Here is a 66,192-nt window from a genome sequence, read left to right on the forward strand (position 1 = left end):
TCACTTCCTCAACCTTTGATGTATAAAACAAAGCTGTATTTCATTTTTTTTTTTTTAAATGTGTGGATATCATAACAATAGAATGTAAGTTTGCTTTTGCATAGGATATTACGGAAGCCCAAAGCAGACATACATTCATACTCACTTTCCCCTGATAACGAGTACATTTCATGTCGTTTTCTCGAGATCTCGACTTATTTGTCTCGTTATTATTATCTCGTATTTGTCTGGTTTTTCCATTATAATGGATTAATTCATCTTGTTATCTCAAGATAACACAACTTCTTTTCTCGTGATAACGGGATCATTTGGGGGGGATCTAGAAAACTAAACAACAGGCTGGTCACTGTGATATTACAGTCCAGGACATGCCGCACCGTTCATTTCTACTTCACTACATAGAGCAGTGTAATAAAACTCTAAAAATGGTGTGTGTGCTTTGAGATGCTCATCATACTCCTGATAATTGTGAATCACTTTATCAGGATCATAGTGATTAATTTCATAATATTGTATTTTCTTTTATTTGTTGTCTCTTCTACAAACCGCTGACCCCAACAGCTGTTGTGATACCGTGCACTGCATGCGTAGGTATACAGGGCCGTTGTGCGGAGTAAAACATAGTGCCGAGGAAAAGGGACGTCTGACGCCAAGGTGAAGAAGTGACAAAAATAAAACATACAACATACACTTAAACTGAAGTATTTGTTTATATGTAGGGCAACGAACTACCCCTTCACTCAACCCTGATCAAAGTTGTTTACTTTTTTAAATAAAACCCATAAACATTTCAAAAACACAGAGTTTCTTGATCTGAGGAATATATATATAATGTAATGGAAATCTGACCAGTGTATCCAGGTGATTAATCAGGTGTCATGACCCCATTTAAACCGCAGATGAAACTACACCTGATCTGGTCATATCCGTACACAGCCTGCTCATCTTTAGGGTTCATGGCAACAGACTGAGCTGAAATGAAGTGAAAAATTCCCATCATCCTCCAGCATCAGTACAGTAATATCAGTGGACAGGTGACCTACAGGCCTGAAGAACCTTCCGGATCCTCATCCATGCCTGCCCGGGATGAGGCCTGTCCAGAAAAAGGCCCCGAGGGCCCGTACTGTACCTCACAGTCAGGTCTAATTTTGGTTACCGCGGCAACGGCAGGGATTAGGAGTGTGTTGAGGGAGGGGCTCCTGTAACAAGACTGGTCATATGCATAATTCATGTAAACGAGCCCGGAGAGGAGGGGCGGCTGGAGTAGTTGATGGTTGATGATCACTTCCCAAAGACGCACACACACACACACACACACACAATAAGAAATTCCTAAATAACACAACAGGCTAACTGATATAATATGAGTGTTTATATTTACTTCTATGCAAATGAGCAACACACACATGAATATGCACCATGGCCTTTTGAGCTACAGGTTCAATGTAGCTTTTAGTCTTTAAAGGTGTGCAATGATTTAGGGAAAGCATGAACACACACAAACACATTAATTGACACTTTATTGAGTCACTGAAGCGCAGAATGATGTGAAGCAGATGAGAGGTGGTGTCAGCAGTGCTTTAACGCCACTGCAGCTGAATCTTAGAGAACAGTCACATGACACGGGATGACAGAGGGTCGTCTCAACAGAACTAGTCATTTTCACTCATGAACAGACGTCTGAAGGGGCGACACTGTGGCTGTGATTTCTCAGTGACTCAACAAGCATATCACCAAAGTCTGAATGTTCTTGTGTGTGTGTGTGTGTGTGTGTGTGTGTGTGTGTGTGTGTGTGTGTGTTGGGCTCTGGGTGTCTGCATTAGTGAATTTGAATGCACTTGTTTGTGTATATGTTGCTTCTCAGTGGACATGACAAATGTGTCGCCCCTTCAGTGTGTGCAACACCAAGATGTCGCCTTCCACCGCCCCTTGAAAACACACACACACACTGAACACACACGCACCCTGCCACCTCTTCGCCCTCGCTCTACTCTCCCTGCCCCCCCACCTGCATAATAACCCCCCCCCCCCCCCCGTCTTCCCCCTGCCAGAGCGCCCATGTCCAAACCAAACACAACAGATCAACAACTCGGCATGCAGATCGTGTCACAGGATAAATTATGCGCAGCGTGTCAGCTTCATACGTGGGCTCTCGGCTGGCTGTCCGTGACATGTGTCAGGGTGCCCCTGCATCTCCGCCGCGCAACGCTAATGACGTGATGCAGGGTTAGCCTCCAATGCACCCCACCCCACCCCACCTCTGCGCCTGCCCTCAACCACCCAACCCCTCTACCCCTTCACCCACTGCTGTACCACCCCCCACCCATCACGCGACGATGAGACAGTGTGTCACCTCCAGAAGGGCGGAAGGAAAAAAACTGTGGTTTTAAGGGGATAGAGATGGACAACAGTGTCTGGTCCAGTGTGAGGCTGTGCTGGTTGATGACTGAGGGCCTTTATATAGAAGAGTGTGACCAATTTGGAAATGTAAAGGTCAGTATTATCATTAATACTCACTTTAATTTTTCTAATATTTGTCCATTTTTGTGCGAGAAAATCATCGAAAAATGTTTTTCCCTCAAAAATGTATCTGGATGAAATAAAATAACATGAAAATAACTTGTTTTTGTTGAAATCTTTTGTTAAAATCCTATTTATAATTTTTAAATAGTCATTTTAAAAAGTAAAAATGCTAATTATAACATTCATAATATTAAAGTCCATCAATCTGCCTCTTTTCCATTCAGATATACAACATCAAACCAAACACCAAAGGCCAGTATCGGCTCTGTATATCGGTCGAAGCCTCTTACTTACACAACATGACATGTAAGACCTTTTTAAAACAATTTACCGGTCTCTTCCTCCCCCCTCCCCCCCCCCTCGAATCTCTACCTTCTCCTCCCGCTCAAGATGGTGCATTTTTTATTTATGCTCCCCCTCTTCTTTTTTTTTTGTTTTTAGTCTTTGTATGCAAATCCTGTCTGACTTGTCTGAATTATGTGTGTCTGTCCGGGAGCCTCTGTGATTCGGAGTGACTGAGGATTGCACACACGGTGATTGCATCCACTGGGCCTACTCTGAGCCTTGCATAAGTAATTGAGATGTCAGTATGTGTTCTCATATTCCCACAACAAAACTGTAGGAAAACATGCACTGTTGAAGGTCATTTGAATAATTCCTTAATGGAAGGGAGGCCTTGTTTTTCGGGATGCATGAAAAAGCAAATGTCAATGATCAAAATCAAGCAGCATCATATCTCATGGAGGCAGCACTGATTCCTGGAGCACTTCACCCTCTATCTCCGTCTCTTTCTCCCCGAAAAGATAGATAAGGGATAAGTGTCTTTGTGCATATCAAGCACAACACGAGCCACTATTTCTCAAGGGTCTTTTTGAAACACAAATTGGTTTTGAGACATTTTCAGTGTTGACCTCTTTGATTTGAAATAGGAAATGACAGGGACATGGTAGTGCTCATATTCAAAAAGAACCCCTGAGAGGTCAATGACTAAATCATACATATACATACAGGATAATGGGAAATGTGTCATTAATCTTTCATATATGGATTATTATTGTAGCTATAGACATGTCCCAAGGTGGTCGGGGAAATAGAGATAGAGCAGCTGTTATACAGAGAGGGTGTGAATAAAAATCATGTAAAATCTATGTTTTTAGAGGTCATCTTGTTGGAGTTAAAAATGTAACATTTCACGTAAAGGTGTTGCTTTTATTATTATATGTAAAAAAAAAAAAGGGCCCCCTTCCCCCTCCAAAACAACACTCAGTGCAGCGTTAGACCAGGATGGATAGGTATCGCATCTTGTTTTCTAAAAGCACATCCCTCATCCACCAAGATGGAGCAAACATTTCATCCCCTGCTCGCTTTGTGTTTTGTCCGGGCTTGTGATGGATGAAGGGCCTGGCGACACACACCTGCAGTTCTCATCCACCGCCACATCATAACTAAAGGCCTGGCAGACTGAGATGATCTCCTACATCCGTTAGCCGGCTGCTGTCAAACACCATCATTCTCCAAAGACAACTCTGTCACATCAACCCTCCCACTGCAAAATAAAGCCACCTTGATGAAAGACTGCCGTGTGTCCATCAAAAAAGTACAAATACACTGCCGCTGACACCAGACGGAGAGCTGCACTCTCAGTTACATAGGCTGTTGTGCCTGTGCTGATGTCGTATGAGTATCTCAAATTTCAACCTTGTATAACCTGTAAGCTTCTAAATGAATGAATAAGATACAAATATAAGACCTCATCAAGGCCCCTGTGTAGCTAATGCTACGCAGAACTGTAGAAGGGCTAGTTAAAGCTTCATAAAACGATACCTCTGATTGGTTAATATATTTTAAAAAATGGTTTAGATGTTATTATTGTGAGCCAAACATTTAATTCATTCTTAAATATTTAACTGCAGCATGCAACTGCAGAAGTGTTACGCAAATTCTTCCTAATGGTGTTTTTACAACACTATAGAGAGTTTGGCTGTCAGGCCATTTTCTGGTAGAACCAACATATGCAGATCTCTTTGAATCCTATGAAACATTTGATTAAAAAAAGGAAATAAATAAAGCATACAGGATTCAGACTTTGGGCTGCACGGTGGTGCAGGGGTTAGCGCTGTTGCCTCACAGCTAGAAGGTTCCTAGTTTGGAAGTAAGGGGCCTATTGGTGTGGAGTTTGCATGTTCTCCCCGTACATGCATTGGTTCTCTCCATAGACTGTATAAAAAGATGGACGACATGACAGCTCCCTAAAAGTGAAGCCAAACCCTCTCTATCGCCCCCTGCTGACTGGCTGCAGTATAGGTCATAAAGCCCGCCTCCTCCATGTTAACAGATGGGACATGAGTCAAACTATAAAATCAAAACACACATCAAAAATGTTTTTATCAAAGATGGTTTCTGTCATTATAGTTAGTTCTTATCATGCTTATTTATGTCCAAGTGTTAATTTTTCTAACAAGTTTATTTTTAATTAGTTTTTTGATGCTGTAAAAATGATGATTGACAGCTCTGTTGACAAAGTAGAGGGACAGAGTAGAGGATGAACGGCAAGAGGAGACATAACTAAAACAATCACTACAGTCATTGAAGTTTCCATATCTGTGAACGTCTGCTTCAGACCAACACAACAAGCTGTTCTGCTGTTAAATGCGCTGACGTGCGGGATCCTTGCTGTTTTTTTCTGTAATTTAAGTGTGTGTTTTGGTTAGCTGCAGTGGCTCCACCCATCAATCTCTACGCGGGACTCTGGCTCCAAATGACGTCACCATCACGTGATGGCAGCACCTATCACGGAGGCTGTTTTGGCATCAATTTCGTACAATGAGAGCAGATGGAGACACATCGTCCATCCATATATACAGTCGTTGGTTCCCTCCGGGTACTCCGGCTTCCTCCCGCAGTCCAAAGACATGCTCGTTAGTTTCATTGGTGATTCTAACCTTGTCCATAGGTGTGAATGTGAGTGTGAAAGGTTGTCTGTCTCTTTGTGTCAGCCATGTGATTGACTGGCGATCAGTCCAGGGTGTAACCCCGCCTTTCGCCCAATGACAGCTGGAATAGGCTCCAGCCCCCCGTGACCCTGATAAGCAGTATAGATAATGGATGAATGGATCCAGATTTTGCTGTGACATTACCCTGAAATGATTCTGATTTCATTCTCCTGTTAGAAGAAAAAAGAACATTTCAAAGCATAATTACTTTTCCCTTTTCAGTGTGTTTGATAACACAGTCCCAAAATAACAAAGTAAGTCAGACAGAAACAGAACCCTTTTGTGTGTATGGACTGTAGAAGTGTCAAAGATCCCGCGTTTAACAGTTTAAAGCTACTTGAGTCAAGCCTACAAACTGACTTAAATCAACATAAAAACAGACGGCAGCAGGTATCAAACCCTGCGAGCGTGAATACTGATAACTTCTTCCTGAATGGAATTTCCACAATGAGCAGTTTTATCAGGATCCGAGCAGATTTCTCCGACTTTAGTTCCTGATCCAGCACAAAAGCTCTCAGTCGATGTTGCTTTGTTTGTTGATTCTCTGTCAGACATTGTTTGTTTGGTTTGAGGTATTTTGGAAGGGTATTAAACCATACGTCGGAGTTGGGTGCAAAGTTGGAGGCTTTTTGTTCGGCAGAGAGCGCGCGCCAGGATGCTCAGAAGGAGCTTTGTCTTTGTTTGGTGGTTTGACAATGATCTTCATGCCGCTATCACGTACGAACCAGGAACAACATTCATAAACATATGAAGCCTGACAAAAGACCGATAGGCTGCTTCAGTTACATACATAAAAGGTGATTACACAACTTGGAGCTTTAGAGGGGACAGGGATCAACATGCCCTAACTTACCTAACTTCACCTCTCTAGGACTCCATAGAGTGACACCTGTATATCATTTGTATCTATGACACGTGTGTGCTACATGCAATGCACAGGAATGGAGTGTAAAGTGGAGTACACATCCCCGTGCAAACACTTCCCTGTTCTATCAAGGCAGAGGCAGACGCGAGTTATGCAGGTTAATACTCCCTCCCCGTGTTCCCACCAGCCCAGGTAATTTTGTTATTCCGATTGTGCCCTCTGTCTACACCCACCCCTGTCTGCTGTACATAATGGTCCCAGCCCTGAGAGGAAGCAGGCATTTACTTATACAAAACCTAGAGGAAATCCCTACCAATCCTCAGGGCTCACGTTCAGCAGCGCCCAAAACACAAAGGCTATGCAAATCTGCCCAGCCTGCGTTTATCTACCCTCGGTTTCCGTTTGCACCACGGGAACCAGCATTGTGCCGTGCGTGGCGATTATCGCATGTAATTTACATAGAATACGCACAGGAAACAGTGCACTGATCTCTAACAAAGCAGGAAAGAGTCTCTATCGGCTCAGCAGCTATCTGACGGCACAGCAAAATTACAGGTTTAGCTGTGGGGTATTAAACCTACAAGGTGTTTTTTATTTCTGGTGTGCAGGGAACACTATCTCCTCCAAATGTTGCTTGTTTATCTGCCTTGTTTGTTTTATAACCCAACTCCAGCAGCCCCTTTCCTGAGGAAGCTGCATCTTCAGCCAGGCTAATCTGCCCTCTGCCTGTGTTTCCTTTGTCACTGAATCCGTGTATCAACACAGCGAGGTGCAGCCAGATCGAGGAGGTGTGTAATTGCACAAAGACACTCATGCTAATATAGCCGGGAGAGCGAGTGTGTGTGACTGACTCAGCCGACATGAGACATGTTGTGAGTGTGAGGAATGGAAGTCATAACACTGCAGCATGGCGTCATCCGTACAAAGGCTGGTACTGTAAGTACTCTATCAGAAACATGAGACATGAGGGCGAGATGAGAGATCAAATTCCTGATGAAGACGCTTCACCTGCAGTGCTGCCCGAGGAAGAAAACCCCACAACTCGCCGCTTACCTCTGGCTGAGAGTCATCTAGAGGTCACTCCCGGTACACAATGAATCACTCTGAGCTCTCACCAAAGCTAAACATTATGGCTGCGATATAAATGGAAGTTGGACCTGAAAGAAGAGAAAATAAAACGGCAAACAAAGTAGAGAAAAACTTCTGAAAAAGTGTGACCAAAGTGCAACAAGAGACTGAAGGACCTAGATGATGTGTAAGCTGCTGGATTAGACAAAAAGGTGTAGAGATCTTGTGTCACGCTCTGCAAGCAACTATGCAAACAATCATTTAGAGAAGATAGAAACAAAGTTACTGAAGATGACAGGGAAAGTGCATGTTTTTTGCATCTTTTTTTTACTGGTCTTTGACAGTCACGTGGAAATCAAAAAGCTGCAGCCGTGTTCACACTTACGCGTCTCTTTTTCCCGTAAAGACGTTCATTTATCTGAACAAACCTGATTGATACATTGAAGTTTGTTGAAACTGTGGCTTTACACAGAGAGACGTGCATTAAATACTGGATAACAGAATAGAAAAGATGCAGGCAACTAAAAGTAAAGTCACCAATTTATGAGTAAAATAGTTAAAAGTTTGATTATACTCCCCGCTTTGCAGACCAAAGGTAATTTGCACAAAGAATATTTCCTTGTTAGCAGCACCACAGCTGAAAAACAGAGCTTCCTGTCTTCTTCTTTTGTATCATCAAAATAGTTGCGTAAATTATTGCTTGGTTCAGTGTGGCCAGTCAGGAGGGAATCTGAAACAGAACAGACACCCGTCTGATTTTGTTCCAAGAAGACAAGCCAAAGTACACTGCCGTCATTAATATAACACTGATTCTTTCAGAGCAGGCCCTCCGAAGGCCAGTCACAAGCCTAGCATGGGTTTCTTACAGTACAATAGGCACCCTTACAGCCTTATCATCCCAGCCATCTTCATCATATTAATAATCATTGGCGGTATGATGCGGCTCAGTCATCAGTTTGAAGTATGACACCAGTGACTTTTCTCTTAAAATCTTGTAAACATAAAAGCAGGTCTGTTATAGAACACAAAATATGGATTGAAATCGAAAGAAAGATTTTTCCCCTCTCATCTCGGCATTGCACGAGTTTAAATGCAACAAAAAAAAAGAAAAATCCTCAAACTGGGTTAAGAAGTGATGCGTGTGTGGTCGCTTTAATTCGCCGCAAAGCAAACGCTACAGAGTGAAATTGTATACATGTTGAGTTTGGTGCACCAGCATGACAAATGAACACACAACCACAAATGTATGACTGTTAACAACTGCTTTGGGGTTTATTTTACAATTGAGAAAGAAATGAAACAAACTAATCGGTGCTAAAAACTTTTTTTTTTTTACAATATTGTCGATAAAACATTGAAATGTATAGTCATTGTGCATCGCTTATTTATTTTCCACACCATTTCATGCATCAAATTGGATGCAAGTATAATTAAAATCATTTCTGTAAACCAAGCCAAAGAAGCTAAATTTGTATTTTCTTTAAAAAAGGACATTTTGTAGCTCTACAGCATATATCTATATACACCATCTGTTTTTATTTTTTATCATTTTTCTATATAAAATGACAATATAAAAGTTAGAGAATGCACACACCTTAAGATACAAAGAATGTTGAGCCGTTTCAAATGGTAAGATATGTCTTATGGAGTACTGACATTTCACTGGTAATCATTTACATGTAACGGACTGTTCTCTTTACAGTTGAATAAAGCGACACAATTTAGAAAGAGAAAGTTGTAACAAACCATACAACTGGAAAATTGCTATAAGGTGATACTTCACAACAAGGAAAAGTTTTTGAGCAAACTTGCATACTGACGGCCATTCATTTTCACTGATTGACTCGTAACCAGAAGCAGCATTTCAGTTTTTCGAAATGTTCACGTGATCTTTTTTGTAATAAACTGACAGATTTATGAGCAGGCCATTCATCATCAAAAACATTGCAGTGACAAGAACCCAAAAGGAGAGGGGGGAAATGATAAACCTCGATCTCTTTAAAATCAATCTGATTTTGACAAATGCTATTGAAAGATACTTCAAAACATGTTCTCTTTACAATTCAAATTCAACTGTCTAAGGTGCTACTTCAGTCTTTCAGGGTAGTCTTTCATTCTTTTGGTGTATACATTTAATTTCCACCTTCTTCATATCAAGTATTATACAGTTTTCTCTTCCACAAATTCTTTTTTCACTCACCACTTTTACCTTTGAAGCAGTAGTTGTATTTTTGCCATGAAAAGATTAAAATCTTGTGTTTAACCTTGATTCACTAAAATACATGCACAGATCAGACAAATAGCATATAAATATATTACAAAATAAGTGTAAAAAAGCTTGGCAAAACAAAAAAACAAATCAACATGAAAAGACATGGTCCAGTCAGGCAGTTATCACAACAGAAGAAAAAAATAAGACCGTTTTTTTTCAGGCGGCTCAGTTCGGCCCAGTGCAGTAACTGTGAACAATGTCATTTTAGTGCAATGAAATTCTAATCAGTTCCACAGCTGTCAGTCTCTAACCTCAGCTTGAGACCCCACTTAAACTTTCTCCATTTTGTCTAGCTTCTCCAGTTTCTCCAAAGCAGTGACAAACACCAGGTGGTCCTCTGGAGACTTGCCGTGGGTCTTGCTGAGGTGCAGTTTGACTGCGTGTTTGCTGACGAATGTCCGATTGCAAAGTCTGCACTGGTACACAGAGCCTGTGTCGTCCTCTGGCGTGGTCAAGGCTGACAGGGGGCTGCCGAATGTCATTTTGTCTGTGATCACCTTTGAGGCAGCCTGCTGCTCCCGTAGGTGCTCAGCTGACAGTTTGGACAGGTCCTTCAAGCTGAAGCCCAGGTGAGACTCCAGGTGGCCGATGTAGGAGGAGGGAGTCCTGAACTGGGAGGCACAGTCACCACAGAGGAACACGGGCTGGCACGAGTCCATGTTCTTGAGAAACTTGGTGCCCCCAGTCCGTCTCAGCTGGTACTTGACATTAGCCAGCCAGTGGGATATGGTGGTCATGGAGAGGCCTGTGAACTTACATATGTGGACCCTTTCCTGTGGGCCCAGGTCAGTCATGGCGTAGCGGCCTTCCGGAGTCTCCCTTAGGCTTGAGGCAAACTGTGCCTGGAGAATGAGGAGGTGCTGGGGATTCCAGTTGGATTGCCTCCCTTTCCTTTTCTGAACTGGGGAGAGATCCTCTAGGGCGTCCTCAAATGCACTGCCATCGGCATCCGACTTCTCTGAGATGGAGGAGGGAGTTGAAGATTTGGGCGTCAGTCTTCCAGTGAGGTTTTTGACCATATCTGAAATGTCCATCAGAGCATTCTCTCTCAGAGGAGAGGACACTGAGTCAGGGAGGGAAATGAGGGGCTTGTTACCATTTACACTATTATTGGTCAAGAGCATACTGCTGCTGTTGCTATTGTTATTGTTGCTGTTGGTTGTGGACTTACTTTTGCTAAGGTCTATGGGCTGGTCATTGTTTTCATACAACTGATAGTGGTTGATGGGCTCAGCTGGCTTGCCCTGAGGAGTTGGGTTGAAAGCCGGCTTATCCATCATGCTGTTGCTGATCTTGTAAAGCATCGACAGTGGATCGGCAGCTGGGCTTACTGGTTTGGACGCCTTACCCAGGTGTGTGTTCATGATTGACTGGAGTGCACTGAGAGGGTTAATGAAAGGACTTTCCGGAGAGTGATCAGTGATGATGCCAAGACTGTTGCCATTAGTTACTGGGGACTGGCACGCCTCAGAGCCGTTCTTTGAATGGTTGTTGTGGCCATCTACTAAGCTCTCTTTGGGCTCCTTCTTGCAGATGAGCTCTGAATCTATACTGCCTGGGCTGCTACTTCTCATACCAGATGGTTTACCAACAGAAAGTTCGTTTGGAGATGCTAAATGTTCTCTCTGCTCTCTCAGAGCAGGGGAGGGCGATTTTACTAATGATGGGGGTCGGCACCGTTCCAGACTCACCATCTTCTCCTCTTTTTCTTTCTTCACAGTGGCAGCTTTCCCTGTCACTTTCTCCACAAGCTCCTCCATGGCAGTGACATTGCTCCTGAGGGGGGTAGGGGAGGAAGGGCTTCGTGGGGAGTGGATAACCGTGTTAGGGTCACCCACCAGGCCTCGTAGCCCACTGTTAAACATCGGCTGCATCTGGACACTCTGGACCATTGGGGGAAGAACACTAGCGGAGCTTTTCATGGCACCCTGCAGCTGGTAGGCTGCATGAATGCTAGGATAGCCACCCCATGTGGGTGTGCCTGTCTGGGCCTTGCTAATGGCACTGGATACTGTGTTCTCAAGGGATTTAAGAATATCTAAACCCTCCTTTGGGGTCTCCTCTAAATCTTCTTCTCTAAGGTATTTATATGATGTTGTGTCACTCTCAGACTTCTCACCCGAGTCATCTTTCTCCTCCTTGATCTTTCTCTCAAGTGGCTCACCACCTTCAAACTTTTCATCCTCACCTACTTCCCTCTTTTCCTCTGAGGCAGAGGACAGGGCGGGGGACACTGGCTGGGACTTAACACTAGTGGGAACAGGAAGTCTAGTGGTGGTTGGCGGCAGTGGGATGGACTGAATCTTCTCCTCTACCACCGGGTCAAAAACCAGCTGTTTGCCCTTCTTGGATGCAGAATTTGTAACCTTCAAGAAGTGACCTGTGACCATCATGTGGGCAGTTAGCTGTTGCAGTGTATCATGAGAGCTCCCACACTCCATGCATTTGAGTATCTGGGCTTTACGAGCTTCAAACTGCCATGTGTAGCTGGCACCATTCTGGTAGCCATAGCGGTTGTTTGGCGTTACATAGGGGTTAGCTGCAGATTTTGAATCTTTGCCAACATCCCCAGTGGATACACTACCACCACCACTAGCAGCATGGATAGAGTCTGGGGAGCATGGGGAGACTATAGCATCTTGTATAGCTCGTCTTTTAGCGGAAGTTGGTACCAGTTTAGTGGCCAAGGCTGGCACTGGTTCTTTGAGAGGCACTTTCTGGTAATGCTTGGTCTTAATCATATGAACGCTGAGATCTTGAAGAGACTCGAATGAGTGGCCACAGTACATGCACTTCAGCACCTTCTGGGCATCCTCTTTCCCTTCCATCTCCATCAGGGAGCGCTTGCGTGGTTTGGACCAGCGCTTTCCCTGTTCCTCCTCTTTGTCCTTGTTGTCATCTCGGTAGTGGCCTGTCTCATTCATGTGGACTGTCAAACCCACAAGTGTGTCATAGGCAGCGCTGCAGTCTTTGCAGCGAAACTTGCTTGCACCAGTGAAAACAGAGCCATACAGCTTGTTGTTCTGGCGGTATAGCTGCACTGTGCTAAAGAGGCTGGGCTCTGGTAAAAGGTGGTAGGGGGTCTGTTGAAGAGTTTTGGCAAGTGCTGCCTGGTGCCAGTCATAAGCTACGCCACTACCATTACTCGCCCCAACACTGCTGCTCCCACTACTGCTGGTTGCACTGTGGCTGCTAACGGAGCAAGCTGCTGTGCCATTAGTATTGCCACTTGTGCTGCCTGTGTGGTTGACAGTGTTGCTGGAGCTCCTGCCATTATGGTGACTGCTAGCCATGTTTACCCCACTGCTCTTGTTTGTGGTTGTAGTTATGGAGACAGAAGCGGTAGAGCTCGGCTCAGGAGTGGTGAGGGCACTGTTGACACTGCCGGCTGCAGCAGGCTTAGCTTTCATGATGTCCATTGTGATACTGGACCAAGAGGCATCTGAGATGAGGTTTGCATAGACGGCTTTCATCTGTGCCAGGCTATCCTGGAAAGAGAGGCCGTTGTTGGGGCGGAAGGGCAAAGCTGAGCCTTCCCTCTCCTGACCGTCCCTGGAAGAGGTGCTCTTGAAGTCCATAAGTCGGTCGCTGGCATCACTGAGTGGGGACCCATATCCAGCGTCCGGGTTAGTGCCATTGCTGAGTGGAGAGTCTCTGTAACTAGGTGGCTGGCCTCCATCGGCATCTTCCTCTTCCTCGTTGCACAGGAACTCATTGTCCTGGCCATCTAATGAAAGGCCGTCATCCTGCAGGTGCTCTTCCTCATCTTGACCGGCTACCTTAAGTTCATCTTCGGGCATGTATGCTGGAGAGAAAGAAAGCAAGAGAGAAGACAAAAAAGAGAGGGAAAGAAATGGAAGAAAAGAGGTCAACTGAGTGAAATTAAAGATTTACAGCACACTAACAGGACTACTGTCAAAATAACATGGAATGAATTCTCAATGATGGGAAATGTAGGCTTTTATTCTCAGCCAATGTGAGTGCGTGTATGTGTCTGTATGCATGCATGCAAGAGTTTGTGTATATTTTACACACATGTGGCTCTGAGAGCCAGTGGTGAAAAAAGCCTCCAAGGGAAAAATAAATCACCGAGCTTCTGACAGTTGTCCTTTTCCTTCCCAACTCCCTATTCCTCCACACATGCCTCATGTTCCCCAGGAAATGACTGGCTGTTTGGCCTTGTTAGCCAGCTGCATGCTTGCATGTTCAACTCCCCCTTTCTCTTTCTTTCTCACTTCCCCAAGCTTTATTGCCTCTCACTCATCCAGTCCATAAAGTTCAGCTTCTCACATGCTCAGGTTATGCAACTCATCAGGGAGTGAGAGAAACAAAACACTAATTCTGAGATATTGCAAACTTTCCCAAACCAGTACGATGAGCTTAAGGTCATTTTCATTGGAGCAGAGAAGCAGTGGTACTTTGTTTGAGAATGCCACAATGACGAGAGAAAAAAGAGTGTGGGGCAGACAGTGCTAAATATCCTACAGTAGTCTGATCAAAGATGGAATGGACAACGCTTAAAAAAAAAAGAGGAATTCAAAGAGGAAAGCGAACACAAGCTAAAAGATCGAGGTATGAAAAAAAGGCAACTTAACAAAGCTGAGATGTAACAGGTTTACTAGTAAAATGCATAAAGGCAAATGAGATAGAAGGCTAGACCATGTGTGTGCGTGTGCGTGCATTTGTGTGTATGTGTGTGTGTGTGCACGCTCGGGGAAGACACAGCAAGCATCAGTAAGTAGGAGAGACAGGAGGTGGTTAGGGGGAGAACAAGTGAGTGAAGAGAAGACGTGGGGGAGAAAGAAAAAGTGAGCAGGAGGTGGTGGGTTTGATGGGCGGGGAGAGGGGGAGTAAGAGAGGAGCGGGAGAAAGAAGAGAGAGAGAGGGCGAGGGAGGCAGGGAGACAGGAAAGACGGCCCCCTAGCTTCTTCCTTTATCTCCTTCCTGCATGGTGAGATGTGTGTCCTAGATGCCAGTATCAGTCTCTCCTGATGAAACAGATGTGCTGTCAGCTTCAAACGGCACGCTAACCTGTCATATCATAATCTAAGTGGACATAATACCTGATATATATACACTGGCACCATTTACTGCTGCCTGAGAGGAGATGGGTGGAGGAGGTGGGGGAGGTGAGCAGCTGCACCATCGACTGTGACTGTGCGATGATGTGCATGCGTGTGCGTGTGAGTGCCTCGGTAAGTGCCTGTTTGCAAATGCATGTTTGTCCGCATGCTCACCTTCCCGTGCCTATGTGTGTACTTTACGCACTCTGCAGCTCATACATGTTTGCTCGTTCAGTGCAAACCTGAACCCACCGACCATAATATTGCCTATAAGTCTGAGTTCGCTGTGTGCTACTGATACACCCTTCTCCAAATGAGCAACATACTCCCCTAACGCTTGACAGGATTTCAGTGAAATGAGAGCACTACAGGAGAACCTGGCTGCGCTTCAATCCCACTGACAGACTGAGACCGAGACAGTTTCTAAAACTCCTGAAAATCCCTAACACAGCAGATTAGCATTATGTGCTGTACTCTCTACAACACATCTGCAGAGTGTCTTCTGTTACAGTGCCTTCCCCCTCGCTAACCCGCTTCCAGAACAGGAGGCTATCAGTACATATCAGCCATTTAATATACAAAGCATCCAACAGAATGGCTATCCATTTTTTACAACCCCACACAAACAGGGCAAAGATACAGTAGGAATTACCTATGTGAGTCACTCTTGTCTGCTGGAGCCAAAAAAACAGCTAAACCCCAATAATTGGCAGTGCTTAATACACACACACACATGCGCGCACGCACACGCACGCACACACGCACACACAGACAGCAGGAATGAGAAGCAGCAGATCAGAAATATCCCTGGGTGAGTGACAAAACACAGACTGCAGCAGGGAGGGGCTTCGAACAATGAGCAGGTCGCCAGGGAACCCTTTGACGATCCCTGTCAATCAATGCCTGTCCTGCCATGTTGTCATGGAAACAACAAAGAGGGAGATATCAAAAGCACACAGACAAAAGACTGGCAGAGACAGACATCTGTAAAAATCACAGGCAGCAAGTGGACGGTTTCGCAAACCATAAATGTGAAATATTAGTGATGAAACGCGGCTAACGTCTGTCTGGAATAAATGATCTCTCCATCTATTTTGAGATGATGCATTTATTCTGACAGGATGCTAAAACCTGAAGCACGGGGAAGGGAGAATATCAAGAGCTACATATCATCTTGATCTGTTCAATCACCGCAGCTTGAAGATGCGTGATTGTGACTGCCGACCAGATTAAGCTTCTTCTCTCGTCCTGGACGCACATATGCAAAGCAACACCAGCAGCAAGGGGCGGGCTCGCGAAGGGGCAGGGCTGGCGTGCCGTCCCTGGCGGTTTGGTTTGCCGAGTGGGTGATGGCTGTGAGCAGGGCCATCTGCACGGGCGCCAAAGCGCCTGTCACTTTTGCTCGGGGACGTGGCGCCATCAAGGAGACAGGCGGCAGCGTGGCCAGGATAGCACTGCAGACTCACTGTCAGAAGCTGCAGCGATCAACCCGCCACCAGCCACGCCAGATCACCAACAACACACAGCGAGAATTAGTCATCCCAGTGTATCTCCCATCTACGCATATGGTTAGTATACTGTTAATAAGAAGGGATCTAAAATGTGTTAAGCACAAAAACAGTTTGTAGGAGCCCCTGTGGATGTTATAAAGAGCCTTTTTAAAAATGCATAATGCACAAATGGATCGACACGCTCTCTTTAGGGCGCTGTAAAGCAGGTGTTACCAAAGGTTTTTATGTGTCATGCTACCAAATATACGTCAGGGAGAGACTCTCATTTGATTAGAGATAAGAGCTCAAGTGGGTGTTTTGTTCTCATCGACCTTATTTATTTTTCAGTTTTATATAAATGAGAGAGTTCCTACGCAAACTCAAACAGCCATGACGCAGCCACAACTTGCGTATAAAGTTTAAAGAACGCCATGCATCATTACAGGTTTTCCACTTGCACTCTGTGATCAGCTTTGTGCATTTAACGCTACATCTCAAAGACCACACCAGAGTGTGTGCTGAGGTATTGTGCAGAACACCCAGACAGTTTGATGTTTTTCTGATGACTGCAGTGAACGCCCTGTGTCCTGCCTCAGTGCAACACTGGGCCCCACAATGGGACAACATGTTTGACCTAAGCACAGATCATCTCGAAAACATTCTCCCTCACACACAGCCTGACTCGGTGTATGACATGATTTCTGTAAATGAAATACAACCAGCGGACACGTCAGCTTTTTGGCACGGAGCGCTGCAGAAACATATCACTCCTTTTCAAAACTTTGCTATCTTTCTCCACCCTGCCCATTTTTTTTTTTTTTTTTGCCTTCTCGCTTTTCTTCTTCTGAGAGTCTGCTGGTTGTTAAATCAATAAAACTCTCTGTCAGGCTCGTGGAGCTTCACCATTTGGCCGCTGTCAAAGCCAAACAAACCAGATAAGAAAGGCAGAAAGGCGATGAAACGAGAGAGAGAGAGAGAGAGAGAGAGAGAGAGAGAGAAAAGAGAAGGGGATGAAACCAGTCAGCCTCCCCCTCACCACCAGCCCCGTTCCTCCAACACCCCTCTTTCTATTTATTTACACACATTTCTTTATTTATTTGATGTGAGTTTGGGAAGAGGGGGCAATCACAGCAGTCATTTGCCGCACTAATGTCCAATCACGGGCCCCTTCACTCATGTGATTTAGGCAGTGCAGGAGTGGGATCATGGCAGAGGATGGTGGGGGGGTAGGTGGTGGGGGGGCAGAGGCCGTTTAGGCCGGGCCCTAATAGGAAACTGGCAGTCTTATTCCTTCCCCAGATTCTGTTTGTCACCCTGCTCTCCATTACGTGCCTCTCAACCCTGATGGCTTTGGACAGGAGCTGATCAAAAAGCCATCGCTTGACCTACACGCCGTGGCAGAACGAGACTCGCGCCCTGCACAGGGAGAGAGGAGGGGGAGAGAGGGAGATGAGATAGAGGAGACGGAGGAGGAGGAGGAGGGGTGCATGTGCAGAGAGGAGAAAGAGTGCAGCGGCGAGGAGGGAGGATGGAGGAGGAGGAGGGTGGGGAGGGGGTGATAGCTCTCGGACCGGGACAAGAGGGCTGTAAATAAAATGACATTATTATTTCCTCTGTCCCGTCATGTAGAAAAGCCAATTATGGTAATGCTGCTGCCGGCGTGTCAGAGGGAATGCTGGGATGTGCTTCCCGTGAAGCGGCTAACATGAGAGCAATGCCCTGATCAGGAACACAGGCCTCAGTTTGACAAGACACCGTACAGATAGGGAGAAGAAGAGAGAGAGGGGGGACCAAGAGAGAGAAAGAGATATGAAGATAACAACAAAGCTGCACCCGGGCCTCGTTTTCTTAACAGATAAATATTTAGCTATCTGCGGGAGATGACATCATTACAGCTGACAAAGTGAAGTTTAGGGATCTATACTTTGCATATTTTAAACATTACAGTTGCATTGAGTTGTGAGAATTTAATTTGTAAAGAAAATCCTAAAGCAACAAAATAAATGGCAGCGAGGACGTGTAGCGTGCAGAATCGCATTAAGTGCAGCGCAGATAAGAAAATGATTGAGAAGCTGGAACCTAAGAAAAGCTATCAACCTGAAAAAGTTCAGGAGTTCGTGAATTATACTCTGTCACACCTCAAAATTTGACGAGATGAATTATGCAAAGATGACGGCGAGAGAGCCGGATATTGAGGGTGAAGGCGATCATTTACTTTAGGAGCTAATTCGTTCTCATCTCATCTCAGGCTTCTCCCGGTATCCCGTTCTTAAAATTCCTCCTACGCCTGATAGGGGGGCTCTCCTTAAAATAATTCCTCAGCTACCTTTCTCCTCTCATTCCTCTCTTTCTCCTTTTCTCCCACCCTCCTCCTCCTCCTCTTCCTCTCTCCAGCTTTGCTCTCATGCCCACATGGGCCCCTCCCAAGCGGAATAATGGGAGCATATGGCCTAGGCAGCACCTACAGGGCCTTAAATAACTGCTGCAGCATTCCAGCTCGCTGTACCAATTTATCTCTCGCCCCCCCCTCTACACCCCATTTCAAAACACTTTCAGTCTGACTTGAGCTCCGCAGACAGCGGCGGATGGGACATGTTGTTCTTCAGACACATAGCTACATAATGGACTGACGTAGAAGGTGGTGTGAATGTGAATAAGTGCTGTGCAAACAGGATTAGTGGTGAAATTCTGTATTATTGGCAGATATTCAGTGAGTCAACCGGCAGCCTTTCCGCTGATCGTTTGCGCTGGTGGCTCCATGCAAACACTTCAAGTCATGTTGATTTACAGCGGCCCGGTAGCATTATGTAAAGCCAACGCACTGATCTCTTACTGAGCAGTTTGCTGCTGTGTTTCGCCCTGCAAGCAGGTTGGATTTCCTGCCACGGCCACTCCATCACATAAAAATATTCAGTCATCACAAAGTTTCGGTCCTGCTTGGATCTTCATCATGTCAAGACTTTGGTAATTAATTTCTGTTGTGCTGTTTTTCTATATATATTTTTTTCCACATATTGTAATTGAATGATTATTAGTCCGCCTAATAGTTTCCCTGTGAGCACCAACTGGGATTTCAACACTGTAATTTGGTTGAAAACAGGGTGACATCAGGTCTGAGGATTTTTCAACCTTGCAACATATGGTCACGACATCAACGTGTCAGAAACACACTTTTGTTTTATCATTTTGTTCATTTTAGCAATGAAAGGGTGACGAAAGTGACGATTGTAGCCGCATTTCTCATTTTATTTTTCACACAAAAATCGTAAACAAGGCGCTTAATGGGCTGTGTGATGTTAACAAGAAGGTTCAGAGACATCGAAAAGGGAGACGTTGTGAATATTCTACAGAAGAAGAAAACTTCGGCTGTGCAGCTCTGACTATACAGGAAGAACAGCCCCTGAATGACGTAGTTCATTAAAACCTGACAGATGTGTAATTCGCATGTGAACTCAGTAGCGGTCAGAGTGCTCGGCTTGAATGCAGTTATTGTGGGATCGAATCCAGGTCAAACCATTTTGCTAAAAAAAAGGTCTTTGGTGACTGTGATGCACTGCTCACTTACCGAATCGTTTTAGCCGCTATGAGACTTGAAAATTGCCGTTAATGCATGTGAAAGTGTGGAGAACCTTGTGACAGAAGCAGGTGGTCGAAACACAAACTGAAAAAATCTCTTTTGAATCAGTTTTGAACGAAATGCTCGCTGGACAAATTATGTAAAAATATGTTACAGGTTTGGAAGGAAGAAGAATGGAAACATTGCAATAATTAAAAATATTTTAGCTGCATGGAATGAGTTTGCAGACTTTGCAGACCCTGCACGTTATCTGTGTGTAACTTTGGTGCATATCACACAAACTGCTGTTCACACACATAGGTGAGAAAATCCTCCCGGCCTTTAAAAAGACCTTTTCCCAAAGAGGTTCATGTTCAATGTCTGAAGATACTCATCTTCTACTTGTTCTCCCTTTACGGTACTTTGACTAAAAGCATCAGCTAAATACCAAAATGTGCGCTATATAGATTGATGTGTGTAATTCAGCTGACTAGATCCTTGTTTAGTACAGTAAGCTGGGGTCAGAGGTCAGACGGGTACGCAGTGCTAAGCTGGTAACAGGTCACGCTCTCATGTAAATATGTCAATATGTCCCACAGACATCCTTCTGTCTGACCTCCACACAATGACATATGGATTGATGGGAGGCCTATGTGTTGTTGTTGTTTTTTGCATAGGCAGGTGTAAGATCCAAGAGGCATGTGGGCAGGTTTGAATGTGTGTGTGTGTGTGTGTGTGTGTGTAAGTGAAGGAGAGAGAGAGTGTGAAAGGTGCTGCTGTTTTATTTATAGAGCGAGCGCTATTTATACCCAACTCAAAGATCAGTTCAGAGAAGCAGCTCGTGGGCCACAGCCAAGATCACTCTCCATTACTGTGCATGCACAAAACCAAACACACGCACACACACACACTTGTATCAAAGCTGGGGCTGCGAGCACTATCGTCTCCGCTTTTTACACATGCATGCCGTAACAACCCAGGGAGACGTTTACAGTATATGCAGCTGTGTGTTAGTTTGTGAAGGGGTGGCTGAGGCTGAGGGGGGGTTTGAGGAGGGGGCACAATGACTGACTGAGTGTTCTTCATGGAGTACAGCAGGCTTTAACATGCTGGGGGATCAATACAGTGAACCAGCGCCAATCGATTGCAATTCATCTGGCTTTTTTTTTTCTTTTTTCAATTTCATTCTCACCCACTCACACTCTGCATTGAGCTGCTGCTGCTGCTGTCCTGCGAGGCAATACATAAATAAACATACACACATATGCATACACATAAACACAAAGACACACACCTGAGTGGATGGAACGATTGCACCCTCCGTGCAAACGCAGGTTCAATAAAGCCCGTATGGAATTTATTTATTTTTATTGAGCATATCAGCCCATCCTGGTCTTCTCTGCATAACAAGGCCTGTATAATTAAACCATAAATTTCAGCGCTCCTTTAATTACCACAGACAATGTCAGGAGGCAGCAGAGTAAACAAATGGCTTTGAAGTGAGCGAGGAAAAAAAACAAAAACGCTTCGACACAGCAATGGAGAAGCTGTTCATTTTGGTCGGGATGTTGTTGCACTTGAAAAGGATGAAATGTTCAAAAGAGTTTGGTTTTTTTTTAACGTGCGCGGGGAGTACAGTATGTGTTTTTTCTTTCCCCCTCCCGCCTTTTCCAAGAATGCTTTTGAGGGATGCAGGTTTGTGGAGAGTGAAGGGAGGAATAATCAGTGGAAGTGTATCGCTGCGAGCCTGACGACGTGCAAATGTGTATATTTGGATGAGCGTGGCACGCTTGCGACAACTAATAAAGTATGTTAGGATGTGTGTGTGTGTGTTTGCACGTGTGTAAGCCTTTGTTTTTCCTGAGCAAACACACACACACACACAGGAGATGCGTTTGTGTCTGTACGTAATTTATTGAGCTAGGGGTTCTTGTCCCTCTTGACCATGACGGCAGACATCTGTGCGTCTTATACAGAATATAAGTGCGTGGGTGTGTGCGTGGGTGTGTGCGTGTATTGAGCGTGTGTGTGTGTGTGTGTACGCTTTAGGTCAATGTCAACACACAGACCTGCTTCCCAGCAGCTTAGCTAATTACACAAGAGCCCTGAAGGCCACTTAGAACAGGTTAGCTAATTAACAAACAGGCTGATTGCAGATTAATTGAGAGGTGTTCCTAATCTTCACCCCTAAACGCAATGACAAATGCTAACTGGCGCTAATTAGACCGGTATGGAGAGCCGAGAGTGGAGGTTGTATTTACAGTTACTGCTGCTCGTATGGATGGGTGGCTTATATCCAGCTGTGTTTACAGACCTGCAGGTTGAACAAAGAAAACATCACTGAAAGTTGTAATCTAAAGAGCATAAGTGTGTATTTCTTTATTGTATGTTTTATTAGCATTAGCGTCATCATTTTCTTTGCTATTAATTGGATCAATTCTTAAATTATTGCTTGCAATTTTAACAATGTAGTGTATCATATGTGTTTAATTCAACCTTAGTATGAAGCACTTTTTATGTTACTATAATATTCATGATTACGTGTACACTGTAAGGCCTCTCAGTTCCCTCTCAGAGTATTATATAACATCGGCTATAAACACTTTCAGCAATCTCCGTCTGAACTCAAAGTCAGCTGTGATGATAATGCTCCGCACTTCCTTTGTAAGCGCCCCCCTCACATGTTCCCCGAGCGCAGTGTTAAGACTATAATGTTTGTAGTTGACCTTTCAGTGTGTGTGCGCGGTGTGTGTGTGTGTGTGTGTGTTTGCAGGTGGGGGTTGCATTCGTGTTTGCTCCAACTTGAATGGCGTGCGTGCAGCATGAAACCTGAAACGGCTGCGACACAATGGGTTCCAACGGCAAAATGAAGAGAAATAGGCCCCTCAGCAGGGATCTGAACCAGCACCCATCTGTGTGCCGATCACCTGCCAATAGAAAAAAGACTCCCTCACCCCCCCTCAACACACACACACACTCAATCTTGCAATTTTCACAGCCACTAAAACTACTCCCCAAGGCCCGACTTCCTCCAACTTCCATCTGCCTGGATAAATTTATCATCCAGCTCCCCTGTCTATCACACACACACACACACACACACCTGTGCCTCTTAAGCTGCCCACTCCCCCAAACACACACACACACACACACTCAAATTCCACCTGGCCTCCTTCAACCTCTGACCCCACCCTCACCCGAGCCTCTCTCCCTCCTATAATCCCTCCCTTCATCCATCGTCTCCTTTGCTTCTTCTTTCTTCCTCACCACCTGCGCTTTTAAATCCCCACATCAGGACAAACCGCTTCACCTGAACACACACACACACACACACACACATCGCCAATAAAGAGCACATACACATTAACGCATGCAAACACCCTCGCCTAAATCCTACTGAACACACACACACAAGTATGTACAAACACGCACAAACACACACACATGCACTGTCCCTGACAAGACAACAGCCAGCAGCAGCTGCTTCCATCTCCTAGCAACGGCCGGCCTGATAGATGACCCAACGATGGATAATTACCGTAAATCACCACAGCTCACACACTAAAAGAGAGAGAGGGGCGAGAGAGCTTGTTGGAGACTGAGACGGAGGAGAGAGAGAGAGAGAGTAGGGAGTGAAAGGGATCAGAAATAGAGGGCTGGGACTGGTCATGTGTGCACTAATGCACCTTGATGAGCTCAAATTCAACTGCCTTTTAAAAGAACACACACACAAACGCAGCGCCGCACACACATCTCTACAAGATGAAACACTCGGGCGGTCAAAATGAGCCTGTATATATGCATGGACACTCATAAAATACACATCTGCATATATACAAATGTGGGTGTACACTTTGTGAGGGTACAAAACACACACATGCGCACACACACACACACAGAAACACATTGGCAGCATTGTCGCTGTAATCTGACTCCGCAGGCCCCGCCTCCCTGCAGAGGCGCTTGTCTGTCACTGATTCACCTCTTTTACGCAGAGGCGCCAATCAAAGGCCAAACGGTGCTGTAGGGAGGGTCTAAGCACGGCTGTGTGAAGCAGGAAGTACGGTTTACTCAAAGATATCGGTCGCTGAAAGAGATTTTTGATCGGCAAAATACATCTTTTAAAGCATCAAGCTATAAAAAGTAGTTCCCCTGATTTTGACTTTCTTTGGGGTTTTTTATGCAAATGAATTTCTAATAACTGTTGCGTGAAGTTAAACTTTTGCAATCTAAATTTAGCAACATTGTAAACTTTCTCCATGAGTTTGTAATAATTGCACCCTGGACAAAGTTTACTCCAAATTATCAACAGATCCTCGATATGCACACGCAGCTGCTTCATTTACTTCCCCTTCATTTTCTTCTCTCCCAGACATGCAATCTGTCCTTCTCTTTCCCTTCTCCCTCCCCCCCCTCTTCCCTCCCTGTGCGAGTCCTGGCTGCTGCAGACATTTGATCTGGCTGCCTTGTGATAGATTGACAGGTAATGAGGAGGTTGAAGGGGCGTTGGAGACAGGAGCAGGTGTTCAGCACAGTCTTTTTGGCCAGCGCTAAGCTGCCATGTCCTTCACTGCTGCACCGCACCACTCCGCTTCCTCCCTCTCTCTCACTCATTCTTTCCCTCCTTCTTTCCTTCCTTCTCTCCACCATCCCCCCCTTACTCTTCCTGAGAGAAGAGGACTATGCAATCCATCACGCGGTGACACTGTCGGACATAGACTGTCTTTATATGGGGAAAAACGCATGGGCCATGGAAATAAATAGAGAAGCGAACATCCAGTCCCATGCTGGCAGCAGCAAACTAGGCCTCGGACAGATCAGTCAAACTGTGTCGAGGAGAGGATGAGACTGATTTAGAGCATCCTGTGCGGAGGAGACCGATATGGCTGTTTTTAGATGCTGATACTGGTACCGATATGGGTTCAATCATGCCTAAACAATGTTATTATTTTGTGGTTTATTTAAGAAAAGCTTCTAAAACAGTGGCTCATTTCCAACAGTCTGTTAAAGGCCAAATTAAGGACACCATTTTACACTTAAAAGCTCCACAAAACAGGGAATGCAGTTTTCACTGCAGGATTTAAACACTTAAGTTGGTGAGTAAAGCCTCCCACATCACACTGAGGTGCAGTTTCTGGTCAGCCACCTGAAATAAAAACATCACTAACACCTTCACATTCACCTGCTAAAGTCAGGGAGGAATCTGAACTACATCATACATGAGGTGGGCAGTCTACTCTGGCCAAAAGCCAACAAAAAGCCAATACCAGGAAGCTCACAGTATATATCAGTCTGATGCTATACACCTATCTGAGTCACTCTACACTTTGACCTGTTTCAATCCTGCTGACATAGCGGAGCACCGCTGTGCATCGTACCTCGCAACGCAGGGAGGAGGAAAGAGCAGAGAGGAGGAGGAGGACGAGTGGGAAGACGGAGCAGAAATCCGAGGGTGGGGGGGGGGAGTGAGGACGAGAGGAATCAAAGAAGGTCTGCCGGTGGGTATGAGCGTTTTTAAATGTGCAGTGAAGAGCTCTGTTGCTGTATTTAGGCTACCTTTTGGTTGCATTTCACAGGTATAAATGTCAGGAAAAGTAAAATGTATCAAGCTTGCAATGAAATGTACTTTACGTAAGAGCAGGACATGTTTTGTTCTGAGGCTGAACTCTTTGATTTAGGGCAGGTTTAACCCAAAATAACTAGAGCCTGCAGCAGTGGGCTTGAATCACATGAATGCACTATCTTGTGTACTTGGAAATTTCCTCCCTGTCAAATTTCTGTGTAACTAATGCCGAAGTGGAAACCAACAGATCTGCTAAAGCTCCTCGAAGGGGAGGTGGAGCATGTATTGTTGTCATAGGAGCCAGTGGACAGAGACAGTTGGGGGGGAAACATGGCTCGGGCCTATAAATCCACCCCTCCAGTTTATTACCCAACATTAAAGGACATGTCACCCTCCTAAATCAGCAGGCCCAGAGGAGACAGCAGGGCTAAAACAGGCAGCATTTGCATGTTCCCAACATTCCTGAGAGGTGAACAAAGCGCTCGGCCACCTTCCTGCAGTTATATCAACATCATAGTTTGAGATTACTCACTACATGATGGATGCCATCCGCTTCCTGTCACGATGAACCTTCCTGAAGCAAAGAAATCACTTAGTAACAAGGAGACATGTGTGTTCTTCATTATCAAGGTTGTGTTTTATCCTGCAAATGGATTCAAACACCCCATACCCACCAAAAATAGAGTGTTGACGCAGGTTTTTCAGACACAGGAAGACCCACATGAATAGATACCGATTGTCTCTTTTCCCAATGCCAGTGAAGTATACGCCTGTCGGCCTTATTTGAGAGATAGGACAGTGGATAGTGTTGGAAACAGGGGAAGAGAGTCGGGGATGACACACGGCAAAGGTCCAAGGGTGGCCGGCGCGTCAAGGACTATAGCCTCTGCACATGGGACACCGATTTAACCGCTGAGCTAAACCAGCGCCCCTACTGCAGAGTCGTTTGACCCGAGTCTGAATGCCGATTTTAACCTTTCCCACTGAGCAAAAAGCCAGGTGTTAGCGTGTTAGCGTGTTAGCGTGTTAGCGGGTATTAGCTGATTTTTTGACCAGCGGGAAAGCCGCTAAACGTTGAAATCCAGCACCTGGTCGGACGTCTGACCAGCCTTCTTACTTATTCATAGCTACAAAAACAGCTTCACCTGGACATCTCACAGACAGTTTAATTATTTAAATAAAAACCAGATAAGAGTGTGTAGAATTAAAGAGGAAGCCACCAAGCTTAAAATTAGCCCTTTCCCAATTGTCACCCTCCTCAAAGAGAACCTGCTTCCTGAAAAAGAAAAAAAAAGAAAAACTGCCATTGACGCGCAATCACATTCAAACACACTCGCCTGTCAGTTTATAACTCTCCTACTCTCTCTCACACACACACACACACACACACACACACACACAGACCAAACGTGGTCCAACACACAAATAGACACCCACACATACACACTTTTTAAGCCCTCGCCTGGCATCAGCTGTCACACAACCTGTCTCGGAGAACTAAGCAGAGACAGACGCTGTCAACTTAGAGTGCCTCAAATGCCCACATCCAGCCAGGCAGAGGAGAAATCAAGCCTGTCTCCCAGTATAATTTGCGCTAATCCTTCATGGGAGATAGTAAAGTCTATGGCATATCTGCCTAATAGCATCAGTCACCGGCAGGTTCTAATCTCATATTTAGACCCATTTCCATCACCGGCTGACGACAAAAGCACCAGCACAAAGTGTGATTACCTTCTTATTTTTTACATTTCTGCATGACTTGACTCCTGATAATAGTGGAGGGGGAGGAGGAGGGATTTTAAAAACACGAGGAGCAAAACTTTCAGGTTCTTTTCTTAGTTGGAGAAGAAGAAAGTCATTTCAGGCGACTACAGAAGACAGGTAGACGGAATGAAAGAAGGAGTGAAGCAAGTGGCGAACTGTATCACAGGAGAGAAAAAGTGGAGGTAAAGAGAGTGAAAACCTTTCAGTCAAGAGCCTGCACACACACACACACGCACACACACACACACACACTCTCCTTTTCAAAGCGTTTACAACCTGTGGTGTTTGTCCTGCTCGGCTGGCTGCTTTACCACGTGCATTTGAATGCCGACTGGAGTGCATCCCTCTCTTTCAGACAGCGCCATAAAAGACGACACACACAATGAGGGCTCTTTTCAGCCGAGCGGGGGCTGCCTTTTGGGGGAGGGTGGGAGGAGGGGGGGGGGGGGGGGGGGGGCAGGGAAGCACCTCCAAAAACCGCCACGGCACTTCAGCTCTCAGGGGCACAATGAGGTGCTGAGCCTCGGTGAATAATAAGAGATTATTCAGAAAGATGACAAACAAGAACAGAAACAAACTATACAAAGTGTTGGGATGAAAAGTCCTTTGGTTTACAGCCTCCCCTCAACAGAGCGTGTGTGTGTGTGTGTGTGTTTGTGTGTATGCGCGTCTTCAAGAGTGACCTGGCGAGAGGAGGGAGACAAAAAGAAAGGGGAGGTGGTGTAAGGATCCTAATGAAGCCGTAAATCAGAGGCCGATGAGAACAGACTCTGAAGGAGGATCACATCACTGGAGATCAATGCAGACAGCGACACACACACACACACACACACACACGGACGGGAATAAAGACGGGAAACAGTCAGACACATGCCAGAATTCCCAAGTGAGGCCGGCTTACGAAGGTACAAGCTCGTACATGAGCATTAACACACACTAATACACACACATCAACAATCTATTAAACTTCCTCCATGTACCCCCACCACCCAGAACCCACCCATGGGCTCAGGAGTCCCACCTCCTTGTTCAATCCCGCTCGTCTGAATAATATCGGCCGTGATGAATGGCGCCATAACTCTGATATCCACAATCAATCTCTGCTTTAAAGACACATCCATCTTCTGTAACGCTGATGGTGGTGGGATGGTGTGTGGGGGGGTGCTCGCCTGACCTCCTAGTGTGCGGGTGGGGTGCGGGGATGGAGGGGCTCAAGGGTGCCGAAGGAAGGGAGAAGGGGAGTGGGCGGCTAGGGGGGGGACACACTGAGTGATGTCTGTCAGCTCACATCTGGCTGCAAAAATAAATGAGGCTTATGAAGACGAATGAAAAGAGGCCGACGCGCACACACACGGACAAAACACACAGAGAGGATAGACAAGGAGGTGAAGAGACAAAGACAGGAGAGGAACAGGAGAGGGGAGACGAGATAGAGGACGTTCATTGATGTAATCATGTAACAGGGATAATGCCGCTAAAGCTTTTCTGCATCTCAAAGCTACTTTTCTCCTTCTTGATCTCCTTATAAACACAGAAGTTGTTGAATACACATGTGGATTTAGCATCAACACGAGCTTAGATGCCGTCAGAAGTGGAGCGAACTGAGCAAATTTGATTGTTTTAGTGAACTTAAGCTGTACTTGGCTGCACGTTTAGATCAATGAAAAGCTTAAACAGCTAAAGACCTTTGTTTTCAAGATGGCCACTGTGTGACTGAACTCTCATACCTATGTGTGTGTGTAGAGGGGAGGGGGGCAGGGAGGTATTTAGCGGGCTGCGAGTGAACTATCCCTGACCTGTTAGCGGGGTCACCCCTCAGTGACACCGCCGCTGAATATTCCTCTTAATGATGTACCACGTCTTTTAACCCCCGCAGACAAAGCAAGGAAACATTATACCATCAGGAGGTTCCCCCACTCCTCTTTTTTCTCTCCCCTCACTCACTCACTCTCTCTCTCTCTGTCTGTCTGCTCGCGCCGCCCCGAGTCGGATCTTTAATTATTAAACAGAGAATTTCACCCAAAGTTTTTCAGCTGCTCTTCAGGCTGTCTGATCTGCCAGGACCTGGCTGGATTCTGCACCGACTGCTACAAGTAGAAATAAAGTCTGTTTAGTCTGGCTTGATGTATCAGATTCCATGTGTCGGGAACAAGCCTTGAGAAAAATATCCTTCTACATACATTTCTATCAGTCTGAACCGAAAAATGTTCATGCAGTTAATATTGATTTCCAATATAACTTGTTTTAAAGACATAAAAATAATGTATCACACTAAACTACCGTATGTAACTATGGATACTAGATGGTTACGTTAGTCCAGAATTATATATCTTAAGAGGTCTTAATGTTCATTGGTGTTGCTTATTGGGCAACCTCAGGTAAAACTTTGTGTCAGTCAATAAATGAAAAAGAAATTGTGTTATAAATAAATAAATACAAAATAAGACAATATCACAATTCGCTTATTTTGATTCAAGACTATTTTAAATCTAAAAACATGTACAAGATAGATCTTAAAGACCAGCTGCAGTCATGTTTTCAGACATATAAAACGCTCTGCTTGCTTTAATGCTACCTCATAAAAAACTCCCATATCTGCATAGTCCCCGCCCACTGTGCACATTTCCAACCGCCTCCTCCGTCGCGAAAACAAAACACGTCTCTGCCATCGTTTAGTTGCAACTTGTTGAAACTTAGCTAGCTTGAAATGTAGTAATTAGTAGTAGTAACGTTAACGCTAGTAGTCAGTAGTGAGTTTGTAAAAATTGCGATGACGGTTACAGCTGGCTCGCGCATCGCTGAAGTGGTTGCCATAGGTTACACATAATGATATGCATAGAGTTTAACGGGATTGGCTCCTCAGGTTTGTGACGTCTCAAACCTGCCAATAGTGACGATGCATTTTGTTAGTTTCATCTGCAATACAAATACACTGCCTGCAGTGTTTATTTTGTTAGTCGTTTCCTGAAGTTTCTTTAAATGCATTTAACCCAAATCTGTACAACCGACAGGTTATGTAAGTCATACTCTAGCTTTTATATGCTAGCTTTACACTGCCTGTAATGTAATGTAATTTAATGTAATGTAATGACTTCACCAACGAATGAACATCATGACTGGAAAGAATCTGAAAAAAAAGAATAAAGGCTCTAGCTCTTATAGTTTTTCTATTAGGTCCCTTTAAACAGGATCATGTAAAAAAAAATCTGACTCCAGTTACTCCAAAGAAAAGTTCTACAAAAAAAGACTCATGGACAAACATGGCACGGCATTCTTTCAGCAACTAAACACGGTTAAAGAGGCAGATTACAGTGTTCGAGCTGCAGCCTCTCTTAAAGCATAATCGCACCATGTTGGAGGCGGGGCCGGGCGCCCAGGTGAGATAGTTTATTGATTCTGGAAGTGGCTGAGATGGAGTTAACCCTAGCCGCGGCTGATGATGGGGGTGGATGAGGGGTTGGGATGAAAGGTGAGCGGATGATGGATGAGAGGAAGCTGGAAATGGAGTGCACGCGGTGAGGTAAGACATTAACACAAAAAGTTGTAGATAGGCATGCCATGACTGGACTGACACAGCTTGCTATTGTAACTGACACGTCGGGTACAACGGGCGTCCTTATGTACAAGCTGTTCTGCAACGTAATGCGTTCTTAAACGGGGCCCCGAGCGCTCAGTGCCGTGACCCCGCAGACCTCCGACCGGGGCCCGAAAGCTGTAATCTCTCTGTCAAACAATCTTCAGTAGCAGGTATGGAGAGAGTGTGTGTGTGTGTGTGTGTGTGTGTGAGCATATAAATGTTTCCAGGCCACTTGGATGTAAAATGAATGGCAGGAAAGAAAGTAAAAAGTGGTACAGGCAAAGAGCTAATGCTACGCTACAAAAAAACAAAAACAGCCTCTTTTGTGGGATAAAAATGTTGCTTCACTTTCAAAGTCAAAGATCTATTGCATATATTACGGTACAAAAGCGTCCCCGGCTTAAAGTACTATTAATGCAGCCGTTACTGGATAATTTATGAATGAATACAGGTTGTTGAGGTGTTAGCTTGACAGGTTTTGAACGCTCCCTTAATTTGATTTATTCCTTCAGATTGTTTTTGAAGTTGGTCTGACATTGGCTTTAAGGTATAGCAAGTGCCTGTGCTCAGTGGGGCGTCCGTGCATACACTAACACACACACACACACATAAACACACACACTCAGCGGCTGTGTGTAAGTACAGGGAAGACAGGAAACATTACAAGGCCCTTTTTTTGGCACCAGGCAGAGTGAACAGGGAGGGTGGAGGTAGTGGGGGGGGGGAAGAAAATGAGGAGGAGAGTGAACGGCGGGGGCGGGCTGAGGGAGTAGAGATGAGGGAAGAAGGGAGGGAGGGAAGGGAAGGGAAGGGAAGGGAAGGAGGGAGGGTTGAGCGTTGGAATGAACTCTCTCAGGCTTTGTGGTGCACGTTTCCCAAGGCCCCCGCCTGGCCCCTTTGATAAATGACACATGTCATTCTGTCAGCTTGTGACACTGCAGCTGGGAGGCCCTGTGATGTATGGCTCTGCTGAAAAAGGAAATCAACTTTTTTCCCCTTCTCTCTCTCTCTCTCTCTCTCTCTCCCTGCCTGTTTCTGTCTCCCTCTCTCTTCCCTTCAGCCTCCCTCCCTCCCTCCCCCGGCCCAGGCTGAGAGCACGGCCTTTTTATATGAGGATTTAGGTTTCCTCTGGTCCAGTAAGTCCCCCCCCCCCTCCTCCCTCCCTCCCTCCTTAGACAGGCATGCATGCAGCCAGGTTGCGGCTGGTTTGTTCTCCCGCACACACACTCGCAGTGACGCAGCTATTATGATCGTGTACAAAGCCGTAACCCGAGGAAAAGGGGGCAACGCCACATCGGAGGTGGATCCAGGATTTATGGCAAAAAGCCGAGGAAGTAAACAAAGTACGCACTTTTTAGTAGGCAAAGGGGGGGGCAGGTGGAGAAGGGGGGGGGGGTAAGATTCCGGTTGGGCAGGATGGCTGGTGTCTCCCACTGGGTCATCTGTCATCCATGTGTCTGACTGCAGGACGAGCACACACAGCTCTGGAAACAACACACACATACACACTCCCAAAGGAACTGGGATGAACACACACACTTGTACACACACACTGTATAGATGCAGCAGATAAATATTCACACTCCAAAAGAGATTTCAGAGCAAATACCCGCACTATCAATCTTCAAACGGTGGCAAAAAAATGAAAACAAAGACGCGATGAGATTTTATTTCACAGGGCAAATGAGTCCAGCCAATGAGCTGCTCCCATAAGGCCTGCCCTGACCCTCCCTTCCTGGCAGATTAGCCTATCACGGCATCCCATTGACCTCTCCACTCCATGCGCCGCCCACGCAATGGGTGAGCCAGCATTAAGAAGACCAATCTCTCTTTTCTTTTTTTTTTTCCTTTGCATACACACTTTCTTCCTCTCTCTATAATCATATCCTGATTCTTTTACTTCCTCGCTCGACCCTCTCTCTCTCTCTTTACACCCCTCCTCCCTCTCGTTTCTCTCTCAACGGCTGACCTGTTATCAGCGCTCTGGAGATTTAACAGCCAAAAAAAAAAAAAAAAAAAGAAGCCGAGCGTGAGTCAGGCGTGACGGAGGGACATTTCCCAGTGTCGCCTCTCAATCTCCATGTGATCTCTCTCGCGCACACACACACACACAGACACACTCACACAGGATATTCAGCCACCACCAGAAGACAAACACACTGATTTAGAATCAAGCAAACATCCCAATATCATCACTTCCTGTGACTCAGCCCAGTCTGCTAAAATGATGACGAGGTGATGGATGTGTGTGTGTGTATGAAATCACAGGAGTGAGGATCAGGACTCAGGCCATTCAGCGAAGCTGCACACACACACACACACACACACACACACACACACACACTAATGAGTAAGAGTTCACTATGTGTTGCTATGGGGACCAGGGCTACTTTGACTAAAGGCGAGCAAAAGAGCGAGAGACACAGAAAGACACAGGGAGGAGAGAAGAAAAGAGAAGTTGGTGAGGATCCAAGAGACAAAAGAGGAAAAATGAAGGATGTAATAAGATATTTGTTATTATTAAAATACGACCAATAGGCCTCACATGAAGGAGATAATTGATGAAATGTAACACTACACTGTTGTCTAATGTAACCTCTTTTAAGTGCATTTAACAGAAGTGCAGCATTTGGATTTAATGAAACAACAAGGCGACTATATTTTTAGAGTTAATATTATTATCATTGCTATTATTATTGGATTATTGGCTGAGAGCATTTTAGTGTTTCTGTTTGATAAAGAAAATATTTGGAATTTTTGGTTGGTGTGAAAATTATTCCAATTATCACCATACAGAATTATAAATATCAGCAGCTTCCAGCAGCAAAACACTGATATCTGCTGTGAAATGCTTTTATCTGTTTGAACCTGAAGTCAGCTGAGAGAGAGAGAGAGAGAGGGAGAGAGAGAGAGAGAGAGAGAGAGAGAGAGAGAGAGAGAGAGAGAGAGGGAGAGAGAGAGGGAGAGAGGGAGAGAGGGAGAGCAAACAAAAACACGCCAAGAAGTGCAGCGGCCCTCCGCACTGCGACCACCTGGGGGTCACGACCTGCCTGCGACCCCTTCAGCTGTGCACTCTGGCCAGGGTGGGGGGTGTGTGTGTGCGGGTGTGAGGAGGGGAGGTGGGGGCCAGAAAACAAGGCATCATTAGGGCTGAGTGATGAGTGGTGGCCACGTCTGACGACGACTGCAGGGTAGAGCTCGGCCACGGGAGCGACACTGCATTTATAAATGCCAGAGGGCCTTCACAATGGCGTCAACAGCAGCAGTGCAACAACTGTGTTCATGTGTGTGTGTGTGTGTGTGTGGTTAGAGGAGGGGGGCGAACCACCGCTGGTATGAACCCCCCTGTTAACAAGCTGCCTCTGTGACCCACAGGATATTGCTATACACATGTAGACAACAAACACATTGAAAACACACCGCGCCGCTGCCACTGAAGGAGCATTCCTCCTGCTAATGTCCATCCACATGTATAGAGTAGCCACTGTAGCCATCTTGTTTTTGTTTAGTCTCCTTTCTGCCCAAAGTTTGGTTTGAGCGGTTTGATTTTCTCTTTTAATCACAGCTGGAGGAGAGGAAGAGGGAGGCACGAGGAAATGAAGGAAGCGATACGACAAGAGGGGCAGTGTGCGGAGGCAGGATCCTGGGAGTGCGGTGTCGTATGTGTGTGCAAGAAGGCGGCAGTGTGGGACTCCAAGGTCAGCCGATAAACACCACATTCACAAGGAAGGTGGAGAACCTGCAGAACTCCTGTTTTCAACCAAAGTCGTCCAATCCTAGCCGAGCATTCGCCTCAATTAATCACTGGGATTGTTACACCATGGTAATACCAAAAACAATCTCCATGATCACACGCACAAACAAAATCTCAAATTGCTATCATCCATCTCACCTGCCCCCGTTAAAACACAGAGAGGAGGGGGGGGCTGGGTGCAGCATTCATTGGCCTCCGTCTCCCTCTCCGTTCTAAAGGCCTGGCCAGTGAGATGATGGTGAAAAATTAACGGCAGGCAGCCAAACAAGTGAAGGCGCCAGGGCGAGGGGATCAATGCGCGGCATCCGCGGCGGGAGCAGCTATGTAAAACACTTGCCTTAAGTCAGCCGCATCCGGTTAATATTTAATCCCTCCATCCATCTCCACAAAGAGCATTTCCCTTTTAGCTTTAGCTGCCGTTTACTTTGATTACACACAACCGTTTGGGGTGGTGGTGGTGGAGTGGAGGGGGCAAAGCAGGAATGATAAGAGAGCATGTTGGGTGATTTGCATGAGGATGGAAAATATTCTCAGGTTTGATAATGGCTGGGAGCAGTCTAGAGCCAGTGTGAGGCAGAGGAGAGGAGGTAGGCCTGAAGAAAGAATTAAATAAAAGGAGGGAGAGAGGTTGAGGCATGTAAAAAAAAAAAAGAGAAAGGTGATGCAGAATGAAGCTCAGAAAAAAAACAAACTGAATTTCACTCCGAGGGGTTGCCTTATTTAAAACAAGAGATATGCAAATAAAGCAGGAGTAGCGAAATAACACTGATATTATCTTCCTCGGTTATTTTCTGTGGCAAATGATTTCTAGGGAGGAAATCCAAAACTGTAACTCCCAAGTGAACATGCAAATCCATGTGTGTATTCCTGGGGAGCCGTCTGCGCTCACTCTCGTGGTGCTTTTTTCGCGTTGCTGTTTTTACTTCCTCCTTCTACCGATTGAAGCTTCTCATGTTTATTCTGCGCCGGCACTGCAAACTGCATTTATTACAGACGGCGAGTAATAACTGGCGAGGCACAAGAACACATAATAACTTTAAATTCATACAACATATGTGCATGTGAGGGTAAATTATAGGGTGCGCGGTTAGGAATTAAAGGTATGTGAACTTTACGTCTGCCCTCTTCATACGTACACGGTTGCCACTTTGGCTGAATGCACGCACACACTTTAAACTCAATTAAATTAAAGTGCCACCGCGCTGATTTAAAGCACTAAAAATGGATGAAATACGGCAAATGTAGCGCACACTTGCTTTAATTTCCTTCACTCGATGTGCAGCAAAGAACCCAGCCGACCCCAAAATGTGTTTGTCAGCCAGCGGGGTTTACAGGAAGCGCGCCTCCCGAGATGGGCAATGGCAACTGTTCATTTTCTCACTCATTGACCTCAGCTACCCACTTTACAATGTGGAATAAAAGCAGGCCTGTATCAGCCGACAGGGCGAGCAGCAGAGGATCAAGAGATGTGGGTTAGACTGCAGCCGCTGCTTTGCAGAAGGTGAACACACCACGCAGTGTGTACAGATGCACTCAGACACACACCAGGGAAGCTTGGAGGGACTTTTCTACCTGTAGAATGGAGTTAAACAACTCTGTAACCTTGTTTAAAGATTTATATCTGGCAAGGCAGAAACATCGAATAAAGGGTCTTAAATAACAACTTTTGTTCTCGTATGTCGTCCAATAATTCTGGAAATTCTGGAGCAGATTGGGACACAACATAAGTCCCAAAAATAGCAGCTACAAATGGACCAAACTGCCCCCCGCCCTCCCCGTCCGTCTACCTACAAACGCGGAGCTACTGACCAGCGAGCATCTGCCGCTGGCCGCCGTTTCAAAGGAGGAAGAGAACCTGGGCTGCAGGGCCTGTGACAACACTGACAAGGGTAAAGTGTTATTTCGCTCGCACGCCGACAGCTGGACAAGGGGGTGGGAGTGTTTGAGGGTGGATGGGGGGTGGTGGGGGGGCATACGGCCGGCCGGGCAGTAATTCTTAATTGACACCTGTCAGGATAATGGCGGCAGTCGCAGCTGTTGCGGGAGAATTTGTCCATCGTCCCGTTCATCTGTCAGCTCTAATACCCGTCCTAAAAGCTGCCCCCGCCCACCCTCCAACACCATCTCACCACCCCTCACCTTGCCATAATCCACCCACAGAGACCCCCAACCACTGACACCATCTTCTCCGAGGCTGCTGTTGCACTAAACGTTGGCGCTAACTCTTTTAATCGAACAACTATCCGTCCGATCGCCGTTGATTCCATTACATTTTTTGGATTAGGATAGAACAAATGTTTCGTTACATTTCTCTGTGCGTTCAAAGTGTGTTAAGATGATTAAGTATTTAGCAAAAAGCAGCTCCAAGAAAGCACAGTTAAACTCTTCCCTCGTTCCCCCGAACAATCTCCACCTAACTTTGTCTGATGAGGTAAGACCGACAGTTTAAAAACAGAGAAGAACTATATTTTTTTTCATTCAGCCTCCTCTAGCTCCAGCTCTCTCGCTCGCTCTCTTTTCTCTTTGCTTCTGAGTGGCAAAGAGCGAGTATTTATCCAGAAGAGAGGGAGATGTGAGATGAGAAACGCGCCGAAGAGGGGAAAGAGCAAGAAATAAAGAGAGAGGGAGTGCCGAGAAATGAGAGGAGAGATGAGAGGTACGTGAAAGAGACGAGAAGAGAGAGGAATGGAGGAGGAAGAGACGGAGGAGAGGGAGGAGTGCGCTGGGGTTGGGTGTCCCTGGATAGGGCTTTTGCTCTTCTGTAGTGGGCCCATCTCGTTTGTCTTGTTTGTTTGTTGGCATCAAAGCGCTGCCTCTCACTCCCCCTGCTAACTGATGTAATGAGTGGGTAAGCTACATGTTTTTTTTCCTGCGCTGAGGAATTCAAATACTTATTAGACAAAATATTCTGTAATTGCTCATCTTTTATTGATAGAAGTAACATGTTAAATTTGGCTCTAGCAGACTTTCCCGTAGCCTCTCGAGGAGGCACCGCGCTGATCAAGAGAGCAAATTTACCCTCGGCAAATGTAATACTTTACTTAAGAAAATTTGAGATGTCAATTTTTGTGCCTTAAATGTTGCACGACTACTTCTCTTGAACGCTTCCCCTCTTATCTTCCTCACGTCTCAAATTATGAAACTTAAAACACGGAGGAGAAAAAAAACAACATACAACATACGAACAAATTTTCATTAATGAGCTCAAAAGCCTTACATCCCCTCTGTGGAGCCCAAACAAAACGTAATTACTCAGCACAACACAAATATTACATAGTAATTAAGCCCACTTAACAAAGAGCTGATAACAGACACTGCACGCCGTTTATCAAAGCTTTGAGTCCAAGCTGATGTTAAAAAAAAAGCCAGTTTGTTATGCTGCTGCAACATTGAAAAATGAGAACAAAAATTCTTTATTTGGGGGGAAATTGTTTTTCTATGGCAGTCAGGAGTAAGACTGCTTGTCAGCCCAGTCCCAGAGGGCTGCTTTCTATCTGTTTCAGACTTGATTTTCTCAGACTTGGATTTTTTTTTCTCTCTCTTTTGGATCCCATGACTTGCTGCTGTTTTTATGTGCTGCAAGGCAGGCAACAAAGCACATCTGGCTGCTTTAATGATATGATTTCCCATCATACTAAGCCACCTCCATTATGACCTCCCACAGAGACATGCTGGCTGCACTTAAGCATTAGGTGTAGGTGTGTGTGTGTCTGTCTGTCAGTCAGTCTGACTGTCTGTGTTTATGGTTGACGGTGTGTGTGTGTCTGTGTGTCGAGGGTAACACACTGCTAGTGATGGTAGCAGCGTGCCCTGAGGGCAGCTTTTGTTGAGAATGCCCCGGAAAGAATCAGAAAGAAAGAAGGAGAAAGAGACGAGGAGGGGTATTACTGCTGTGCTGTGAAATATAGCCTTATCTATGGGAACAGGAAAAGCTTAACACATGCAGCTTAAACCTTGCTAATACCTTGCATTTGATTATATTAGTTATTCACTGATAATCAATACTAAAAAAAGCCTTTATGCTGATCTTGAAGCTGTTTTGTGAGAATTTTCTGCGCGCAAACAGGATAATAAACGTAGCTAATGCATGTAACTAAGAAAGTAATACCACACACACAGACACGCGCAGACACAGGGGCACTTGTGGTGACTCGAGGCATTAGAAGAGCGAGCTGAGCATGTTTGACCTTTGACTGCCTCAAATCCCTGATGTAAATTTAACTAATAGTTTCAGAGGGTGGCGCAGGAGCAAAAGTGGCTATCGACGAGGTCGATCGATGCCACCTGCTAACGACACCACCGCTCCAATTAGCGTAACCTCTAGCCGAGTCCGGCCGCCATAAACACACACACACGCTAAAGGGAATGCCCAGGAAACATGGAGCTAAGCTGAAAGAGGGGGGGGAGAGTAAAAGAGGCTGCTGGGGATCAATACGTGCTCCTGCTCCGTCAGGTTTCTCTTGTTTAGGTTGGGAATAGTGAGCAGATATGACCGTCAGAGGTGAGAAATATGTGGAGCTGCTGTAGGAGGTTGTTTTCGTGCTCCTGTGGGGGGAACGGAGAGGCCCTGCTAAAGAGGATGACTAACGCGGCGTGGTTACCGTTACACTCGTTCAAGTTATTCATTCCAGGAAAACTAACACCGGTCAGCGTTAAGCTACAACACACACACACGCACACACGCTCTCTCCCCCTCTCTCTTTCAAACACAAAAAGCTCACACTCCTTTTTCATTAGATTCTCACATTAACTTCTCTTTTCTCAGAAGCTTTGCAGCCTTTAAGCTATCCAAAGTTAGAAACTGCTCCAACTCTCAGGCCAAAGACACTAGTTCCTTTACTTTTCATAAAAAAACAAGAAGACTGTTGTAATTCTCAAGAAGCAGGGTGGTATTCAAATGCGGCAACATTAAAAGTAAAAGAAAAAAAGAAAACACACACCTTGAGGCTATACACTCCTCAGGACGCCGGTGCAGACAGAAGGGTAGGGGGGCACATAAATCTCAGCATGCTGATTATTTCGAGGGGAGAATATCACATAACAGCATCGTCAAGTAAGAGCACAAAGGTCGCTGTGTAATCTTAGCTACCCCGGGCATGCAAAATCATTAATCCCTGGGCACTGTGATTCTCCAGCTCGGAATAAACCGGAGGCCTTCAGCCAGGCGGCTGCAGCAGCACTGAGCTGGGAGGACGTTCAGCCAAAGTACGTGGAGAGCGTGTTATGATGTGTTGGTGATTTACTAGCAGGGCTGCAATACATGCAAAAGTGTAAAAACTTCATCTGAGCGTCTGTATTTTTAAGAACGGTTGCTGGGATTACTTTGGAGGGGCAGTATATCAAGTTTTTAGGACGGGCTTAGGGTGTGTCATTAATATAAAAGTGAATAAATCTCCTGCAACAGCTCAGAAAAAATCTAGAGAGGAGAAAAAGAGGAAACTTGAACACAGAATTTCATCTGATACAAAGAAAACAAAGGAATAAACCTGAGGGGAAGGCTGTGAGGTGGTGTAGCCGGTCCAGCTTATTACAAGGTTATAAGGGTGGTGATGGTGATGGTGGGGGCGGCGGGGGCTTACCGAGGTCATTAACTGGCATTGTCTCCTGACGTGATTAGTCAGGTAGCAAAGTCCATTTGTCACCTGCACAGGCAAATTGAGTTGGTGCTGCACTAGGGGCTATGGGGACTGTATAATATCAACTTGATTACATCAAGGCAGCTGCGGACTTGACACCTTACTGAATTTGTCAGCATTAATCGTTAGGGCCTGTCACAAATCCATCAGCTCCACAGATAATTAGGGCTCTCTCTAATGAAGCCAACGGGAAGCAACCTTACCCCCGCCGCCCCCACCCACCCGCACACACACTCTTTCTTATAATTAACCACAGATATAAGAGCGACTATCTTATCTGCTCTTCCTCCTCGTCTTCCTCCAGTAAGACTATCTAAGCCTGCCTGGGATGAAAGACGGCGTCACTCCGTCCTGACTTTTAATTGTTCCTCTCTCTCCCCCCTCCACCACCACCACCACCTTTAAAAACGAGTCGCTCAGTGATGGAGTGAGGCTACAAGTGTAAGAAGACGCACAGGAACATGCATGTGTGCACAGTAAGATGAAGTGGAAACAGGGAAATGCAGATGTACTCTTAAAAACACTTTCTGATGCAGGTTTGGAAGGTTTCTTTCCCTGAAAGCTTCACTGTTAAGATTTCTAAACATGGATCTTATAATAAAAACTTATATTTTTAAGTTGAATGTGAGGTATGAATGTTTTATCTGTGACGTAATGCCTTGTGTGTTGGTAATTTTCTGTTTTTTAACTCACATATGTTTTGTTTTTTTACACACAAACACACATTCACACATACCTCGAAATGTAACTTGAAAAAAATGTGTAGAAAAATTATTGCTTAAAAAAATGAGTCCAAATCCGAATTGTCTTTCTACAATGTAAAAGTCAAAATTTCTGGAAAAATTTTACATTTAGCGGAGACAAAAAAAAATCTATTCTTGCTAAAAGACCTGGAAGGAAATTAAATTAAACGTCGCCTTAATAAGAGAATAAACTTTAAGATGTGTATCACTGATTATAAAAGTCCACAATTATGACTTTTGCCATGTATGGGGTTGTTGGATATTTTAAGCAGGATTTGGCCTTGGGACAAACATTCAATCAAACGTTACGTAATGAAAAATATTCTTCAAAAAAAGGTAGAGGGAAATTTTTAAAAAAGCCAATCCTGTCTGGACTCGTCTGCTTTTGTTGTTTTAATTGTCTGAGCTCTGATTTCCATGCACAGTCACACCATGAGCAATTTCCTCTCTGAGCAGCAGCAGAGTGAGGAAGCCACAGGTCAGTACCAGCTCCCAGTGGAGCGCCATGACTAGCCTAGTATGTGTGTGGAAGTGTGTGTGTGTTATTTGTTGCTGCTGTGAGCGTGGAGTGGAGAGGGCGTTATCTCTGACCGACTGTCATGTTCGTGGAAGAATGGAAAGCGTCCCGTCTGCCAAGCTGTGATTGACCATTACAACCCATGATGCGCATGGCACTCAGTGGATAGTGTAATGGATCAATGGTGTGTGTGAGTGTGTGTGTGTGTTAGCGAGACAGAGTGTGTTGTTAAAAAAAAAAGGGAGGGGAGGGAGGGGTCACAGAGATGTCATGTTTTCATGCCTCCATCTACATGCAGGGACCTAACGGGAGTCACTCGGCTCCGACCTTTTCCACACGGCTATTACACCAACAACACACGCTGAAAAAGTAAAGTGATTCTCGATATCTAAATCTGAATCCTTTCTAAGAAGTGTGGGCCCAAAATTACTTTGCTAGAAAAACCAGGAAAGACAGAGCGTAACGCGAGCACCGGTTGAATGTTCTCCATCCTACACTCCTTCTCATCCTCCTCCTCATCCTCATCACCACCACCATCACCACCACCAGCTCCCCGCTTTCCATGATAAAACCTGCTGAGTTCAAAGTCTTCGTCGGCTGGCCCTCCTGTTCGACCCGCTTTGCACCTCATATTTCAGAATCTCTTTAAAATTCTGTAACTGTCTTTTGTTCACTCCAGTTGTTAATGCCTAACTTCAAAGGCTCGGCCTCATTAGCACAGAGGTAGAAACCCCTGTCACTCATTTACATTTGTTTAAAGGCTGCAGGGAGACGAGAGAGAAAAAAGGGGGGAGTCCAAATCCAAACCACTAGAAGTCAACCTTGTCGGTCCTCTGCCAAGACCTGGTTTTATCAGTTGGTCACATTGCAAATATAATACTCCCCTCCAGCAGTGGATATTGATTTCATTACTGGGCTGATTCTTACGCTGAATGTGGGGAGAATTTGGATGGGAAAGCACAAGAAGCCTCCACGTTCCTCTCTATGAAGAAAAGACTTTCGAGGGGAATCAAACACCTGATTAAAAAGGAGTGTTTGGGCTGATTTTCCCTCTGATCTATTTAACATACACGCCGCCCTTTCATCTGCTTTTACTAGCTTCCCTTTAAATAAATGAGGTGATTTTCCACCATAATTCTAAACTTTTTTTTTTGCTTCCTGGTTGAGACAACAGGAGGGTTGTGTGTGTGTGCGCGTGTGAGAGAGTGGCTAAACCTCGCAGAGGCATGCCTGTCTTCATGGAAGGATTTATTGATGTTTATCAGGGATGAATAGATCAAAGACTGCCACATGACAGGCGATCAATCACGCATCAAATCAAGGATGGCAATCCTCTAATAAAACAGAAAGAAAGGAAAAACCGGCTCTCACCAGTTTTCTCCCCCTTCTTTCCCAGTCAATTATTCATCATTACTCACTCTTGAACCTCAAAAGCTCCCTTTTATCCCCCATAACATGCCATTTAGTTTATCTCACCAATCTTAAGAGAACTTTCCTGGCAAAGGAGGATTTTAAAAAAATCTCCAAGTGGCAGTGCAGCGCAGATATGTGCGTCATTTGCGCAATTAGACACAATTTTAACACAACTGTGGGTCAGAGGTTGAGCTGCGCGGCGTGTTAATAATACAACAAATTAAATTAAAACAACAGAGTTGTAAAATAAATCTCAGCATGCAGAACAACTGAAGTGTGTGAAAGAGAAGCAGATATTTCATTTGGCAGTGGAAATAAAAACTAGTTGGCTACTGGGATGGGAAATGGTCGCTAGGAAGGGGCGGGTTATACCTGCTGATCGCCGCGGCTCTTGCTGCTTTCTCCTCGGCATAGTGACCGTCACTTTCCACGGTGCTTCTCATGCAGGAATTAGAAACAAATCAAAGTCTATCAGTTTTGAAAAATCATCCCGTTTTTTCGGGGGAAGTAGGTTTCGATCTCGCAGCTGAAAATGTCTTCTTTTCAAAGTGGCTGCTCTTTTTTGGACTTAATGGCTGGATCGGCTTCGACAAAAAGCAGGAAAATTACGAAGGGATTCGGCCAGCTCCTGACACCTTCATGTCCATCAAAGATCATCTTCCTTCATGTCTCTCGTGGCAGGGTGGAAAAAAAGAAGGTAAAGCAGCAAGAAAGCACTCAAGTTTTCAGTTCACTCCCCCTGGAAAAAATCTCTCTAATCTCCAGTGCTGTTCGGAGGGGGACGAGACTTTGCTGCGCCTTTTACGCACACCAAAACTAAAAAATAAATAAACTCTAGCAGTGAGCAAACAAATAAGTCCCGTGTGAGCGCAGCGCACAGCTCTGATAAGTAATGTATCCTCGTGTTTCCTTCTCTTCGTTTGCCAGAGACCTGAAAGAGAGAAAGGGGAGAAGGGGGAAAGAGATAGACAGGCATTAGATGGGTTAATGTCAGTCCCGTCACCACCACGCCACCTCAGCCCGGATCCAGCCTCACCAGTCCGGCGGAGACTTTTTCCTCCCTCCCCTTCTTCCCTCTTTCTCTCCCATTGAAAAATAAAAAATGGGAAGAGCAGGCTTTCTCTCTTACTTACGTTTTTAAGAGTCGTGGAAATAATTTCCACCGCTCATCTCATCGCATCTTGGACGGAGTCGGGTTTTTTTTTTTTTTTTGGAGGGGTGGTTGATGCGGTGGAGAGGATATCACTTGAGAGAGAGGGGAAACAAACAAGACGCAGGCGCATCCAAGCTTCGCAAACAACAGATCAGGTCGACATGGACTCAAATATTTGTCTCTTTAAAAAGGCTAAAAGGGGGAGGAAAAACTCCAGGGACTGATCCGAGGTCTCCCAAAAAAGAAAAAATGGAAACGCGGTGGATCCAGAAGCTGTTTCAGACAGTCTCAACTGATAGACAGACGCATCGAGTGGCTTTTCCTGCTACATTTTTACTCCTCCCCTCTCCACAAGCGTCACCCCTGACAGAGGAGCCTACCTGTCAATCTTTTTAATTGTCTTGTTTTCCCCCCTCTCTCCCTCTCTCTCCTTCTCCCTTTGCTTTAAAAAATCCAAACCTCCGACAAAGGGAAGGATCCTTTCGGAACTTAAACAGAGATCAACTAAAAACAAACTTATATGAACATGTATCGCAAACCACAACAAGTACTGCTCAAGTATTAGCTTGTTACAACTCAGATGTCATCTTTAGCTTATAAAAGCGTGGCTCTGACAGAGCACGAGGTGGAGGTTCGGCTCCCACTGGGGGTGGGACGAGGGTGCAATGATCCAATATGTTGCAGCGTTTAATTCTCTTCCGTGATTTTGAATAGATGCTTCCAGAAAATGACAGTCAGGTGTCAATAGATGGTAACACGGCTACAGGAAACGTGCAGAATGCAATGTTCCACAAATCGCTGCTTTGGTTACAGGTGTACATGTGGACACAAACATGTTTCGGCTGCAGCTGCTTCAAAATAAAAACGCGAATTCACTAAACGCGCAAATTGCACAAAACACCCTCTGATTATAGTTTATATTTGTGGATGTTTAAAAAAGATCCGGTGGGTCGGTGCTGTCTTCGTGGGAGGAAAACGGTTGAGGATACGCTGGGAGATGAGGATTGATTTGTTTCACCTTACTAGGAAGTGAGTGCTGTGTCCGGGAAGGGGAGGGACTCCGCCGACAAGTCTGGGGCGCTGCTGTGCTACTCACAAGGCTGCACCATAACAGTGCACCGTTTTTAATCGTAAATGCAAGATTCCGTGTTTGTTATTTTTGCGTAAGTGACCGAAAGTCACGCTACAAAGCGTCGCGGCTTTTATTTTGGTTGCAAAAGCGCGTTTCGCCCGGATTTGCCCGGCCCGGCCTGGCCTGCATGCTGTGCGCAGGCTAATGGCAGTTAGTGCTTATCGCTGACACAAACGTACGTCAAGTTGCCCGTGAACTTTGTCACATTAACAGAGCCATGTCCAGCCTGCTATTGGTGAGAAACGGCAGGAGAGCGATATCGGTGATCGGCGGGGGGCGCAGAGGCACCGACGCACTTTCAGGAGTTCATCCGGCTGCGCGGCGCACAATCATAGATCTGTCCTACTCAGCGCACTTCATGGATTTTAAAGGATCCTCCATACCGAGCAGCATGAAAAAGCTGGTCGTAAACAAGCTCAGTCCGAATTTCAGGGAGGCCGTTTCTTTGCAAACCGTGCCGGTTCCGACACCAGGGGACGCGGACCTGCTCGTCAGGAATCGGTAAGTTGTTGTTTTTGAAAGGTAGGAACAAACAAACAGTACTGCCCTCTCTCTGCGCGTTTACAATAGCGAAATGTGACTCACAGAGTCTATCTGTGGATCATTTTTTGTTCCCGATCAATCACAGTAATGTTGAGAAGTTGTACAAAGGGATCCGCTTACCTCGATTTACCCATGTCCAGCACCTGCGATCATCATCATCACAAGATGGCAAAATACGTGAGGAATAAACGCTGTACTGTAATTCCAAGTTCCGCCCTCCCTGCATTTGTCTATCAATCCATCTCGGCATCTCTCTCTCTCTCTCTCTCTTCCCCTTTCTCTCTCCCTCTCTCTGTCCTCCTGTCTCTCTACGTCACCAAACTGCAAACAGAAAGTCGTGGGGGGGTTCAGACTGGCATCAAGAGATGCAGATGATGGAGAAGGAGATGCAGTGTTGTACATGGCGCGGTGGATGCAGGGACGTTTCTCTCATTCACAGCAGCTGCAGAAGCCAGCAGTGCATTCATGGACAGGGAGAGTAAACCCACCTGAAATCAGCCTCCTTGCTTCTTTTTGACCAGATATAGTCTGAATGACTGTACTATTTTTGATTATAGTGTTTTAAGCAGAAGTGCTCATTTAAGGTGGAAAAAAATGTAGCTAAATTTTGAAAATAGAAGAATTTCTGATTCCAGCCGGAGGTGATCTCTTCCGCTAGTTTTGATTCACTACTACATAACTGACTCCTGATGTGATTTAAAATTTACATAAATACACCTAAGGGCTCACTGTATTATTTACTGCAAATAAAATGCAGATTATCACTTAGATTGAGTCTAAAACACAGTGCATCAATGTCTTCTAACCTTGCAAATCAGTTGCTTGTGAACTCAGACCTTTAACCCTCTCGTTGCATAAACAGGACGGTGAGGCGTCACGGTTAAGAGATCAGAGAGGATGTTTAAACCAACAGGAAAACGCATGTTTGTGGTGCAAACTGAGAACAAGTAGTCCCACATTGCACAGCTTCAGTGCAATCCTAATGAAATATAAAAGATGAGTGTTACACGTGGAGACTCAGAGGGAGAAATTGATCATTGAAAAAATCTGCAAAAAAGAATCTGACGGATTAACAAGGAAGAAATGAAACTATTTTTTTAACTTCATTTTAAATGTATATTTTCAACACAGAGTTTTTCCAGAGTCCCTAGATTCTCATTGCTCTGCGTGTGATCTGATCAGTGTGTACACTTTTTAATAGTGTTTGCATCTAGTAGAATAAATGCACAAGCTGCACATGAAAGACAAACATGGTATGAATGTGGTTTTATGTTGTTCTTCATTATTAATCTGTTGATAAGAATGCGCTCAAAAACAAATCATTATCACATTAATTCATAGAAAAAAACAATTTGTCAGTTTTGCTATAAAAAAAAATACAGGCCTTCAAAAAGTGAGCATTTTATTTTGTAGTTTCAAAGTGTGCTACACACATCAATTACACCTATGATGTTATTATATTATAATGCTACTTGTGTGAGGCTTTAGTTAAATGTAAATGAAATCATTTTGCAGAACTTCTTTGTGAGAAAATGCTCAGAATCAAAAGTTTGTCAAACAGAAAGTGACTTTATTCTCTCGCACCAGAATCTTTAGTGTTTTTAGTTAGCACACTGAAACACTGAACAGTATCTTTGATGATAACAGAACATCTCCCTGTGAGGAAGCTGATTCCACAGATGTAAAGTAGTGGAATCAAGGTGTTTTGTTATATCATCGTGACCCATCTATAAACCACAGAAGCATTATCTCCCAGCTCAAAGTACACGTGTGACACGCACAGTAATGAGGCTCAGCATGCGTGCCGCTCTAACAGACAGTAAATGATTTATTTATACATTCCTTTCTCACATATTTGTTTCCAACATGTTACCAAAGTAAGATGAAAACAGCCGTCTTCGTGTTGAGGCAAGAAGCAGCTATCTGAGATTTAAAAAGTGCAGTTTGTTGTGGGTGTCTCTGAAGACAATGAATCGTGACATCATGCAATGTGTTTTGTGATACAAACCTTCCCCTGTCAGTGCAGGACTGTTCTCCTACAGAGAAAGAGGAATCATTGCCAAAACAAGCCGGAGTGTTTGTGCCCCGTGCAGACATGTCTGGAGAAGGAAGTCTTGACCTTCAGACAGAATTCAGGGAATATTCGCTCACACTAATGACCACATAAAAGCTTCTGTATATTGTCTTTGCATTTCTTTCACAAGTTAAAGGTTTATTTTCTCACCTTTTAATCCACTTTTTTCTTTGTCTGTGTTTCAGTTTTGTGGGAATCAACGCCTCTGATATTAATTACACATCAGGCCGTTACGACCCCTCGGTGAAGCCCCCCTTCGATGCTGGTTTTGAGGGTGTCGGTGAGGTTGTTGGCCTCGGCCTTAGTGCCAGCTCCCGTTTCACCGTCGGGGACACTGTGGCCTACTTCTACAACGGCGCCTTTGCCGAGTACACAGTGGTGCCAGCCAAGGAGAGTGTCCCCGTCCCTGCAGTGAAGCCAGAGTTCCTCACCCTGCTGCTCAGCGGTGCCACGGCCTACATCGCCCTGAAACGTCTGGGCGACCTGGCCGAAGGTGAGACGGTCCTGGTCACGGCGGCTGCAGGAGGAACGGGACAGTTCGCCGTGCAGTTCGCCAAACAGGCCGGCTGTCACGTGATTGGGACCTGTTCGTCCAACGAGAAAGCCGGCTTCCTTAAATCCATCGGCTGCGACCGGCCGATCAACTACAAGACAGAAGACCTGGCCAAGACGCTGAAGAAAGAGTATCCAAAAGGCGTGGACGTGGTGTATGAGTCAGTGGGAGGCAGCACCTTAGAACTCGCCGTGAAAAGTTTGGCTACTAAGGGCCGGCTGATTGTGATCGGCTTCATCTCCGGGTACCAGACTCCAACAGGGTTCCCGCCCTTCAGAGGGGACACCCTGCCGGTGAGGCTGCTGCAAAAGTCAGCCAGCATGCGTGGTTTCTTCCTGCCACACTTCTTCAGGGACTACAGGGAGGCTCTGGGTGCCATGATGCAGATGTTTGCCAAGGGGAAGCTGCAGTGTGAGGTGGACTGTGGGGATTTGGCCGACGAGGGGAGGTTCGTGGGTTTGGAGTCGGTGTTCCGGGCTGTGGACTACATGTATGCAGGGAAAAACCTGGGCAAGTTGGTGGTGGAGGTAGCACCACCCGCTGCTAGCAACAGTAAGCTGTGATTTAAGGGATTGTTTATGCACAAAACAAAGACCAACTTGAGTGATCGTTCACTGTGAATGTTTAATCGTCTATAACAGAGTTCATGTTCTTTATTTTTGTAAGATGATTGATGAAGCAGAACAGAAGTTCATGAAACTTTATGCAGCACAACGGTGCTTTATGTGAAAGTTCAGCTGTTCCTTAAATCTGAATTTAAATACTAACTCTGCCTTGATGATCATTTTGCACAGAAGTCAGATTAAAATCAGAACAGCAGCCTCTGTAATTCTTTCTCCATCTTGTGAGCGAGTCCACCTCCGAAATGATTTTAGACCTGCTGCCATAATATTCTTGCTTTTTGCACTCTCGGGCACTTTATCAACCATAAATGTTTTATGATAGACTTCATTGTTTTTCTAATAGGGGCTTACATTGGTATGTGCTTGTCAAAAGTGAGTGCTGCTCCAGGTGTGCTTTGTATTTCATTGCCTGTTTGTGGCTGACAGAAACGGCATGCACACAATCAATCTTTTCATTCACATGCCCAGAAGCTGCACATAATAAAAAAAAATTAGTCCGGCTAACCAGGAGTTGGACTGGAAAAGGCCATTACTTTCCTCCACTGCAAGAGGGAAAAAAATCACTTGTAGTGAATGTGTTGTGGAATGCCCTTTGACATTTTATTTTTTGTATTTCATTTAGTTTCTGAAGGAAGAAACAAAAGCAGCAACATGTTTAGGAGGTTTAATCAAACATCTGATCATTTCTACATGAAACCCAAAGATTTTTATTTCTGTACCAAAGATAAGACGTGTTTATTACGACTTTAAAAGCCTCAACAGATACAAAGTTTCTAAAAAATTTGCAGCAAACCTAATTTCGTAAAAAGCAAGAAGCCGCATGTTGAAGCAGCCTGTGTCGTACGAATGTCCTGCATGTAGTCTAAAGCAAACACCTGTTCCTACCTGGCAGGGAGGGCTGTAGTGTTCATGCACTGTGAACATGTTATTTCCTCATCCAGGTGGCCACTCAAAATATAACCCAGTGTGAAATGCGTTACAGGTGTGACCCCAGCATGCAAAGCTGCTACCTTCACCAGACGGAGCAGGAAATCAGAAACACACCAGGCCAAGGCCGATCTGGGTCCACAGTGAGGGAAGTCTGAGCAGCAGTAGAAAGCTTGTGGTCACTCTTAAGATTTAGTTAGAGTCATGACAAATGTTTAAAGTCATATAATCTTTAAAACACTTAAAACACAGAAAGAAACTGTTAGAAAAGTTCTATCTGCAAGGATGAAAACATTAATTTATCACTTGTGAAATTATTACCAAAACACACCAACCAGGCATGTGATTTATTAAAAATTAATACTTATTTTTCCACCTTTAATTATATTTTATTCCCTCCAGATTGTTGACTTTGGCCTGTGCGCCCTACATTACTTGTTCGGTGGGCCTGCAGTGGTTCTAAGATGATCAGTTTGAATTATTGTTGCTCCCAGAAGTCACATCTTTTCTGTTCTTTTTCTACGTCTTTACTAAAAGCTACAACATAAAATGTGGGCTCGCTTATGTTGCAGGTTCGGTACATCTTGCTACCCACACGTACCCATGACCTTTAGCCTTTTAAATTCATATCAAAATAAAGGAAGTGAAAAGAAATGCATCGAGCTCAACTGACCTACGACTGTTAAATAATCACCTCTGCAGCATCACTGCTCGTTCAGGCGTCATGATGCTACAGCAAGCTCCTACACGCCGGCCGCATTAACGCTGAGAAACGTGATGATGCACATGTGTGTTCGGATGAATTTTGCATGCTTGAGTACTGTTTCGCATCCATGTTGCGCAGCGCGGAGGAGGAGGAGGAGGAGGAGGCCAGCTTTAGCATCTCTTCAATTAACAGGAGAGGCCTCGTCTGGGCGTCCTCCAGGGTCTACCTGTACCTCCGCTGATTAGTGAGCAGTCACAGCCCCAATTAGAGAACACAGGAACCTGGAGAGACAACACTCTTTATTTAATTGGATTGCGTTGCAGTCGGAGGCTGCTAACTGGCAACGTATTGAAGCAACCTGGAACTGTGGAGCGTAAACAAGACATTAAAGATAGAGACGGTCTTCAGAAGGATCTGCAGACTTCTGTGTGATGTGAAACTTTGGGAACATGACTTCAGTCGAGGAATTATGCAAAGTGGCTCTTTCATTTTTGGTAGTATTTTTACTCCAAGAGGGTCATTAACACACCGGTTATAGTTAGTTATATGGGAGATAAATTAGGCTTATGATTGTGACCTTAATGTAAATATGAATGACTTAAATGCAGGCGGTTACAGTAAGTATTTTTAAATTGATTGCCGAGAATGGGAAAAAGAATGGTTTTAATTTGTGAGTATAATTTTTATCGCCATGTTCATGATTGTTTTAAAGTTAATGCAACTTCATAATTACCAGTGCATTAGAGCCGCTGAAATGCTACAGCACTGTGTCTCATATTTGCTGCTATTTTTGGCAGCGTACCTGAAAGTTAGACGTTAAGTCGGGGAGAAGAAAAATAACACATTCTTACCTTTAAGAAAGGAAAGTTGAACTTAAATGCAACGTTGCTTGATTTTAATGCACTCAGGGGTTTAGCTGCTACAGCCTGACTTAGTCTGGGATGGTGGCTAATGTTAGCAAAGATATGTATCGCTGCATAAATGGAGCAACACCTGCGAGCTAGTTCAGCCAGGCAACTCGAGCTGCACTGATTTCATACTGACTCCACAATCACCTGACAAACACTTCCTCTCAATTTGCCGGTCTGTTTAAGCTGCAGGATTTCCGGTTTTTGCCACCACTGCCCTGCACCAGCATCCACCTGCAGACTCCGACTAGGGGGGTTTAAGATATTATCTCATCACTCCTCAAATTTATGCATATAAAATAAATCTGCGAGGAGTGATGATGTCGCCTAGCATTAACATTTAGCATTATGCTTTAATTCTCATGTGTACTGGAAGCAGCCAGTATTGCTCAGAGGTTAAATGTGTTATATCATTTTTCATCTTTTAAGGACAGAAACAATTTTAGCTCCTGAAGTCAAACTTAGTCAAAATGTTTGTTTTTCTTTCAAATCCATTTCATCCTCAAAAAAGCCCCTCAGCTCAGAGCCGGTTTCCACTGCTGTATCTTTACATTTCGGGTGTAAATTTGGCAAAAGTTCCCCCTCTTTTTTTTCCACTAAACCCTTTTTTCTCCACAGTTTCCCCTCACTGGAACAAGTGCCACATAACAAAGACATCACCCTCATAGTGTGGGACGGTAGTCTACCTCCGGGCGCCTGAGGGACACTGGCTGGCTGCTCGCTCGGTGCTGCCAGGATCCAGACAGTCCAGTTTCTTTCTCTGCAAGTCAGTCAGACCCCCTCAACTCCCCAACTCCCCGAGCCCCCGTCACTCCTACCTCCGCCTAATTACCAAACCTAAAACCCCACTCGACTAATTAGCCACAGCAGACCCAGGAACTGTGAGTAAAGGTAAAGAGATGGCTTCATTCAGGAGCGTGTGTGTGTGTGTGTGTGTGTGTGTGTGTTAAAGAGAGTGAAAGAAAGAGACAAGAAGAAAGGGAAATGGAATATTCAAGCCTCCTTTAGCGAGCACATCTCTACAGCCAATTAAAGTCATTTATTAAACTCTTTGCGAAACCTGAGTTGTGCGTGACAGAATGATAGGGGAATGTGTTTGTTTGCGACTGTGCATGTGTTTCCGGGTGTGTAGACGTGCGCGGAGGGCGGTTGCACACACACACACACACACGTCCACATGTGTCTCAGTCTGGCTGGCAATCTGTCGGCTTTTCTGTCTATCAGCGGCCCAAGAGCTCAGTGGGACATAAATTACAATATGCAGCAGAGCCACTTGTGTAAGTCTCAATGAAGGGGAGGAATAACTTTCTTAATCAAGTCCCCCTGATTAATTGTAATAAAGGTGTCATCCGTAAATGTGTCCTCCTGATTGAGTAATTCGCGGCCGGAGACAGTAAGCACATCCGTGGTGATTGTGTGTGCGGGGGGGGGGGGGGGGGGTGTTGGACAGAGTGGAGGGGTGGGTGGGGAGGAAGGTGTGTGTGAGCGGAGGACAGACTGAGACACAAATAGCTCCTGGGCACACTGGCAGCCTTCGCACAACTGACAGTTATGAAATACAATTATCAGTGTGATCTGCTTAAGAATTCATCAGCGGCTTCAGCGGCCAGTAAAGACGTTCACAGAGAGTGGGAGAGAGACAGGGAGGGAGGGGAGGGGAGGGGAGGGGAGGGGAGGGGAGGGGAGGGGAGGGGGGACACGAGAGGAGAGAAGGCCTCGCTGATTCAATGACAGTTTTATTTTGTCCAGCAGATTGTTCACATTATGTTGCACCACTGTGAGAGGAGTTTATCTTATCACCTGTTTCATTGCATGTAGTCCATCTAACCTAACTAGGTTGAGCTTTATGATCAATCACAGTGACTCGCCAAGATTTCATTTGGTTATTTGCAGGTCCAAAAATATCTAGAGGTGCTGACCGAGATTGGAAATGTGTTACACAGCAAACTCTTTGACTTGTGGCCCTTAAAGTTAAGCCATGTCTTCTTGTGCCTCCTTCTCACAGGCTGCATGTCTGACCAACCAAGAACTAATGGTCCCTTTTGAAAATGTGATTTAAATAAAAGATGTAAAATCATCATTATTTCATTCAAAGATTGGAGAAAAGTCTGAAGAAAAATAAATACACGCTGCATGTTCTTTGTGCCTGGGTTCCCTCAGTATACTCGACTTGCAATCAGTCCAGGGGAGTGGTGTATTCTGGAGCAGGGGGCAAACATGTAGTGAAAAGTGCCCTCATGGATGCACCAGTCGTTGCTAATAAAAAAGTGTCCAGGTGCCCTTCCAGTGGATAAATGATACATGTTGGAAAATGAGTTAGCCTCCGCACACTCCGATGTGTGAGACAATGTGCCCTCTGGGTATGCCACTATTGCAAAAAATGCCCACACTGTTGTTTCAGATCACGCTGGTTCCCCATGACATACAGCAGATGGCCCTTTTCTTTGCCCCTGCCCCTCAAAGCCTGAGTACACCACTGGTCCAGGGTGTACCCCACCCTCTTGTCCAATGAAAGCTGGGATAGGCTCCAGCACCGCCCAACCCTGAACAGTGTAAGCAGTATTGAAAATTGATGGATTTACAACATCTTCTGAGAGAGACTGTGGTTGAAAGTTTTGGGAGACCAGTGAGTGGATGGAGCAGTTACTTTTTTATTTCACTGCCCCTTAAATTTTTCTTGCCGACCTTTGCAGGGGTCATGCGTCCTGGGTTGAGAACCACCAATCTTTCAACATCATTTTCTCCGATGATTTCATTAAATTCAACTTGCACATCTAGACGCCCTTTGACCTCTGAATCACATGACTAGTACTTTAATAAACATGTTAATAAAACGAATGTTACCCAGCCATATATGACCCATGATAACCTCTGCAGGTAGATGTAGTCCATTTCAAAAGCAACCAAAACTACACTCACTTTAGAAAACATGATTTAACAGCACTGTAAAAAAACATATAAGAACCAATTATATGTTGCAATATCAACACAACATGATAAAAGTTTATTCCAGCTCCCTGCACCACCTGCATGTTGAATAAAAGATCAAAACAAGCACTAACATTTCTATTTGACAGATAAAATCAGACTCAACAACATTCATCATGTCTTTGTACCTACATTAACCCTTTAGGGCACCTTCTGCGGCCTCTAGAGGGGAGCGAGGGTCCCTCACTGTGTCTGTTAAGATGTAGATATATATTCAGTTGAAAGGCAAGGGCACTATTCAGCACCTCAGGATTAATGACAACATCACTGACCAGCCCCATATTTCCATTGGCTGGATAAAGAGGAGAGGGGAGGCGGTGGTGCGAGAGGGGGGGTGAGCATCCTGTCGGCGGGATGACGGACAGGTCCTCAGTCCAGCTCCCAGAGGTCCCCCCCGTCCTCATTCTTTACTGGCCCGCGCTGGCTGGCGAAGGCAGCGTCTCTGCGGCCAAGGACACAGGGGTGTCAGCGAGGCGTCTGGGTAACATCGTTCATCAGGCCGCATCGGTAATGGGTAGCTCTCTGTGACAGTGGTCATCAGGACACAAAAGCAAAAGGGCCCATAAACATCACATGACAGATGGCTGGGAGGACAGCGCGGGACAGGGAGGGAGGGATGGAGAGCGAGAGATAAAGTGAGATAGAGAGAGAGAGAGGGAGAAGGACAGAGGTGGAAGAGAGATCTCAGGCTGGACTGTTAAATCTAGTCTGAAAAGTCTCAAGTGCTGGATGCTTTATGAACGCCCGTGTTCAATGTCAGCCGTGGAGGGAAGAAGTGGAAGTCACAGGGAAACAGTTTGTAAGTGATGTCCTGCAGAAAGACTAAAAGTGGATGTAGACAGCGTAAAACAAGGACGCATTTTAGTCTGAATGCTGGAATTAATCTCTATTAACAGATGAGCTGCAGGTGAGGGACAAGGTTTGTGGTATTGGAAGCACTGTCCGAACTCGTCTGCTATACAGGAGTAAAGTTAAAGTTTGATTATTCTCTACAGATATCTGCAAATAAATGTTGATAATGATCCATTCGAAGGCGCCAACTCTCCACACCAACATCATTTTCGTTTCTAAAGTTGCCACTTGCACTGAAAAAAAATGACCAGATCACAGAGAAGGAAGATTTAGGTGTGGATCAGACAGAGCGTGCTTTGCATGAGGCGCACCACACTGCCTTTTCTGTTGAAGCCTGCACCTTTTTTTTTTCTAACTGTTTTTAAGGCAACCACCGAATCATTAGCTGTCATTAACCTAACCGTTATGTTCCCATTTATTTTGGCTAGCTAAAATACTTAACTTTGTGTTCAATACATTAGTTATATCTGCATTAAAAAAGGAACATGTGGAGGGCACTGGCTCTGGCTTTGATGGAGGGTGTGAGGCTGTTATATACATTTAACACAGGGAAACAGAGATCCGTGTAGGGCCCGCCTCTCCATTCATCTGATTGGACAATGAGAAACAACGGCCATGACGTTGGGCGCTTTTCTGCTTTGAGTTCAAGTTTTTTCAACCCGAGGCGCTCTGAGCGTTTCCCCAAAAACGCGAGGTGCACAGGGCAGAAAAACGCCAGGCACTCTGCAACCAAAAAAGCAGCGTTCAAAAAGCTTCCCTCTCACTGAAAAAGCCGCCCCCAGCTGCTAAAACGCGCTCTGTCTGATCACGACCTTAAACTTGGACATCGATTATCGCTTACCCAAACACTCCACATAAAACCGGTAGCTGTGAAATATTGGCCATTGCCCCCAAAGGATATATTGTCTTCAAACTATCGCCAGTGGGTTCCAAGATTGTGCTCAAATTAAAGTAAAATATTAGTCCTATAATTGCCGTTATAACAACCTCATTCTAGCCGTTTGGTTCCAGAAAATAAAACCATTTTCAACAACATACATTGTGTTCAAAACATCAAAAAAGATGGTTCAGGATTTTATTAAAGTGTATTTCTCCACATTGGTGTAATTTTCCTACAGTTTGTTTCCGTGTCAGTGACGACCTTTGCCAATCGGTGAGGTGAAACCATTTAACGGTTAAATGCAAGGATAGATAAGAAAGAGTTGTTTGCTTAAAAGCCAAACATGGAGATGGGAAAGTTGTGCATGAAGAAGAAAGAATAAGAGATTGTTGAGCAGACTTCTACTCAGATTCGAGCCTGCAGCGCCGATATGTCAGAAGATTTCATCAAAAGGATGTTTGGCACAACTCTGACTTTGAAGAGTTTGACAGATAAGCACAGCGTGTCGGCAGAGCTGGCCTGAGGAGGATGATGTTTTCAATAAATTACGGCCTAAGCAGGTGGAGGGGAGGGGGGTGAAAGTTAAGGAATAATTACGGCGCTGATATCAATGACAGAAAGCGAGAAACAGGTTGTGTGAAAATGAGGAGAGGTGAAGGTGTCGAGGGCTGTCACAGAAGTTGTTGTAGGTCCCTGTGGAGGAGAGACGATTGTTGTGTTAGCAACACCTTTGTCACCTCGGGATGTATACTTTGTCTTCAGGTGTTTACACAGAAATCAAGTCCCAAATGTGAGGTATCATCTTCCAAACGCGGGGGAATGTAATGCAGCTCCGTGCCCTCCAAAGTGACGCCGCAGGCCGCGCTGCGTCTTTCTTTGTTTTCTGGGAACGGCCTCGCCCGTCCATTAATCGTCATCCATCCATCCTGTGCACCTGTATATAACAGGGAAATTAGAATATCCATCACTGCAGCGCAACGTCAGAGTGATTGATGTGTTAGTCACTGGATCCCCTCCGTTTCCTACCCAAGTCTGTGTTTCAGGAGTGAGAAGTGAACATTATCTAGCACCATGATCAGATTTAGTCCGCACATTTCCATCGAGTAGAGCGTTTTGAGTGGATGATACACAATCTGTACGAGGAGGCAGCCAGCAGAAGGTTTATGGAAATCTAATATCATAGGGCCTTTTGGTTTGTTAGACTTGTTATTCATGGAGTGGGCTGGTGACACTTTTGATGTAACAGTATAAGACAATGTAACGAGGCAGAATCTCATTTTGTTGAAGTGTTTCTGTCAAACTATAGTCTGAAGGATGATCGGGAAAATCTGTGCAAACAGGTTTTGAGTGGGGTGTGCTAAGACTAAAATACCAACTGTTCTCAGAGAAAAGCCTTTGGTAAATAACAGGAAGTGTCCTCGGAGAAGGAGATATGAATGCCAGCGAGCGCATTTGGCTTTTATGTAGAGCAGACAGTATTTAAACAAAAGGCATAAATAGAGTCAGTGCAAACAGATGAATTAAAGTGATGTATCAAATCAATGTTTGGCTTTTATTTATAAGACTGCCGGCTTTATTTGGTGTGGTGATGCAAATGCTGTAAAAGAGTTTAATTCAGGTGGAAAACGCTCGTTTGTGCTTTTATTTTGGTAAAACTGGCTGAAAATATTCTTTCAAAACTGTCAATCCAAAAATATCCGTGTTTAAAAACAAGTATCGGTCAAGTTTATGTCTCTCCTTCTCTGTCTATCTCCCTGCCTTTGTGTGTGTGTGTGTGTGTTTTCGTGTGTGTGTGTGTGTGTGTGCTTTGACGAGGTGCAGACAGGAGCCCTAACGCTGCAGGATGGAGAAAGGTGAACAGGAAACAGAAGGTGCCCATGGAGGAGGTATATGACATCTGTCAGGATCCAGGGTGGGTGGGGGATTCAGCTCCCCTCCTCCGCCGGCCGAGGGTCACCCATCGCACCGCAGTCGCTGAAGTTGTCACGACACCATGACACTTACTTGGCAACGGTGGCCAGCGAGCCGGACAGCCTCGGACGTTCAAGACACACACGTATTTTTGAGTAAATTTGTCTGAGGGGTGGGGGTGAGGGGGCGTTTTGTATGTGCTGTTTGTTCTTTTCTCTGTGCAGAAATGTCAGCGTCCTGCTCATTGTTGGGGGTTTTTTCTCCCTCTTCTTTCTCTTCAGGGTCCTGGATGGAGGAAGGTCAGCTGACACGGCAAGGTCGACAAACAAACAAACAAACAGAAGGAATTAAAATAGAGAAAAACAGAGCAGATGAAACGTGTGTTTTTACGGCTGTGAGGCTGATGGCATGTAGCAGCCATTACTCTCCGCTGTGTCCTCTGCCCCCCATTGGCTGCAACAACACCGCCTGGCTGGGCTGCCAGTGTCACGTCAATATCATGATCCTGCTTAGCTACACGGACGACAAGGGCCACCTCACACCAGGACCGCTTTACTGGTTCTCACTGCTCAGGAAGCGGTGTTTTTTTCTCAAGGCCGCAGAGGTCATTCACACTTCATTTGATAGAAAATATTGTTTCTTAAGCCAGCGTGAGCTCGAATTATATTTTTTATCATCTGTATGAAGGAAAAAGTCAAAGACAATTCCAAACAAAAAGTATATATATAGTACAGCCTGGCTCCACACCTCTGACTCACTGCCACATGTAGGATTTATTTAAACGTGAAAGAGACATTCGTTCTCTCACTTTGTCCAGACATTTTGATTTGTAGTTTGGATTTTAAATCATTTTAGATGCTGGAATATTGGGATATATTAAGGTGGTGCACGTTAACGTCAAGTATTTAATGACAAAGATAAGGCTTCAGTCGCAACAGCCTCATCAGGACCAACTGATACTTGCATCAGACAAAAATTAAAGAGGTTTTTCTTTAGTCTTGCAGTATTTTTTACTTTAGTGTTTTGATTTCAGCGTTATGATCTTAGAAGATGCAGGATTGATGTCATGATGTCAATAAGAAATCTTTAGGCAGCTAGTTTTTCCCACAGTGATTGTGTTCCTGTCATGAGCTTTGCACTGTAGGTACTTTTAAGTTGTCACCATTTACTGGATCCGGAAATACACGTCGTTACGTTGAAGTCTTTGGTTTTTTTTGCAGGTTTCCAACCAGTTTTTACAGATCTAAAAATGGCTCCGCCGACTAAGCGTCCCTGTATTTACAGTCTTATGGATGCCGTAAGATTGTGTTGAACAACCGTGCATGATGAAAAGCAACAAAGACATGAGTTAATGTTTTTTGCTCGAAATCATGTAATCACTGACGCTAAACCGTTTTCCCTTCCGGAGACGGACGCTGTTGGGGGACTGACCGGGCCGTGGCGACTTTTTCTCATATATAAATTCTGCGATTTTTTTTGGTCATACAAGTTGCAAAAGACACCACATATTACTGTTGTCTGTTCTTGTAACATTACTATGTGGGTTGAAGTTTTCTCTTTTATTTTGAAAGCTATTTTTAGTGTTAATTGTTACTTTGTGTGGCCTAAAAAGCTACACATGCTACATATTTGGTACCAAATTAACAAGGAAGTTGAGTTTTTTAAAATGAAAACGACTTGTGATTGTCACTTTCTTTTTGTTCTTGAGATAGAGCTGTTTGTTTGGATGAAGCAGGAAAATGCTCATTAAAGTGAGAGCTCTCAGTGAACTGCAGCAACATTCTGCTGGAGTCGAGAGGGTTAAAGGGGACATGTTTTAGCTCTGCAATTAATTCTCTATTATTCTAATGTGTTTTTGAATCACGTTGTTAAAGTTTACTTCATTTTAAAAATTGTATACATATTTTAATTGAATAATTTTTTGGAGCCTCTTCTTCTTCCTGAAACAAACAAGCCGTTTTGGCATTCAAAGGTGAGACCTTAGCCACGATTGGCTGACAGTATTTGGAGTCACCACGTACACTGCACTGTCACTCCAAAGGTTTGGTCGATTTCGGTGAAAATAAGGTTCTACGTAGAAACCTGCGGCTGCTCTGAACGGCCCAATTCAGAGGCGACCTTTCACTTTTTCACTGTGAACAATAAACACCAAAACATGTGAAACCCAAAATATGAGAATATCCATTTAAAAGATATGGCCCCTTTAAAAAACATTAAGTGACGCAAATTCAGACTCAAAAACCAAACATCTAAAGACTCAGACATGTGAAGAAATATGTTGAATTAATTGTACACCCCCACTTTTAACTGTGCAGTCATAATATAGCTGTTGAGTTCATTATAAATAGGCAGCAGAGCCCCATTTGTCCTGACTTTGAATATGTGTGTGTGCAGGTGAAACGCAGGCCTCCCCCTCACAGATTTGTATGCAGAGTGTGCCTTTAAAAAGCATGTTTCTTTTGTTTATTCTTTGCGTTGTCTTTTCCTTTCTGTGTGGAGTTTTGACATTGGAGATGACAGGTGTCTGTGGGGTGGAGGAGGAGGAGGCGGAGGCGGAGGAGATGCTGGTAAGAAAACAATCTTTGACTGCCTCTGGGTGAAGGCAGACTCCTCTAGGCAAGGCGGCCTTCAGCGTTTAGCTGGGGGCGCAGTATCAAAATCACAGCCACTGCTGTACCCCTAAGGCGCTAATCTCAACCAGTTACCGTCAAGTGCTGCTTCTTCTTTATATAATCCTTCATTCCCCCCCTTCCCTCCGCTCTCTCCATCTCTGCCATTCTTCCACTGATCCAGACCCAATCCACAGAGGTGAGAGGATAAATGACAGTTTGAGGAGGTGCAGAGGAAGCCAGGCATCTTGAATTGAAGCATTGTTTCTTTGCTTACAAATGCATTCAAAAGAAAGTCTTTACTGGAATTGTAATATCATAATTAGCAGAGCTTCTGTGCTCATCCGCACAAAAACTCGGCGTCTCACCAGATGCTGAGGAGACCTCTGCCGTCATTCAGGCGGCTCGACGGAGAAGGGTTGTTGTTTGATCACTGGATGGCTGCTAATTTAATAAGTGTTAACTATGGAGCAGCCGAGCGAGAGAAAGAGGGAGAAACGAGGGGTAAATGTAGGAGTAAAAAGCATTAAGATTAACTGATGACATGTTCAACTGTGCGCATAATATGAGGCTTAGTTAAGTACGCACATGCTGTTTGTCAATTATTTAAAACCCCAGGAAATTAAGTCCAGGTAATCTCACACGGTGTAAATAACATTCTTTTTCATGGCAGCTTAATTGAATTCATTTGACACTATTTAGAAATAACAGAATTAGATTAGCTTTCACCTGCAACCAAAGACTGTCAAGGTTTTTTTTTTTTTTCTGTAGAGGTGAAAAGAAGAATTTAAGTCGGTTATGTAAAAGGGATCTGAAGGGATCAGATATGGGCAAAATTGCAAATGCAAAGGATTCCTGAAGCGTCCTGCAGAGCTTTTATTCCTGCACAAGAACTCTGCACAAGCTCATGTGATCTACAACTTAAAGGCCTGAATGCAAAAATGTAAAGGTAATGCAGCAAGTTTAATTTGCAAGAATGAAATTAAAGTTGTTCTGAATAATCTCTTTGTTATGATTAGCTGTAGTGGGTTATTGATGAAGGTCTTCTAGACAGGTAGGTAGGAGGCAGGGTCAGAACTGCGTCACAGTTCGGGGTGGTGGCTTTGGCTCATTTGTTGATTTCGGTGGCGCCTGAAGTGAGCGAGGTTTGGAGCGGTTTGGACGGAGAACAAAGAAGAAGCCCAAGGCAAGATATCTCTGGAAACGAAGACTGATAAAGTGGACTTAAACACACCCCACCACCACACTGTCTGAACTGAACTACAAAGAAGAGCGGGCTGGCCAACTGGACCGACGGAACTGCACCCGGCAGGTGTTCAGAGGAGTCGCCCGGGCCGAGTAAGCTGGATACGGGGAATACAAGCGTCAAATGCAAATAACCCCACACTAGGTTACGGGCCTGACTACAGGGTTCACCAACGAGCCTGGTTTAGCGTAGCCGCGTAACACTCTTGCGCATCTTTATATAAAACACATGCATGCTAGGAATCCTTATGATTGCTGATAATTCTGCTGCTGCATTCACACTAAGTCCCAATATATTAAAGCAAGCCAAAGTGTGGCCTCAGTATCAGTAAACGTGCAGCCATTGCAGACTGAAGCGAAGATGTTTGACAGTGGCTTGTAAAGACCAGGAAACCACACAGACAGAGACAGTGGCCTCAGGCATTTCTGATTTGGCCTTACTAGTGGGATGGCACTGCTTGACGGTATTTACACACACACACACGGAAGGACAAACACACACAAAGAGTCTTGATGCAGACTCTAGGTGAAGGCCGGTATATGTCTGTCTTGTCTTGTGAGTGAGCGGGGCCGGACGCGGAGGTGGGGGAGACAGATTGGAGGGACGGAGGGGAAGAGGGGAAATGGAAGGGATTAGATGAAACCTTTCAGTGCGTGTCATCATCTCTGACATTCTGTAGGGCTTGACCTTAACAGAGCAGCATCGTGTCAGAGACAGGGTCTCATCACCGCCAGGGAACACACACACACACAAACACACACACATAAAGACAACCCATCAGAGATCCCTCCTGCCCCGACATCAACAACCACATAAAGACACACTAGAGGATGCACACACTCACAAGTGTGGAGACATTTAGACGTAAGTGGGCAGATGTCAAAAATCAGGTATCAACCATCCAACTGTCATCTACTTCTGGTGAGATGTACATGATGCACTTTGAGGCATTTCTTATTTCCTGTTTGGGAGCATTACAACTCAGGACTACAACTCTAGCTCGGGTAGAAACAGGAGGGTGAAAAAAGCCTTAAAAAACAAACAGTGAGGCCTGTATTTGCAACTTTTACCCTCCAGGATGGGTCAAGCTTCTAAAATGCAATCCTTCAATTTCCATAATGCAACTTAACAGCTTTTTTTTTTTTATTAGGCCCTCTGTATATCCTCCCCTCTCTGTTCAAACTTTTAAACCATTAAACTACAGTTTTCACAGGCCTAGTTGTGCTTCTAATAACGAGGGCTCTTAACAGGAGTACCCCTTTCAGAATAAAGTGCTGTATATTTATTACTTTATATGTCTTATAATCATTGAGCAATACTGCAGAGTGCAGCTAAAAGTCATCATCAGAAAGTAAACTTGACAACTGCAGTATATTGACATTGACATTGAACAAAGGTGGTCTGATAAATCTGTACCTGGGAAGTGTTGAGGGGGTCTTTTGTCCTCACGGTTCAGTCTGCCTGCAGGACCTTTATATGACACAATGACACCGCCCGCTCCGTCGCCAAAACAAAACACATCTCTGCCATCATTTAGCTGCAACTTGTTGAAACATAGCTAGCTTGAAATGTAGTAATTAGTAGTAGTAACCTTAACGTTAGTAGTCAGTAGTGAGTTTGCAAAAATAACGATGAAGGTTACAGCTGGCTCACACATCGCCCAAAGTGGTTGCTATAGGTTACACATAATGATATGCATAGCATCACCCCATCCATCAACGGGATTGGCTCTTTAGGTTTGTGACGTCTCAAACCCTTACTTGGTCTGGTATGACCAGTAGCTTATGTTAGCTAATGTTGCTAATATTGGAAAATTCTGAATAAATATATTCACATAAAGCCCCACATAAAGGAGTTATTTTGCTACTGTTACGTAGCCACTAGCTTAGCATTTTGGAGCACTGCAAAATGTTGTGTTTTACTTGAGCTTAGCATTAAGCATTTCCACATAGCTGCCCATTGTGGCCATTGTTGAGCAAAACTAATATAGTCCCACTTTAATGCATAGTAGCTGAATGGACCTGTAAAAAATATGTACCGGTCACATTCGCACGTACCGAGACTGAAGCTAACAATCCCACTGCTCTCCTTCTTCCTCACTTGACAGAAATGTACTCAGAGCCAGCCTATAAAACTCAAAGCGTATCACAAGCCCCATCTTTCTATCCCGCTCACCTATAAAGATGGTGTCGTAATGATGCCTCGTGCAGGTACTACACTTTATCTCCCACGCCTCCTCATCAGTCGGCCTCCATATTCTGAGGACAGATTTAGATTTGGCCATGGGGCTGCTATTATAAAAATATGGTTGACCTTTGAGGACCAGCGATGCTTTAGAGCAGGAGATGCTGTTTGGACAGCCTGCTCCTCTTAGTCTTATTAACATATGCCAGTCTCCCTAAATGTTCTCAGTCACTTTATTAAAAAATTTAAGTACAACAGTATAATTTTTATTATGCCCATAAAGGAGGCGCTAGCTCACATTCATTTTTTCATGAACAGTGAACTTTTGGAGCGAATTGCAATGGGTTACATAATTAATTTCTGCTTTGTGTTAACCCATCGCCATATATTCCAAAGTCCTTCTCTTTTAGTTCTATCTATCTATCTATCTATCTATCTATCTATTAGAGGTGGGAGTAAGTCTTATCAAGTCAGGTCATATGTAATTCTGATTTTAAATCACATTTAAATCATTTAAAAGACAGTTCAGTTGTCATGAGAAAGGGGTCTGGCATGTCACGAGAGGACTCATGTTAACATTTCACCTGTAACCGTTTAGCCGTGAGTGAGCATGTAACTTTTAAACTAGCAACATGCCCGCAATAACGCTTGTTTACCTGGTTATATGGCCCAGAATCAGTCCCCCGGACTGTCTTTCGTAAACATGTCTTCTCAATAAAACATATAATTGATTTGAGGTGAGTCAAACACAGCTTAAACTTAATGTTAGCTTTCTAGCTCACGCTTGACCAGCTGATAAATTAGCTAAACGGACACAATTACGTACCTTTCTTTGTGGGTTTTGAAGTGACGGATAAAGTTTGATGTGGTGGTCGTCGTGTCACTTACTTTCAAAGCACATGCCTTACAAACAGCCGTTCTTTTCATCCATTACAAACTCCTTAAATCCAAATGTCATGTTTTTTTGGCGTAGCGCCCTCCACGTTTGCTGCCTCTGCTGCGTCCTGTAGGTTGCCAGGTTCCGCACACTGCACTAAAAATCATCTAATCATGCTTCAAAATGTAATTCAAAAATTAAGAGGTCATAAAAAGTCCTTACAAGTCATCTGTCTCAAGTCTATTTATCTATCTATCTATCTATCTATGCTGTCAGAGCATTTGAAGGTATTTCCACAGCTGCTTATTTTCTTTATTTCCGCCTGAAGGAAGTTCTGAGATATTCTTCCACTTTTCATCACGAGTTGCACAGAAATCTGTGGATGGAAACACATTTTGCTGCCTGTATTTGTCTGCGTTGCTGCTAGGAGTTTGCAGAAGCGGAGCAGTGGTAGCAGTGTGTCTCTGACCCCATCATGCTATCTGTTCTAATGATGCTCAGGCCTCCATCAAAGTATGGACCCCCCGTGGTTCCTGGGGGCCCCTGGGCTCAGGCACAGTTGCTCCGGTTTGGTTTTTTCCCCCTCACTGCTTGAGGCTGGGCACAGTAATGAGAAACAGAATTTAAAGAAAAGCAAAACAAAACAACAAAAACCCCTCCATCTTAGACTGACATGCAGTCTGTGTTCAGTCAGCTCGCTCTTTTTCTCCTTCTCTGTATCAAAAACAAAGATTGTTTTAATGGAGCAGTTCAAACACGCTGGGCAGCTTTTGTTCAATGCTACATTTTTCTCTCCCCTCGCCTGCACACACACACAAACAGGGGGGATTAGTGTAGACCGTGCGCACATATGGATTGATATGTTACAGCTTAGTGGACCGATGCAAGACAGAGGGAGAAAGTATTGATTTTTTGCCAATATGGCTGCGTGTTGATCCTGGGGCCACATTCATTTTCATCTTTCAGATACGGTGGGGGGGGGGGGAGCAAGAGAAGTGTCAACTTGTTTTGCCAGTCCCCATGACTACCAGGATCACACAAGTCAGAGGAGGTCAGGCTGCTGGTGAGAGGCGAATCTGTGCTCGCTGAAATCATTCATGAAATGCCTTCAACTCTTCCCTCTCTGCCTCTCCCGTCACCTCTGCTCGCTCTGTTCTTCCTCCCCCTCCACAGGCATCACCGCTGCCTTTACCTTTGCAACAGTTGTTCAGGTGCAGCTCAAATTCCCA

General features: G+C 44.8%; 2 protein-coding genes across 4 annotated transcripts; one reads left to right on the forward strand and one right to left on the reverse strand.

Moving 5' to 3' along the window:
• Positions 1-8,696: 8,696 nt before the first annotated feature.
• On the reverse strand, positions 8,697-45,910 carry LOC138583701 (teashirt homolog 1-like). Of its 3 annotated transcripts, none has more exons than XM_069655661.1 (3): positions 45,746-45,910; positions 43,170-43,728; positions 8,697-13,526 (listed from the first exon to the last, which is right to left on the reverse strand). In XM_069655661.1, the coding sequence occupies exons 2-3, from the start codon at positions 43,207-43,209 to the stop codon at positions 9,991-9,993; spliced, it is 3,576 nt and encodes a 1,191-aa protein (XP_069511762.1). In that variant the 5' UTR covers positions 43,210-43,728; positions 45,746-45,910; the 3' UTR covers positions 8,697-9,990. The 3 variants fall into 3 exon arrangements, with proteins under 3 accessions (XP_069511762.1, XP_069511761.1, XP_069511763.1); XM_069655660.1 differs by lacking the exon at positions 45,746-45,910 and adding an exon at positions 43,931-44,547; XM_069655662.1 differs by lacking the exon at positions 45,746-45,910 and adding an exon at positions 43,834-43,878.
• On the forward strand, positions 45,017-49,071 carry LOC138583702 (prostaglandin reductase 3-like). The gene is made up of 2 exons (XM_069655663.1): positions 45,017-45,583; positions 47,885-49,071. The coding sequence occupies exons 1-2, from the start codon at positions 45,300-45,302 to the stop codon at positions 48,813-48,815; spliced, it is 1,215 nt and encodes a 404-aa protein (XP_069511764.1). The 5' UTR covers positions 45,017-45,299; the 3' UTR covers positions 48,816-49,071.
• The last annotated feature ends 17,121 nt before the right edge of the window (positions 49,072-66,192 follow it).

The sequence above is a fragment of the Semicossyphus pulcher genome, unplaced genomic scaffold, assembly GCF_022749685.1.
Source record: "Semicossyphus pulcher isolate SPU_LCO1_2020_fin unplaced genomic scaffold, fSemPul1.0.p SCAF_9, whole genome shotgun sequence".
Taxonomy (NCBI): domain Eukaryota; kingdom Metazoa; phylum Chordata; class Actinopteri; order Labriformes; family Labridae; genus Semicossyphus; species Semicossyphus pulcher.

What these genes read in the sequence shown, in the direction of transcription:
- LOC138583701 (XM_069655661.1), bottom strand. Translation starts at nt 43,209, where the DNA reads ATGCCGAGGAGAAAGCAGCAAGAGCCGCGGCGATCAGCAG. An exon ending in AGAGCCGCGGCGATCAGCAG is followed by an intron (nt 13,527 to 43,169) that starts GTATAACCCGCC and finishes CTTTCTCTCCAG; the next exon opens with CATACATGCCCGAAGATGAA.
- LOC138583702 (XM_069655663.1), top strand. Translation starts at nt 45,300, where the DNA reads ATGTCCAGCCTGCTATTGGTGAGAAACGGCAGGAGAGCGATATCGGTG. An exon ending in GACCTGCTCGTCAGGAATCG is followed by an intron (nt 45,584 to 47,884) that starts GTAAGTTGTTGT and finishes TCTGTGTTTCAG; the next exon opens with TTTTGTGGGAATCAACGCCT.